We start from the raw sequence: 58,385 nt of genomic DNA on the forward strand, positions 1-58,385 counted from the left end.
TATCCGAAAAAATAGACCTATATTCATAATTTTTTGTGGAGAGATTTGGTAATTATTAAGAACTCAAAATACTAAATTACAGCTAATTCGGCGGAAAAATACGTTCAAAACCCCCAACATACTGAAACTTAGGAGGTACCGTTATATGGGGGCTACCAGAAAAAGTGGACCTATATTTATAATTTTTTGTGGAGACATTGAGTACCCAATGTACCAAATTTCAGCGAATTCGGTTGAAAAACGCGCTCAAGAACCCCAAAATACCGAAAATATGGGGGTATCCTTATATGGGAGCTATGCCTAAACGTGGACCGATAAAGCCCATCTTCGAACTTGACCTGTCTGCAGACAAAAGACGACTCTATGCAACATTTTGGCGATCTATCTCAATTCATTTAGACGCTAGAGTGATTACAACAGACAGACAGATTATATATACTTTATAGGGTCGGAAATGATTATTTCGATGAGTTACAAACGGAAAAACAAAATTAATATACCCTCCATACTATGGTGGAGGGTATAATAATGTTCCCGATCATTTTATTTAATTGGAATCTCCAATATGTGACTCCTGGAGTCTATATTATGAAATTTTATATTGATTTTGCAGAAAATGTCTTTGGGCATATATTTTAACTGGCAAAAGGAATCAAGATAGACCCATGAATCCTTTTGATAATATGCATAGAATCACTTTCTGAGTTGAGGAATTTTCGTCCGTCCGTCTGTTGATGTTCAATTGTAAACAAAGTACAGGTCGCATTTATAATCCGATTTTGATGAAATTTGGTACAGCTCATTTATTTGGCCCAATGATGAACCTTATTGAAATTGGTGAAAATCGATTAATTGTAAATGGTGTATCGAAGCCCCAAAAATCTCTTGATTTGTGAACCAGAACCAATTTGACATTTAGGGTTCTGAAATGGAAACACACCCTTCTGTATAAAACATAGTTATTATATGTGAATTTGTTTGCATAGTCCCTATATATGAATTCTGTACATTTTAGCATCTATGTGACTGAATATTCGATTTTCTGACTCTCAGTGGCGAAATGATAATTTTAGGTCCATATTCTGAAATGTTGGGTATTTTGAAGGTCGTTTCTTTTTAACATAACTGTTAATATGCCCTAGAGATGTAGATGACCCGACTCCAATGTAATGACCCGAATTTTTATTGGTTCATCTTGGTGTAGGCTATACATTTCTTTTGACCAGCAGAACTTTTTTTCATTTCGACCTTACGTATTTACCCTAAAATACCTCCCATAAAAGACTTATGAACCTACCGTTATAGCCTAAACTACATTAATAAATCCCCTACTTTCAATACTTACGCTCTTTGCGGCACAGTGGTATCCTCAATGACAACATTTTCAGCAACGGCCATATCGCTGCCCTCCATTTCTGATGTAACTTCCATAACTAACTCTTCGAACTTCTTACCAGCTTTATTTGAATTTTTCGGAGATTTTGAACGTTCTCGACCATTTGTGGCGGTATTAGAAGAATTTCCATTTACAACCTTATAACCACCGCTACCACCATTACAATTTAATGCCGATCTCTGAGATTTATTTTGTGCACCCGTAATATCAGGATTCAAATGGGGAAATTCATCAAATTTAAAATTCAAAAGCCATGATAGATTACGATCCTCAAAGTCGGGATCATTGTCTATGGGCATTTGTTGATTGTGTAGTGATGGTAAGGATTTTCCGCATACGGGAGATGATTTGGAAGTGACGTCATGGGAATTGGAAATGTATTGTCTGGGAGTGGATTGCATATGCTGATGATGAGGATTAGGATTCGAATGGGTGGTGTTGTGACGCTGTTGCTGTTCGACCATGGTTACCAAATTTTCCTCATGCGGTTTCAGGGATACCGTGGGATTTAATTGGGCGATTTCTGTTTGCAGTGTGGAATTGTACCTATGATCGAGTTCCAAGAGATCAGTGGCCTGCCAATTATCTCCATTCTCTGCCTCAAATTGTTGGCTGTTGGTATTTACACAAATGGCTGAGGGTGTGGTAAAACTAGGCTCGCCATTGCTGAGTATATTATCCCCCGATGTTGTGGGCACCAATAAATTCGCATCATAGGCAAAGAGATCATTTATGAATGCCGGATTATTCGTCATGATGTTAAAGGTGTTGGAACTGGTGCTGGTGACATGGGTGACCTCCGCAGAGGAAGTGTTGGAGGTGGTCGGAGAGGTCTGGTTATTCCCATTAATTGTTGTTGCATATTTTCCTGGTGAAGATGTGGAAATCTCGCAGCTATTATAAGGTGTCGATGGTGATGTGGTATCCGGGGTCATTTCATAGCTTTGAGGATTTCTTCCCTCCTCCTGCTCCTCCTCTTCATTGTGCTTTTGTTTCTTCCATGAATTATTACTATCACTGTTTTGATTTTCTATATTCTGATTTTCAGTTGGGCTGATGTCATTCTCATCGTCGGGATATTTACGTTTTAAAAAATCACAAAATTCACTTTGACTTTGGTTATTGGTTGAGGGACCGTTTGTAACGGGCATATTTAAAATCATCTTCTTCGAGGAATGAATAAACACACACACAAACAAGAAGAAGAGGACTAGAAGTGTTAAATAATTTTTTTCTAAGTTTAAATATGTCACCACTTGTCACTTTTCATTTCATGTTTTCAAATTAATTTTGTTCCCTATCAGCTTATCTCAAATAATAGTAGGTGTAACCGTTAACAGAACGTTTCCAAACCGTTTAGGAAAAAATGTTGTTGTTTACCTTTGCCGTGTTTGTATCGAACTGAAATATCCTTTTTTCCACAAATTTCCTTTTTCCACTTTATTCATTCATTCATGTCGCCCTTAAGCGGCGACGCATCCTATCGTAGCGTATCAATTAAATTTCACATCAATTTTGCGCAATTACTCTCAGTAGGGGTTTTCGGTTGTCTCTCTCACTCTCTCTGATATTCCCAATTCTCTCCTGTCCCTAGTGTGCACAGTGGTATGGAAACCGAAAAATGTGAAACCAATTTCGTTTGGATTCATTTTATTTTAATTTTGATTACTTCTTAATTCATCCCTTATCTAGTCCTTTTTTACGAACTATGGGGAATAGTAGATCAAGTAATCACCCTTCGGATCAAAATTGACCAAATAATTTCCCTAAAAAAGGGTTATGGTGGAAACACAATTTCACCTGGTAGTGACCATTAAAGATATCAAAAATCGGTCGAAGACCGACCAGGAGCTATGTCAAAACATGAACTTATATCCTCTGAGGAGTTTTTTACCCGAACATGGAGCTCAACTTTTATATGGAGGGCATATCAATTTCAAAAACAATGCAAATAACCCTTCCTCCATTAGGTGCATATTCAAAATAACTAAAATCGGTATCAACCCGACCTTCGGGACAGGGGATAATCTTAAAAAATTGACTCAAATGGAAAACTACATGCCGCGAAGTTGTTAACCTCTGAGAAAACGAAATTCCTAATAACAGACACATGGGTTGAAAAATTCGGAGATTAGGAGATTCAACATATCGAACATAAAGCGGAACATTTATAGTGAGCTCATACCATAACATGATCCCATAGGGAATTAATTCAACGTAAAAATAATAAAAATTGGTCAAAGCTCAAGCCTCGGACCGTGGATTATGTCAAAACATGGTCTTACATTGCCAGCCAGGAGGTTTTTATTCTCTGAGAAAACTAAATTACGGATATTTTGGATGGAAAATTCGTCTACGACCTTCAACATAGCGAACATACATCAGAACATGAGAACTGAGATATGAATTTATGTCGAAACATTGAATTATATCATATATTATCTGCCGAATATCGAACTGGACCTTTATATGAAGGACTTGTCCGAACAAGCACCTATAATGAATTAATTCGATGTTAAAAACAGCCCAAAAGAAATCCCAGTACAATTTGGAAGCCCTGGGAAATCATCTGAATAGGATTCTGGAATAAAATAAAAGTAATACAAACAACTGAAAAGGCGTTAAGTTCGGCCGGGTCGAACCTCTAACATAGATATAATGACAGGTACAGGAACATACCACTCCTTCTGTTACCTCCCACACAGGGGCAAGGCCTAAATGCGGGCTATAGTACATATATAGTTCATTATCGAACCTTACATTCTAGTTTTTTATCTCGAACCAAATCCAAATCTTAGAACCAAATCCGATAACTATTTTAATATAAACAAGTGAAAAAGTGTAAAGTTCGGCCAGGCCGAACTTTGGATACCCTCCACCATAGCTATACTGACATTATTAATTTTTGGTAGGGAGATTTGTTACCATATACGACTACAAAATAGTACAGCGAATTTGGTTGAAAACGCCCTCAAGAACCTGAAAATACCGAAAATTGGGGGTACCCCAATATGGGGGCTACCAGAAAAAGTGGACCGATTTTTATAATTTTTAGTAGAGATATTTGGTACCACATAAGAACCCCATCTACGAAATTTCAGCGAATTTACTGTTGCGCTCAAGAACCCCAAAATACCGAAAATTGGGGGGTACCCTTATATGGGAGCTATATCTAAACGTGGACTGATAAAGCCCATCTTCGAACTTGACCTGCCTGCATACAAAAGACGACTCTATGTAAAATTTTGGAGATCTATCTCAATTTGTTTAGAGGCTAGAGTGATTACAAAAGACAGACGGACATGGTTATATCGTCATAGAATTTTACGCCGATCAAAAAAAAAAAAATAAATAAATAAAATAAATAAATGCTTTGTACCCACCTTACTGTGGTGGAGGGTATAAAAAGGGGGTTATATGGGGATTACTCCAAAAAGGGGGGGTGGGCGAATATTTATATTTTTGGTGGGAAAATTTGTTACCATATACGACTACAAAATACCATACAACAGCGAATTCGGTAGAATAACGCGCGAAAGACCCCAAAATACCGAAAATTGGGTGTGCCCTTATATGGGGGCTATCCGAAAAAATGGACCTATATTCTTAATTTTTTGTGGAGATATTTGGTACCTAGTAAGAACTCAAAACCTAGTAAGAACAAAAACTATGGCTAAACGTGGACAGATATATCCCATCTTCGACCTGCCTGTAGACTAACACTGTGCAAGCATGGGAACTGGTGCCCTTGTTTACTTTCATCAATAAGCTCGTTCTCCACGTTCTCTTTTTGAAAGTCATTTCATATGGCGGTTTCTCAATTACTCTCCGAGGATTTTCTCTCTGCACACCTATACTGTAGACAAAAGACAACTCTCGGTAAAATTTTAGCACCCTATCTCAATTCCTTCAGAATATAGCGTGATTCCAACAGACGGACGGAAATGGCTAGATCGTTTTGGAATTTTACCCTGATCTTTATAGGGTCGGAAATGAATACTTCGATGAGTTAGAAACGGAATGACAAAATTAATATACCCTCCATTCTATGGTATAGGGTATAAAAAGGAAGGTGGTATGAACAACAGACAATATGCAGTTTGAACCGAACGCTTATCCTAAGTTCCATTGATCCTAAGTTCCACTTTCGAAGCAAACAACTTTTTCAACTAGTTATATTATTTACAAGAAGGAGATACATCAAAGATCTGCGGAAGAAAAAAAATTCCGCATGCTGGGGACTAAACATGATAAGGACTCTAAAAAAATCTATACCCTTTAGAAGTTGATGGTGGAAGGGAATTTTGCTAATCTATACCGCATGTTCGCACAATATAACCGGACGATCTTAAGGTATCCCTGAACCCCTCATTCTCTTTTACAGAAGAAATATCTTTGAACTGAGTTCGAAAGAAATATTACGATCACTCCCTTCGAGAGTTATCGTGCGCAACAGCCGGCTAGACAGATATTTGTAAATCGACTCCAAATTATGTGGAACGGATTTGGTTCAAAGAAACTCGAGGTCTTCAAACTAAGTTTTCGATGAGGCAAATTTTTGTCGCAGCAAAATGTATACACTCTCATTAGCCATAAGGCTGAGGGTATAAAAATCGACTTATATGACGACCCATGATCCAGATAATGAAAAGAAAATCTGCATCCGAGCGAGATGACCGAATTGAAATCCAAAAGGAGGCCAGTAAAAGACTAGACTAGAAATGTCAAGTAAATAAAGAACACATTGGGGACCCAACGTCGATTATTACATCAATGAGTGGATAAGGAATCCAAATCGTTAAATTCTCTCACGTCGAACTTTTTATTTTTTTTGAAAAATCTTAAGGAACCAAAATAATAAAAAATCTGTTGTTTCAATCCCATTTGAGCTAAAATCTAATAGTTCCACTTGTTTCACTTGGATAATACCCCACTATACACCCCCTTAAAATCTGAAATTCAAAAGTTGTCGTCACTTCTATCAGAGAGAGAGAGAGAGAGAGAGAGAGTCTCCCGCGGACATAACCTTCACAATACATAAAATTGGCGAAACCTATATATGGGAATTGTTTTAAGATATAGATTTATAAAATAATTTTCTTCTAGAATTATTTTTAACCGTAGATTACCAGATTGCTAAATTAATGCGTCTTCGACCTTCAAAATAGATTAAATGGTGCGGTAGTCTTATATAGAGGTTATGTCACAACGTTGATCTATATAACCAGTAAGGAAAGCAGCAAAGTCGGACTGGGCCGACTATATGATACCCTTCACCACTTTGGGTATCAAATGATATCAAATGATGTATCCTGACAGGCGACACCTTTTCGAAGGAACATTGACATAAATTTCGACGAACTTAAATATGTGAACCGACTAACATCAATCCATACACTTGTCATTCTGCCACCTATGTTAAATTTCATTACAATCGGGTAGATTTAGAGACGTTTGCGTACAATGGGTGAAATTAATGTAAATCGATTTGGGGCAAACTTGTTACACGATATTCGGTATGCCGCACTGTTAAAATGCAATATCAATTGCAGAATTAACATGAAGTAGGTCGAAAATATATATGAAAGCGCTGTCTGAATCTGCACCAATTTCAATTAAACGCTATAAAGTCATTCTAGTCTCAATTTGATATGTTGTGCAAAAATTCGTGCCAAGTGGACAAACATTACCTAAAATCGGAGGAAAAAATATATGGGAGCTATATCTAAATCTGAACCGATTTTCAGGAAACTTATCACACATCATTCTAGACTCAATGCAGTATGCAATGTCACATTTCGTGCAAATCGAAATAAAAATCGGAGCTTTGGTGCATTATTTCCATAAAATGGGACGAAAATATAAATGGGAGCTATATCTAAATCTGAACCGATTTTTTTGAAACTTAGCACACATCATTCTAGATTCAATTCAATACGCTATACCAAATTTCGTGAATATCGAAATATATATAGGGATTTGGAACACCTTTAACATTAAATCGGACGAAAATATATATGAGAGCTATATCTAAATCTGAAGCGATTTTTACGAAACTTAGCACACATCATTGTAGACTTAATTCAGTAGGCTGTGCCAAATTTCGTGCAAATCGAATGATATATAGGGACTTTAGTACACCATTTACAAAAAATCGGACGAAAATATATATGGGAGCTATATCTGAATTTGAACCGATTTTTCCCAATTTCAATAAGGTTCGTCCTTGTGCCAAATATATGAGCTGTGTCAAATTTCATCCAAATCGGATAATAAATGTGATCTGTACTTTTTTACGGACAGACGGACGGACATGAATAAATCGACTTAGAAAGTGATTCTATGAATATTCTCAAAAGAAACCATGTGTCTATCTCGTTTCCTTTTGCCTGTTCCGAACATATGCACAAATTGAGAATCTAAAATTCCGAATTATGTATAGCTGTATCGTTTTAATGTGGGTCTTTGATGTCGGTTACATGGAATATATGTCAACAAATGGACTATATATTGACAATTTTCTGCGAGTATGTACTTTATCTTCTAAGAATCCGAAATGCACTTTGATCGGAAAAAGCTACTAGGACACTCCAAATGCCAATAATATTGTGATAAAATTATATAGAGGTTATCAAAAAAATTCACCCATATTGGACATTGTTTTCAATCAAACAGGCTGTAATTTTCTATTTGTATTCTCATAACGGTTCCACCACATCTCGCACTAAAAATTATTAATATTGACCCATGTCGAAATTTTGAGAATTTTATACACGTTTATCGATCGAATTTGTCTGCAATTTGGTATTTTGTATTCTCATTGGCTGCTGTCCAACCGTACTACCAAAACATATCAATATTGATCTCCGTTTCATAATAGGCCCATATAACGGTAGACCGACTATTTGACATTTTGAGAATTTCTATAATCTTTTTCTCACGTATTTTCGGTATGTTCAAGGTCCTATGATAACCTAACTTTTCTGCTAAGATCCCCCATTAATTTTCGATGTTTTGATTGCCATCCTCATGGTGGAGTGTATGAAAAGTTCGGCCGGTTCAAACTTAACATTGTTATTACTTGTTTATCCAAAACATTTTTACACGATTTTCCCGATTTTTACTAAAACACTGTCCGCACAAGACAAAAAAAAAAAAAAACCGACGAGAGAACACATGCTCAGTCAACCTGAGCATTTAACCAATTTCCTCTTTATTGCCTTTGGGCAATAATTTTCCTCCCTCATTAAACGTTTTCCCTGTAAATGCCAACTATCTCCACGGTTCTCTCGCTTATTTGTCTCGATTTAGCCCTGCCATTTAGGGCTAACAAATTAAGTAGAGAATTTCCAATGCCAATATTTAGAAGAGTAAACGTTTAAACGGAAAGGACAAATGAACGAAAGAGTGACTGACTGCCGACCGGCCGACCATATGCTTTGCCTCCTTTCCTTACACAGGGTGTTGCTGCCCTACAACTGATATCTTAAATGTTGAAATATTATTGCTGTTGTTGTTGTTTCCAATCAGCCGTGTAATTTATTTCTCATCGTTTCAATGTTGTTGTTGCAATTCGCCGACCTGCCAGCAGTGCGTTCGTTTATCACAAACAGGTGTTGCTTTACATGCAAAGGCAGCCACAGCACCACTACCACCACAAGGTATACATTTCAATGCCTCCACCTCCAGTAAGGAAAGGGAAATGAAAAAAAGGACAATCGTCATCCATTGATAAGGAAACATTTATAGGCTAATATTTGTCAAAAATGTGGTGGGGTGGGTGCATTTTTCTTGGTATTTGAAATCGAAAGGAAATGTGATTTAGTTTTTATTTTTGTTGGCAGGAAAGAGGGGAAAATTGTATTGAGTTTGTATCAGAATGCTCCAAATTCCAAATTTTGCTAGGTAGCGACATAGATGACGTTATATAGGTCTTCGTTAAAGGTGCTCAATAAACAAAGAATGTTCTCCTGGTCGCCTTGAATCTAGAATCTTGAAATTTGGGGTGAGGGTCGCTCTTAGCCAAAAAATATCAAATAAGGCGGGGTTTTTGGAAATTCGTACTGGAACGGAACGAAAAGTACTAAATGTGGTACCTTTTGTATTTAAGGAACCGATAGAGCTACAACTCTTAAATTTTAAACCAGTAAGGAAAGTAGTAAAGTCGGACGGGGCCGACTATATGATACCCTTCACCACTATGGGTATATTAAACAGAACAATTAACATGAAATTGGATGAACTAAAATATGTGATATTTATCGAAATGTGAATCAACTTAGATCAATCTATAAGCAGGTCATTTGTTTGTTACAATGGGACAAATGTTGGGCCGTTGGGCTATGTCTGCACTTCTAGAAAACTCAACTACGTTATTCTATGCTCAATTTTATACGTTGCGCAAAATTTCATGTCAATTTGACAAACACCATTTGCACCGTTTACTTAAAATCGGACGAAAATATATGTGGAATCTATATCCAAATATGATCCGATTTCAACGAAACTTGTCACAGGTTGGGTTATACTAATTTCAGTACGTTTTGTTTCTATCAACCATATACTAGTTCCTTGGTTCGTCAATTACTTAAAATCAATCGATCTATGCAATATTAGAACTTTGGTACATTATTTACATTAAATCTGACAAAAATATATATATATATATATATATCTTAATCTGAACCGATTTTCACGAAACTGAGCACATATCATTCCAGGCTCAATCCTGTATGCTATACCAAATTTCGTGCAATCGAAAGATTTATAGGGACTTTGGTGAATCTTTAACATAAAATGGAACAAAACTATATATGGAAGCTATATCTAAATCTGGACCGATTTTTACGAAACTTGGCATAAAGCACTCTAGCCTCAATTAAGTACGTTATGCCAAATTTCGAAATATATATAGGGACTTTGGTGCACCATTTACATAATATCGGACAAAACTTCAGTACGTTATGCCAAATTTCATGCAAATAGAAAGATATTTAGGAACTTTGGTGCATTATTTACATAAAATCGGACGCAAATATATATGGGAGCTATATCTAAATCTGAACCGATTTTCTCGAAACTTAGCACACCTCATTCTTGACCTAATTAAGTACTTTGTGTCAAATTTCGTGCAAATCGATGGATATATAGGGACTTCGGTGCACCATTTGCCTAAAATCAGACGAAAATATATATGGGAGCTATATCCAAATTTGAACCGATTTTCATCAAATTTTACACATATTATTCTAGACCTAATTCATTACGCTGTGCCAAATTTCGTGCAAATCAAAAAATATATAGGGACTTTTGTACACCATTTACCTTAAATCGGACGAAAATATATATGGGAGCTATATCTAAATCTGTTCCGATTTTTATGAAATTTTACACATATTATTCTAGACCTAATTCATTACGCTGTGCCAAATTTCGTGCAAATCGAATGATATATAGGGACTTTGGTGCACCATTTACAAAAAACCGGATGAAAATATATATGGGACCTATATCTAAATCTGAACCGATTTTTATGAAATTTTACACACATCATTCTAGACCTAATTCATTACTCTGTGCCAAATTTCGTGCAAATCGTATGATATATAGGGACCGTTTACATTAAATCGGACGAAACTATATATGGAAGCTATATCTAAATCTGAACCGATTTTTCCCAATTTCAATAGGGTTCGTCCTTGGGCCAAACAAGTGAACTGTGCCAAATTTCATCCAAATCGTATCATAAATGCGACCTGTACTTTGTTCACAAAAATACATGGACGGACAGACGGACATGCGTAAATCGACTCAGAAAGTGATTCTATGCATATTCTCAAAAGGAACTATGGGTCTATCTCGATTCCTTTTACCTGTTACAAACATATGCACAAAGACATAATACCCTGTACCACAGTGTGGTGAAGGGTATAATGAGGGTCACTGATAGAGTGTAGAATAGATGTGTTTTTATTTAGAGGTATGGGAGACTTTATATAGGTCTTCGTTTATAGTGCTCAATAAATATAGGAAGTTCTTCTGATCGTCTAGAAGCTAGAATCTTGAAGTTTGGGGTGAGGGTCACTCTTAGTTCAAAGGTGTTAAATACGTCGGGGTTTTTGGAAATACGTACCAAAACGGTACGAAACGTACTAAATGTGTTACGATTTGCATTAGAGGAACCGGAAGAGCTAGAACTATTAAATATTAAATAAGGGCCACTTATGCAGTGAATGATAGATGTACCAAAGGCTTATTGGAAATTCGAATTATAAGTATCCGAAAAGTACTAAAATGTACTATATTTGGTACAATTTCGTATCATGTGGATGGGTAGAGTTACAAACTTGGAATTTGGAATGTGAATCAAGGTTGAAGAAGTAGGGTCGATATTCGAAGATGGTTTTGGAAGTTAGTAACCATTTATACCAAAATTACTAAATCGTACTAAATTTGGTACAATTTGAATTTGAAAGCAAGAATGGAGATGAAATCCTGAAATTCTAAATTCTCATTACCGTCGAAGTGTAGGATTGCAATATGTAGGTAATTATGGAAATGGTTTTCGTATGTGTACGAAAAGTACTAAATAGTACTATATTTGATACCAGTTGGATTTAAGTGAACGGATAGGTCTGGAAAACTGATATTTGAAAATAAGATTACTACTGCTTTGTACAATTGAGTTATATAGGTAGTTTTGGAAATTCGTACTTGTTTGTACTAAATGGTACTAAATTTGTTACAATTTGAATTTTTAGTTGAATCAACAGAGCTGGAATCCTGAAATTTGGAGTTAGGTAGGTTGGGGTGTAGGATGGGTATATGTAGGATATTTTGGAAATTTGTACTAATGTGTACTTTATTTGGTACAATATGGATTTGATTGATTTGGAGTTAAGATCACTCTCGGAGTGTAGGATTGGAAGTTTTGGAAAATTCTATTAATGTATAGGTACTAAATGGTACTAAATTTGGTACAATTTTGATTTACGTAAACCGATAGAGCTGAAACAACAAAATTTGTTGGAATGTAGGATTGCTGGTACGGATGTTATTTTGGAAATTTGTACTTATGGTACTAAATGGTACTAAATGAAAAGTACTAAATTTGATTTGGAATTCTGAAAATGGGAAATACGATTTCTATTGGAGTGCATGATGTAGGCAGTTTTGGGAAATTGTACTTATGTGTGGAATTTGGAGTTAGGATTATACGGGTGTACGATTGTGATATGTAGTTTTGGTAATTTGTACTTATGGGTACTAAATGGTACTGAGTTCTATACAATTTGGATATATAGCTGGTATAGTAAACATTTGAAATTAAGATAACTGTTGGAGTGTAGAATTTGGATTTTGAATCCTTGTTGGGGTGTAGGATTGGGATATGTAGGATGTTTACTAAATTCGTACTAAATGGTACAAAAATTGGCTGAAATTCTGAATTTGGGAAATAGGATTCTTATTGGATAGTTAATCAAACGCATCTACATCTATATCTAAATCTGAACCGATTACTATAATTATACCCTACATAACTATGTTGTCAGGGTATTATAGCTCTGTGCAGCAACAAAAGTTTGTAACGCCGCGAAATATTGGTCCTAGACCCACCATTAAGTATACCGATCGTCATATTTCGACAAGCTGAGTCGATCTAGACATGTGTGTCCGTCCGTCCGTCCGCCTGTCCGTCTGTCCATTATAATTTGTAAACACGATACAGGCCACAGTTATGGACCAATCTTCAAGAAATTTTGCATGTAGGATGGGTTCTGGTCAATGAAGACCCCTATTGTTTTTAATAAAGATCGGTTAATATTTAGGGGATGAAATGGACCAAATACTTAATTTGTGTCGGTTTTTCTGGGGGCTCCAGAGGCCGCAGTTATGGTCCGAATATCGTGAAATTTTACACGGAGAAGGGGATCGGGCCAAAGAATAAGCTTGCCTCTTTTCATAAATATCGGTCAATATTTAGTGGGTCAAATGGACCCTGACTTTTGTGTGAAAAATTGCAAAATTTTTATTATAGGGCGTATATACTTGCTCCTGAAGGACATATACCCGAGAAGTTGATAATATATCCAAGATGAGTTGTTGACCTTCAAATTGATACCAATTATGTGGCGGTATGAACTCTGATCTGGGAGTTATACGTAATTAGGTAAAGGTGACTATGTGCATAGTATTACTATTACTCCATTAGAGGACGGAAATGTCGCGCTGATCGCTTTAAGATTGTACATGAAGTTCCGATTATTTTAAAGGACGGCGCCTACAGTTTTCGGTGAAGTTGAGATTTCATTCTGGGGGTGCAATGAACCGAAAACTTTAATTTTGTCAGATTTTCTAGACGCTCTAGAGAACATCACATATTTTACAAGGTGAAGGGGATCTGCTCAAATACTTAGAGCGGATGTTTAGATGATGATCGGTCAATATTCCGAGGGTCAAATCAACCAAAACCTAAAGTGATAATTTTTTTTTATTAAAAGGCGTAAAAATTCACTTCAAGAACAAAATTTTGGAAAATATGCCAGGTTTAGAAAATGGAGCTGTTGACCTATAATCGATCAAGAGGGTGCACATATCACGAAATATTGCCCAGTCTCAGAATATAGAACAGCAGAAAGTTTGCTTTTCGTGGTAGTTGTGTAGGGTTTCATATGGTCCGCCCCGTCCGACTATACTGCCCCGCTCACTGGTTTTATAAAATTTGGTTTTAGGTGATCGAATCGAGCTGAAATCCTGAAAATGGAATTAAGATTACTGTTGCAGTGTAAGATGGGGGTATGTTTGAAAATTCGTACTTATGTATGCTAAATGGTACTAAATTTGAATTTGGCTTAGCTGGAATTCTGAAATTTGGAAAAGGATTTTTATTGGATTGTTAAGGTATTTGGTAAAATTTTAATTTAGGTGAACCTATAGTGCTCGAGGATCATTACTTGGGACGAATTAATTTTCTCTAAGAAAAACCGCCGTTCATACGGCAAGTTATATGTACTTTGGAAAAAAATGATCTGATAGAGTAGCTCATATTTGAAAATATTGGATTTGGCACCATGACTGGATCATTGTCACTTATCGTTGCTTGGGTACGAATTTATCGGTAAAAACAACAAGCATATTGGCTAGACCCCATAAAACAGTATGGTCCACTTTGAGGTATTTTGAACGATTTTAACCATTTGCCTTTAATTGTCTTATTGTAGGATAAAATAATTGTTTGCATACGTCCATGTTTAGACAAAAAATCCCATGCACATATGCAGAACATACCTACCGACTTTAGCTATATCGAAGGTGTCCCCTTTTTCGAACAGATCCCGTCCCATTTTTTTTGTAATTTGAAGGTTCTAACCCCAGTATCAGATTGACTGTCATTTCATATTTTCGTTTTCAGAAGATTTTCAAAATCTCGAAGAAAATATGTTCATACAATTCTCATATAAAAAATCCCGCCAAACTCCAAAGTACATGCTCTTAAAGATACTGATTCCTCTATATGAAGGTAGGACAACAGCTAAATTAATTGATTGATTGTCCTCTAAAAAAAGAAAATGTGTTCACCTCAACAAAATATTGTTTTCTTTTTGTTCTGTAACTGGATTTATTTATACGGAATGGTGTGAATCTGCAGACTATGAATAATATGATTAAAATTAAAAAAAATCCCCCTCCTCTGTTTTCAGTGCAAATTAAACAATAATTAACATTTAATGATTGCTGTCAAATTATTGATCATATTCCGTATAAATATTATTCACAATAAAAATTCGGAATAAAAATATTCCCCTTTTCAAAAAGCTGTGATTAATCAGAAGGAAGATTTATCGAGAAAGATATATAAATAAATATCAAATTAAGGGTGCTGTAGCTTACGTAACTCATTCCACATAATTCGAGGTGAGTAATTAGTAATGAAACCAGTAAAGAAAGCAGTAAAGTCGGACGGGGCCGACTATATGATACCCTTCACCACTTTGGGTATATTCAACAGATGGAATCCTAACAGACGTCGCATTTTTGAAGCACCTCTGCAACCTATACTAAATTTTGGTCTGATATAGAGTTGTTTCTTACAATGGGACAAAATACATTTAAAGCAAAATATCGAAATCTAAACCGATTTCATCGAAACTTGTCACATGTTAGGTTACACCTATTTCACAGTATGTTTTGTGCATTCGACCACATTTTGAGTTCTTCATTCACTTATAAATCCAAATTTCACGCGAAGGATATATAGGGACTTTGGTGCATCATTTACATAAAATCGGACGATAATATATATGGGAGCCAGGGACGTACGCAGGGGGGCAGCCCGGTCCCCCCGAAATGAAAATTCACAGTAAATTTATGTTTGCAACACCGATTTTTTTCATTTTATACTACCGCCCCCCAAATGAAATCCTGTGTACGTTGCTGATGGGAGCTATATCTAAATCTGAACCAATTTTCCCGAAATTTAACACATAGATTTCTAGACTTACTTCAGTACGCTATGCCGATTTTCGTGAAAAACGAACGATATATAGGGAGTTTGGTACACCATTTACAAAAAATCGGACGAGAATATATATGGGAGTTATATCTAAATCTGAACCGATATAACACACAGATTTCTAGACTTACTTCAGTACGATATGCCGATTTTCGTGCAAATCAAAGAATATATAGGGAGTTTGGTACACCATTTACAAAAAATCGGACGAAAATATATATATCTAAATCTGAACCGATTTTTACGAAATTTAACACATATCTTTCTAGACTTAATTCAGTACACTGTGCGAAATTTCGTGCAAATCGAGGGATATATAGGGAATTTGGTGCACCATTTACATAAAATCGGACGATAATATATATGGGAGCTATATCTAAATCTGAACCGATTTTCACAAAACTTATTATTATAGACTTAATTCTGTACGCTATGCCAAATTTCGTGCATCGTTCTATACTTAATTCAGTGCGCTGTGCTAAATTTCATACAAATCGAAGGATATATAGGGAATTTTGTGCACTATTTACCTAAAATCGGACGAAAATATATATGGTAGTTATATCCAAATCTGAACCGATTTTCACGAAATTTAATACACATTTTTCTAGACCTAATCGAAGGATATATAGGGACATGCAAATCGAAGGATATATAGGGACTTTGGTGCACTATTTACCTAAAATCGGACAAAATATATATGGGAGCTATATCTAAATCTGAACCGATTTTTCCCAATTTCAATAGGGTTCGTCATTGGACCAAATTTCATCCAATTCGAATCTAAAATGCCACCTGTACTTTGTTTATAATTTAACATGGACATACAGACGGACGGACGGATGTATGATTCTATGCACATTCTCAAAAGAAACCATGTGTCTATCTCGTTTCCATTTGCCTGTTACAAACATATGCACAAACACATAATACCCTGTACCATTTCCAGAAACAGCCAGATTCTACTACTCCACTCCAAGAGAGAGTGTAATCCTAAAATGGTATAAGTTCTTCTAATGAAGGGATCTAATGAAGATCCCGATCCATCATAGACATTTTGATGTTTATAGGCACGGTATCCCACCTAAGTGGTTGTAATTTGTCGGGGAACAACTCTAGTTTAGTAAAAACGATCAGATTTTTCTGAAAAATTTTCCAGAGGTAGGTATTTTTACCCTAATTATGGGGATATATTTTTTTCTTGGGGAACGTACCCGGTTATTTGACCCGGAAGTTCGGGTACGGGTACCCTGTTATATCCGGTTCTACGGATCCGTTTAATATAAAATGGGTTTCATTTAGGTTATAAAAATTCTTTCCATTGAGTGGTAACATAATGGGGTTATCTCAAACCATTTTGAAGATATAGTCAAAAACTGGGTTTTGGTCCTCGATTTTTTTGAAAACCCCCCAAAACTCGGTCCAATGATAGACCACGATTTGCCCTTTCCAAAATTGTGCGATATGTGGCTGTATCTGTTGTGGATCAAAAGATATGGGCCTTAGTACCCTATAAAAACAAGGAAAATCTTTCTACATGACATAATCTCTTTTTAAACAGCATGGTGTTTTTTGGGTGACAGGCCTTCGGCCGGGGATTTACAACTTTCTCCTATGGACAGATGCCAACGCCGGCTACGCGACAGAAACTCCTTCTAAATAGAAATTTTTGTTGTGTAACCGGCCTTCGGCCGGGGTTTTAAGACTTTCTCCTATGGACAGATGCCAATCTCCTTTAAAACAGCTTGGTGTTCATTGGGTGAGCGGCCTTCGGCCGGGGATTTAAGTCTTTCTTCTATGGACAGATGCCAACGCCGGCTACGCGACAGAAACTCCTTCTAAATAGAAATTTTTGTTGTGTAACCGGCCTTCAGCCGGGTATTTAAGACTTTCTCCTATGGACAGATGCCAACACCGGCTACGCGACAGAAACTCCTTCTAAATAGAAATTTTTGTTGTGTAACCGGCCTTCGGCCGGGGTTTTAAGACTTTCTCCTATGGACAGATGCCAATCTCCTTTAAAACAGCTTGGTGTTCATTGGGTGAGCGGCCTTCGGCCGGGGATTTAAGTCTTTCTTCTATGGACAGATGCCAACGCCGGCTACGCGACAGAAACTCCTTCTAAATAGAAATTTTTGTTGTGTAACCGGCCTTCAGCCGGGTATTTAAGACTTTTTCCTATGGACAGATACCAACACCGGGTACGCGACAGAATTTCTTGTTAAATAGAATATTTTTTTGGGTGACCGGCCTTCGGCCGGGGTTTTAAGACTTTCTCCTATGGACAGATGCCAATCTCCTTTAAAACAACTTGGTGTTCATTGGGTGAGCGGCCTTCGGCCGGGGATTTAAGTCTTTCTTCTATGGACAGATGCCAACGCCGGCTACGCGACAGAAACTCCTTCTAAATAGAAATTTTTGTTGTGTAACCGGCCTTCAGCCGGGTATTTAAGACTTTCTCCTATGGACAGATGCCAACACCGGCTACGCGACAGAAACTCCTTCTAAATAGAATATTTTTTGGTGTAGCCGGCCTTCGGCCGGGGATTTAAGACTTTTTCCTATGGACAGATACCAACACCGGCTACGCGACAGAATTTCCTTGTTTTTGTAGAGTTCTAAGGCCCATATCTTTTGATCCACAACAGATACAGCCACATATCGCACCATTTTGGAAAGGGCAAATTGGAGAGGGACTATAACGGACCCAAGTTCGACTTTTTGGGAGTTTTTTCAAAAAATCGGGGACCAAAAACCCAGTTTTTTGACTATATCTCCAAAATGGTTTGAGATATTAAATATTACCACTCAATGGAAAGGTATTTTTATAATATTTAAAATGATACCCATATTATATTAACCGGATCCGTAGAATCGGATATAACCGGGTACCCGTACCCGAACATCCGGCTCAAATAACCGGGTAACCGGGTACGTCCACAAGAAAAAAGATATCCCCATAATTAGGGTAAAAATACCTACCTTTGGAAAAAATTTCAGAAAAATCTGATCGTTTTTACTAAACTAGAGTTAAGCCAGATATTCTTTAATAATTCACGACCACGCCTACAGTTGGTCCTTGAAAACATATTCTTTGAAAATCAAGCCTAAAATTTGTATTCCTTGAAAAAAAAAATTCTTTAAAAATTGTTATTCCTTGAAAAAAAATCTTTAAAAATCCATGTCTAATATTTTAATTCCTTAAAAAGATATTCTTTAAATATCCAGTTGGTCCTTGAAAAAAATATTCTTTAAAAGTCCACACCTTTAGTTGGGTCTTTTTTAAATCCACGGCTATAGATGGTCCTAAAAATATTTTTGTTCAATCTACGCCTATAGGTGGTCCTAAAAATATTTGTGAATGAAAAAATAATTTTTAAAAATCCATGCCTATAATTGGTCTTTAAAAAATATCCATAATTGGCCCATGAAAAAATATTTCACGCCTTTATTACGTTCCCGCTTTGACAAGGTCTCCATATAAATGTCCCGACTCACTTTGGGCACTACCGAAGTGGCTATAATTAGTCAGTTTGTTTTTCTGTAATTTATTTTTTTTTATTATTTTTTTTTTTAATTTCCATCACATTTTCAGGGATTTGGTGACCAATGATCCCATTCTTGTATTTCATTGTACAGAATCAAGCCAGGACTTTGGGTCGATATAACTTGAGAGGCCGCATACAATTCATAATTTGCATCCAAGGCACCATTTTCGACGCCACACTTCAACAGATGTTTGGCAGCACCTAAAGCTTTGCTCGAAGGTAATTTAGCTAAAAAGACAAACAAACATTTATAAGGAAAAAATGTTATCACTTAAAACATTCGCACCTACCACTAAAATCTCCAATAAATGCAATGCCGGTACCATTTCGATTATAACCATAGGTATGCGAACCGGCAACATGCCAACCAGTCCCCTCGTACACGAGACCATCACCGCCGATAAGGAAACTAAAATTGAAATTCATGAGAGGTAATTAAAAGTCGCATTTAAATGACACACATACACACAACAAAATCAGCAGAAGCAACAACAACAACAAAGAATTTTGCAATCAAGCGGGGGGATTTTTTCGTTTCGCAATCAATTATTTCTTGATAATCTGAAATGTGTAAATTCTTCCAGCAGAATTGACAACAAAGTAAAGTCAACAATTGGTAGAATAGCGATGAGAAAGGCACTAGCCATTTAAAATTTATCCCACTCCGACAAGGTTAGGCACTTCAAAAACCGGATAATGAAGCTAGTCGTATTTAATAGCTTTATTAAACACCAATTGACCTATATTGGCAATTTTCTGGGAAGAATACTAAACTATATTCTTTAAAGATCGACGCCTATAGTAGGTCTCAAAAAAAATATTTTAAAGATCCACGCCTATAGTAGGTCTCGAAAACATTTATTTTAAAAATCCACGCCTATAGTAGGTCTCAAAAAATTTTATTTTAAAAATTCACGCCTATAGTAGGTCTTAAAAAATATTTTTTAAAAATCCACGCCTATAGTAGGTCTTAAAAAATATTTTTTTAAAAATCCACGCCTATAGTAGGTCTTAAATTTTTTTTTTAAATCCTCGCCTATAGTAGGTCTTAAAAAAATATTTTTTTTTTAAATCCACGCCTATAGTAGGTTTAAAAAAATATTTTTTTAAAAATCCACACCTTAAAAAAATTTAAAAATCCACGCCTTAAAAAATATTTTTTTTTTAAATCCACGCCTATAGTAGGTCTTAAAAAATAATTTTTTAAAAAATCTACGACTTGTGGGTGCTTGAAAAAAATATTTTTTTAAAAATCCACGCCTTATTTGAGTTTTTGAAAAAAAAATATTTTTTAAAAATCCACGCTTTGAAAAAAATATTTTTTTAAAAATCCACGCCTATAGTAGGTCTTAAAAAAATATTTTTTTTTTAAATCCACGCCTATAGTAGGTCTTAAAAAATAATTTTTTAAAAATCCACGCCTATAGTAGGTCTTAAAAAAATATTTTTTTAAAAATCCACGCCTAAAGTAGGTGTAAAAAAAAATATTTTTTTTTCCACGCCTATAGTAGGTCTTAAAAAATATTTTTTAAAAATCCACGCCTATAGTAGGTCTTAAAAAAATATTTTTTTAAAATATACTAGGTCTTAAAAAATATTTTTTTAAAAATCCACGCCTATAGTAGGTCTTAAAAATATATTTTTTAAAAGTCCACGCCTATAGTAGGTCTTAAAAAAATATTTTTTTAAAATATAGTATGTCTTAAAAAATATTTCTTTAAAAATCCGCGCCTATAGTAGGGCTTAAATATATATATATATATATATATATATTTAAAATCCACACCTATAGTAGGTCATGGAAAAAATATTCTTTAAACAGTAAGGAAAGTTCAAAAGTCGGACGGGGTCGACTATATGAACCCTTCACCACTTTGGGTACATACAAGAGATGTTCCGTTGCATACATATTTTTTTTGTTATCACTCAATATTCAATTTAATACCCTCTGCCAAATTTCGTGTAAATTGAACAAACATAGGCCCTTCGGTGCACTATTTACATAAAATCGAACGAAAATATATAAGACATATATCAAAATCTGAACCGATTTCAGAAAACCTTATCATACATAATTTGTTTCCTCAATTGCATTGGCTATACACAATTTTGCTCAATCGGACAAATTTGCTGTATCATTCACCAGAAAACGGACGAAAATATATATGGGAGATATATCCAAATCTGAACCGATTTTCAGGAAACTTAACATACATCATTCTAGACCTAATTCATTTCGCTATGCCAAATTTCGTGCAAATCGAGAGATATATAGGGACTTTGGTACACCATTTACGTTAAATCGGACGAAAATATATATGGGAGCTATATATAAATCTGAACCGATTTTCAGGAAACTCAACATACATCACTCTAGACCTAATTCATTACGCTGTTCCAAATTTCGGGAAAATCAAAAGATATATAGGGACTTTGGACACAATTTACCTTAAATCGGACGAAGATATATATGGGAGCTATATCTAAATCTGAACCGATTTTCAGGAAACTTAACAAACATCATTCTACACCTAATTCACTACGCTGTGCCAAATTTCGTGCAAATCGAAAGATATATAGGGACTTTGATACACCATTAACATTAAATCGGACGAAAATATATATGGGAGCTATATCTAAATCTGAACCGATTTTCAGGAAACTTAACACACATCATTCTAGACCTAATTCATTACGCTGTGCCAAATTTCGTGCAAATCGAAAGATATATAGGGACTTTGGTGGACCATTTACATTAAATCGGACGAAGATATATATGGGAGCTATACCTAAATCTGTACCGATTTTCAGGAAACTTAATACACATCATTCTACACCTAATTCACTACGCTGTGCCAAATTTCGTGCAAATCGAAAGATATATAGGGACTTTGGTACACCATTTACGTTAAATCGGACGAAAATATATATGGGAGCTATATATAAATTTGAACCGATTTTCTCGAAACTTGGCAGACATCACTCTATGCTCAATTCAGTACGTTATGCAAAATTTGGTGCAAATCGAAAGATATATAGGGACTTCGGTGCACCATTTACATTAAATCGAACGAAAATATATATGGGAGTTATATCTAAATCTGAACCGATTTTCAGGAAACTTAACACACATTATTCTAGACCTAATCCATTTCGCTATGCCAAATTTCGGGCAAATCAAAAGATATATAGGGACTTTGGACACCATTTACATTAAATCGGACGAGAATATATATGGGAGCTATATCTAAATCTGAACCGATTTTCAGGAAACTTAACATACATCACTCTAGACCTAATTCATTACGCTGTCCCAAATTTCGGGAAAATCAAAAGATATATAGGGACTTTGGACACAATTTACCTTAAATCGGACGAAGATATATATGGGAGCTATATCTAAATCTGAACCGATTTTTAGGAAACTTAACAAACATCATTCTACACCTAATTCATTACGCTGTGCCAAATTTCGTGCAAATCGAGAGATATATAGGGACTTTTTTACATTAAATCGGATGAAAATATATATGGGAGCTATATCTAAATCTGAACCGATTTTTCCCAATTTCAATAGGGTTCGTCCTTGCGCCAAATAAGTGACCTATGCCAAATTTCATCCAAATCGGATCATAAATGCGACCTGTACTTTGTTCACAAAAATACATGGACGGATAGACGGACAGACGGACATGCGTAAATCGACTCAGAAAGTAATTCTATTTCTATCTCGTTTCCTTTTGCCTGTTACAAACATATGCACAAAGACATAATACCCTGTACCACAGTGCGGTGAAGGGTATAAGTATTCATTAAAAATCCACGCCTATTGTAGGTCATGGAAAAAATATTCTTTAAAAATCCATGCCTATAATTGGTCACCGAAAAAATATTTTTTTAAAATCCCAAAAAAAAGAATATTCTTTAAGAAAAGCACGCCTATAATTAGTCCTCCAAAATATTTTTTAAAAATCCACGCCTATAGTTGGTTCTTGAACAAATATTCTTTGTTTTTTAAAAATCCATGACTATAGTTTGGTCCCATAAAACTCCACCTGAACTCACTTATAGGCGATATCATCCAATCCCTGCTCCGTTATGCCAAAGTGCTGCATATTTTGTAAAAGTTGGGCACACTGGAGAAAATCGCTGCATTCCGGCGTGACGGTGTGATGGACGATCACATATTTTACCGGCAAGGGTCGGAAATCGATGTCTTTACTTAATTTGCCACCCCATTGACGTTTCAGTTTGATACGCGGACAATCGGCACCCGAGACGACATAAGTGAAGCAAGCGATAGCCAGAAACCGGTAAACGATTTTAAATAGCATTGTTGTTGTTGTTGTCGTTGTTTGCAGTTTTAATTTAAAGCGAAATCTTCTTCGCGGAATGTTAAATAATGAGATGCTATGGAACGACTGAGAACATATTCGAAATTGTAATAATATTTAAATATTTGCAAACATTCGAAACTATTGAAGCGTGGTTGAGAGCGAGAATGAGAAAGAGGTTTTTTTGCAATGGGGATTTTTTGTCGTTTAAATTATGTTTTTTGTTCGGGAGATCGTGATAATGAAGATGTATGGTATGTGTTATACATACATACCTACAAACATATTGCTGATGGTACATATTTGCATAGAATTGAAGATAAGTAAAGACAGTTTCAATTCGTCGACATTTAAAAAAATAGTAAAAAGAATAAATATTAAAATATAATTTTAGATGAAGTTCGAAAGACGTGGATTTGAAAATAATATTTTTTCCATGACCAACTATAGGCTTGGGGTTTTAAGGAATCATTTTTTCAAGAAAGGCGTAGATTTCTTAAGGTCTAAAAACATTTGTCGTTGATTTTTAAGAAATATTTTTTTAAAGGACTAACTAAAAGCGTGGATTTAAAAAAAAAATCAAGGAGTAACTATAGGTATGATTCGCGGCAGCAAAAAACATGGTAGTTAGCAGCACCAGATTCAAGTATCTCGATTCCAAACAAACTCCAAACCCAGTAGAGTTAAACAGGGAGTTCCCCAGGGTGGTGTGATTTCTCCGGAACTGTTTAACCTCTACCTTTTCGGTATTCCACGCCCTCCGGACGGCATTGAAATCGTTACGTATGCAGATGATTGTACGATTATGGCGTCGGGTCCCATTGTTGAAGACATATGTATGAGGTTGAACGCCTATCTCATCGATCAAAGCGAGGAATATGAAAATATCCGCCTCGAAGTCGTCAGCCGCACTATTCACCACATGGACTGCGGAGATGAGAATGCCGTTGAATGTGCAGGTCGAGGGGCATACAATTCCCACCACCAACTACCCCAAAATACTCGGGGTCACATTCGACAGCATGTTCAAATCGTCCGCGCAAACCACAGCTATCTGCGATAAGCTGAAAAGTAGGAACAAGGTCCTCAAGTCGCTTGCCGGCAGCACTTGGGGCGCAGATAAGGAAACCTTGTTGTCCTCTTACAAAGCGATAGGTCGGTCTGTGGCTAGCTATGCGGTTCCAGTGTGGTCTGCGAATTCCAATGATACGCAATGGAGAAATATGCAGACCTGTCAGAATGCCGCCCTGAGGACAGCGACAGTTTGCCTCCTCATGACACCAGTGGATCATCTTCATGAGGAGACAAAGATCCTTCCCGTACGTCAGCATAGCAATATGCTTTCGTTGCAGTACCTGCTCGGGTGTTTCAGGGACGATCATCCCAACCATCATATGGTGGATAGGACTCCCCCACCCAGGCGTGTCAGGAAGAATCTGCATGATCTAGAGAGAGAGGTCCAACGATACAAAAGGGAGCATCTAGATCAAGTTGCCTATCGAGCAGGTCTGAATGGCATTCATAGAGATGCAGTAGCCACAGCGCTGAACGGTTACAAAGTGAATGCCGTCCCCGGAGCTCACCCCCGACCCATAGCAGCTAAAGAACGTCAGCTGCACAGACAAACCAGAGTAGTTTTGTCTCAGTTACGTTCTGGATGGTGCACTCGGCTCAATTCGTATTGGGCACGGATTGATGACCAGGTGCAGGATGTCTGCCCAGCATGTGGTACAGGCCTTCATACCACACTGCACTTGTTCAATTTCCCAGCCAAACCTACTCACCTCACTCCGGAAGATCTGTGGTTACAGCCAGTGGCGGTAGCTGCATTTCTAAATCTGGAGATAGAACTGGAGGAAACTTAACAGGAAACATACAATTCATACAAACTGCTACAACAACGACAACAGTATCTCGATTCCACATTCAAGCATCTCACAAGGCCACTTGGATTTCTCCCGATCGAACAACGAGGAACCAAATCTATCGTGTTTTGATAGACGGAAGGTATTCATCCAGTGTTTTAGACGTCCGATCGATCCGGGGAGCGAATATCGATTCGGACCATTACCTTGTGGCAGCCAAGATACGCAACCGTCTTAATGTAACAGCAAAGGTGCGATCTAATGTAACACGCCCCCTTGCCCCCTTGGTCCCGATAATAATATGGAAGCACAATGGCAGAGAATTGCCCACTCTCTACCAACTGCAGCAAAAGCAACACTTCGGTACCAAAAATCACCATAAAGAAACCCGTGGTACGATCAGGAGTGTCGTAATGCTACTGATATGAAAAAAAAACGCAGCGTATAGGGCAACCCTGCAGACAGAAGCAACACGTAATGCGATAAGGAGCGAATATCGATTCGGACCATTACCTTGTGGCAGGCAATGTACGCACCCGTCTTAATGTAGCAGCAAAGCTACGATCTAATGTAACACGGAAATTTGACGTCGAAAAGCTGCAAACACAACAGATAGCAGAAACCTACTCCGCTCAACTTACCCAACGGCTTGACGAAAGCACCCCTGGCCCCGAAAAATATAGAAGCACAATGGTAGAGAATTGTCCACTATCTACAAACTGCAGCAAAAGCAATACAAAGACCACCATCAAGAAAACCGTGGTACGATCAGGAGTGTCGTAATGCTACTGACATGAAAAAAACGCAGCGTATAGGGCAACCCTGCGGGCAGTAGCAATACGTAATGCGATGGAAAACTATCGGAAGAAAAGGAGAGAGGAGAAACGTATTTTCAGAAAAAAAGAAGAAAGAACAAAAAAGCGTGATCAAATCAAACGGGTAAAACACCAAAGCCTTCGGTTTGGTGCAAGCACATCTTCCTGTAGAGATAAAGAAGGAAACCTGGTGACAGATACAGACAGCGTGCTGAGGATCTGGAAGGAGCATTTTGAAAAACTTCTGGTATCAAATAGTAGCGGTGAAGAGGATACCCTAGAACCAATAATAGATGACGGTATAGAGTGTACACCACCTAGTCAAGATGAAGTCTGAATAGCAATCAATCGGCTGAAGAAATATAAAGCAGCAGGTACCGATGGGTTACAAACCGAACTATTCAAGACTGGTTGTCAGATGCTGGTAAAGAGCATGTACCAGGTGATTAGTACAATTTGGCTAGAAGAATGCATGTCCAATGATTGGAATCTCAGCACCCTATATCCCGTGCACAAAAAAGCAGACAAGACGATATGTGCCAACTATAGAGGAATAAGTTTCCTTCCCATCGCACATAAAGTACTATCCAGCGTACTGTGTGAACGACTGAAGCCAATGGTCAATGACATTATTGAACCATACCAATGCGGCTTCAGACCTGGCAAATTCACCATTGACCAGATTTTCACTCTGCACCAAATCCTGGAAAAACCCCCACGAAAAACACATCGACACATTCCACCTATTTGTCGACTATAAAGCCGCATTTGACAGCCCTATTCGTTCAGAGGTGTTTAAAGCCATGTCTGCGTTTGGCATTACTGCAAAATTAATACGGCTATGCAGGATAACTTTAAGTGGCACAAGATCAGCAGTTAAAGTAGGAAAGGACCTCTCGGAGCCCTTTAATACCGAACGAGGATTCAGACAAGGTGACAGTTTGTCGTGTGACATTTTTAACATCCTGCTGGAAAAGGTCATACGAGAGGCAAAAGTGAACAGAAGTTGCACTCTGTACACCAAAAAACACGTGTTACTCGCCTACGACATAATGTGTCGAACTCTGAGAGCGGTAACAGCCACCTTTGAACAAATTGAGAAGGAGTGTGCCAAAGTGGGTCTGGCAGTAAACGGCGAGAAGACCAAGCTGATTGTGTCAACGCTCAAGACGCCCAGTAGGCTCGGACCAACTGTGGAACTTGAGAGCTACAGCTTCGAGGTAGTCAAAGATTTTATATACTTTGGTACCGCCATAAACAAAATGAATTAGTTTTGAAATTCGGAGAAGGAAAGTGATGGCCCGCCAGACCAAACCCACACTCTACAAGATGCTGATACTACCCGTGCTGTTATATGGATCTGAAGCATGGGTACTTGCCAAGCAGATGAGGCAGCTCTTGGCGTTTTTGAGAGAAAAATTCTCCGAAAGATCGATGGGCCGATCTGCGTTGACGGTGAATATCGGCGTCGAATGAACCATGAGTTGTACCTGCTATTCTCGGGCATCGGCATTGTTAGACGTATTGAGTTGCAGCGACTAAGTTGGCTAGGTCATGTTGTGAGAATGGAGCCCAGAGGGCATATTAAAGCGAACCAGCTGATTGTTCACGCAGAAGGGGAAGACCAAGAATACGATGGAAAGATCAAGTCGAAGACAACATTGCCGAAAATGGTCTTTCAAATTGGAAAAACTTCGCAAAAGACCGACGCGCCTGGAAATCTTTTCTAAGCTGGGCTTATGGAACGAAATTTCTGTCACAAGCCAGCTAAGTAGTAATAGGCGTGGATTTTTAAAGATAATTTTTTCCATGACCTAAAATAGCCTTGGATTTTTAAAGATTATTTTTCCCATGACCTACAATAGGCGTGGATTTTTAAAGAATATTTTTTGTAGGACCAACAATAGGCGTGGATTTTTAAAAAAATATTTTTTTCATGACCTACAATAGGCGTGGATTTTTAAAAAAATATTTTTTTCATGACCTACAATAGGCGTGGATTTTTAAAAAATATTTTTTTCATGACCTACAATAGGCGGGGATTTTTAAAAAAATATTTTTTTCATGACCTACAATAGGCGTGGATTTTTAAAAAATATTTTTTTCATGACCTACAATAGGCGTGGATTTTTAAAAAATATTTTTTTCATGACCTACAATAGGCGTGGATTTTTAAAAAATATTTTTTTCATGACCTACAATAGGCGTGGATTTTTAAAAAATATTTTTTTCATGACCTACAATAGGCGTGGATTTTTAAAAAATATTTTTTTCATGACCTACAATAGGCGTGGATTTTTAAAAAATATTTTTTTCATGACCTACAATAGGCGTGGATTTTTAAAAAATATTTTTTTCATGACCTACAATAGGCGTGGATTTTTAAAAAATATTTTTTTCATGACCTACAATAGGCGTGGATTTTTAAAAAATATTTTTTTCATGACCTACAATAGGCGTGGATTTTTAAAAAATATTTTTTTCATGACCTACAATAGGCGTGGATTTTTAAAAAATATTTTTTTCATGACCTACAATAGGCGTGGATTTTTAAAAAATATTTTTTTCATGACCTACAATAGGCGTGGATTTTTAAAAAATATTTTTTTCATGACCTACAATAGGCGTGGATTTTTAAAAAATATTTTTTTCATGACCTACAATAGGCGTGGATTTTTAAAAAATATTTTTTTCATGACCTACAATAGGCGTGGATTTTTAAAAAATATTTTTTTCATGACCTACAATAGGCGTGGATTTTTAAAAAATATTTTTTTCATGACCTACAATATTATTCACTTACTTGTAACCAATATCCTTAAATTTCTTTTTGTTCACATGAAACTGTTGTATATCCTGGACGAATTTCGAACATTGTTCAAATTTTGAACATTCCGGCGTTACGGTATGATGAAAGACGACACGTTTAATCGGTATGGGACGATAGATGACATTGTCTGTGGTTTTACTACCCCATTGATGACGCCATTTTATTTCAGGGCAATCTGGTGTGAAATTCATTGACGAATTACAATTGCAATCGGCCCGACAATTGGAAATTGCAAAAAATAAAACGATAACGAAAGTTAAAAGCCGCACGATTGAGAACATCTCTAAATAATATCGAAAACTTAACTGCATACAAATTGTGCAGTGAATGCAATATTTATAGCAGTGATAATTTTTAATATTTTTTTGCAATATCATTTTTAGCGGAGATGCCATTAATCATAATGTGAATGAATCGAAAGTCATTGTCTTCGAAGTATTTGAGATTTTCAAAGAAATATATGTGATGTTATTTACTATCAATATAAGTATTAAACAAGTAACAAGGGGAATTTTATAAAAACTATAAGGTATTCGCTCTAATAAAAATTAAAAAAAAAATAATAATTACAAAAATATTCAAATTTATTTATTGAAAACTAATTTTACTATATACATTTTCTCTTCTATTTATGTGCTGACCAATGATCCCATTCCTGTATTTCATTGTACAATGTCAGACCTGGACTTTTTGTGGATGAGACTTGTGTGGCGCCCAATAGTTCATAATGCGGATCCAATGCCCCTTTGGCAACACCACATGCCAAAAGTTCTTTTGCTGCCTTCAAGGCTTTGCGATTTGGCAATTTTTCTGCAAATATCAATTTTATTTAGGAGATTCTGTTTAAAAATTCTTTCAAATGTCAGTATTCTTACCCATGAAATTACCAATAAATCCAATACCAATGCCATTTTGATTATAACCATATGTATGGGCACCTCTAACATACCAGCCAGTACCCTCGTAGATTACACCATCATTTCCGATAAGGAAACTGTAAAGAAATGAAAAAAAATTATAGAATATTTTCTTGTATCCAAAGTCCTTCGAGATAGGACTTGTAATGAATATTTGTACAAGGACTTTTAGAACTACATGTGTGGGTTTCAATAATATATAATTTAAGCGAAACTGTTAGAGCTACAGACGCCTATGGTTGGTACTTCTGTAAAAATCCTCGCCCATATTTGAACCTTGAAAAAAATGCTGTAAAAATCTTTGCCTATAGTTGATCTTCAAAGAAAATAGTGTTTTTTAAGTCCACTACTATTGTTGGTCCTTGAAAAAAATCCTTAAAATCCACGATTTGGTCATTGAAAAAATCCCTAAAATCCACGATTTGTTCCTTGAAAAAATTATCCTTAAAATCCACGCCTATATTTGGTCCTTGAACAAAATCCTTAAAATCCACGCCTATATTTGGTCCTTGAACAAAATCCTTAAAATCACGCCTATATTTGGTCCTTGAACAAAATCCTTAAAATCCACGCCTATATTTGGTCCTTGAACAAAATCCTTAAAATCCACGCCTATATTTGGTCCTTGAACAAAATCCTTAAAAACCACGCCTATATTTGGTCCTTGAACAAAATCCTTAAAATCCACGCCTATATTTGGTCCTTGAACAAAATCCTTAAAATCCACGCCTATATTTGGTCCTTGAACAAAATCCTTAAAATCCACGCCTATATTTGGTCCTTGAACAAAATCCTTAAAATCCACGCCTATATTTGGTCCTTAAAAAATATTCTTTAAAAATCCACGCCTATATTTGGTCCTTAAAAAATATTCTTTAAAAATCCACGCCTATATTTGGTCCTTAAAAAATATTCTTTAAAAATCCACGCCTATATTTGGTCCTTAAAAAATATTCTTTAAAAATCCACGCCTATATTTGGTCCTTAAAAAATATTCTTTAAAAATCCACGCCTATTGTTAGTTGGTCCTTGAAAAAAATATTCTTTAAAAATCCACGCCTATTGTTAGTTGGTCCTTGAAAAAAATATTCTTTAAAAATCCACGCCTATAATTGGTTCTTTAAAATATATTATTCTTGCACACACACACTCACTTGTAAGCAATGTCATCAAAATCCGACACACTCATATGATGATGTTGCATATTTTGTAAAATTTCGGCACAATCCAAAAATTTAAAACATTCCTTTGTTACCGTGTGATGGATAATTACATATTTCACTGGAACGGGACGGTAATTGATGATTGTGCTCGGTTTACCACCCCATTGACGTTTGAGTTTGATACGCGGACAATTGCTGGAATTCGAATCGCCACTAGCCTCAATCAAAATTTGAGAGAAACTCAAAATAAGACCGATCGACACTATAGAGAATTTCCACATTTTTTTGTTGTTATTTAACAAAGAACAAATAAAACGCCCCAGGATGTTTGTCAGTCAAAGACCGAAGAATAACTAAAGAAAAATTCTGGATTAGTGTGAGTTTTATATGGGGCAAAGGTGGGAACATTTCTGTGTTTCGTGTAAATAACATCTTACTCATTCATGATTTTTTTTACCTTTTGTTGTTTTTGTTCTTATTAGTTATTGTTTGATGCAAAACTGAAGACTGGTTTGCCACTGACCACATCTTGGTAACGACTAAGCCCAGATCAATTTTTTTTTCATTTAATGTTTGGTTAATTAGGTTTAGGCACATAACGTTTTGCGGTTTAGCTTATTCATACAGATTTCGTTATCTCCTCTCACTTTTCCTAATGCACTAATTAACATGTCACTGACTTCGGTGCCCCAGGTGAATCCCCATCATGTGAGTTACAACAACGAGTTTCCACATGGTAATTGTAACCATTTGCATTTCTAAAGAATATTTTTTTAAGGGCCAACTATAGGCGTGGATTTTTAAAAAAATATTTGTTCCAGGACGAACTATGTGTGGAGACTAAAAAAAGTATTTTTCAAGGACCAAGTACAGGCGAAGAATTTTGAAGTATTTTTTCAAGGACCAAGACCAAGGAATTTTAAGAATATTTGTCACTGAACTAACTAACTAGGCGTGGAATAAAGAATATATTTCAAGGACTACCTATAGGCGATGGGAGTGAATTTTTATAAGGACCAACAAATATATTTCGAACGACCAACAATAGGCTTACTTACATTTTTAAAAGAATATTTTTAAAGGTCAACAGTAGGGTGTATTTTTAAAGAATTTTTTTCAGGGACCAGCCGAATGCTTGAATTTTTTAAAAAAATATTTTTTTCAACGAACAACTATAAGCATGCATTTTCATGCACCAACTATTGGCGTGGATCTTTAAAAGTTATTTTTAGAAAATCATTTTTTTAACAACGTACTTTTGCATCACATTTTTTTTTGACACTGTAGCTGTTAATTCTGTGGCTTCGAAATATTTTAATGGTGAATTACTAACTTCGTAAGTGGTGGCTAAAACGACATATAGATGGCGCAACTTAGCTTAGACAAATACCATCATAGAGGATTTACAAAATTCATAGCCAAGAAATAAACCTCTTCAACAATTAGAGTTCCGATTTTACTCGTCAGGTCGTGAATTTTTAGATTAAGAAGTGAAAAGGTGAAGGGTTGGGTTATCGTTTTTCTTCCTAATCTCAATCGAAGGGGCTGTAAAATCTGTTAAATCGCGATAGAGGTCGCAATAAAAAACCAGTAAGGAAAGTAGTAAAGTCGGACTGGGTCGACTATATGATACCCTTCACCACTTTGGGTATATTTTACATATGTATCCTAACAGACGACGCGTTTTGTTATAAATCTATATCTGAACCGATTTCAGGGAAACTTGCCAAAGACTAATTTATATAACATCAGTTCGTTGTGTCAATCGGCCTAGCTATGGATCTTTTCACGAAGCTTAGCAACATCATTCTAGACTTTATTCAGTACCCTATACCAAAATTCGTGCATATCGAAAGATATATGTAGGGTCTTTGGTGCACCAATTACCTTAAATCGGATGAAAATACATATGGGAGCTATATCTAAATCTGAACCTATTTTCACGAAACTTAGCAGACATCATTCTCGATCTTATTCATAACTCTGTGCCAAATTTCGTGCACATCAAAAGATTTCCAGGGACTTTAGTGGACTATTTACCTAAAATCGGACGAAGATATATATGGGAGCTATATCTAAGTCTGAACCGATTTTCACGAAACTTTGCACAGATCATTCGTGACCTTATTCATTACGCTGTGCCAAATTTCGTGCAAATCGAAAGATATATACTTGGGTGCACCATTTACCTTAAATCGGACGAAAATATATATGAGAGCTATATCTAAATCTGAACCGATTTGTCCCAATTTCAATAGGGTTCGTCCTTGGGCCGACCAAATGACCTGTGCCAAATTTCATCCAATTCGGATCATAAATGCGACCTGTACTTTGTTCACAATTTAACATGGACAGACAGACAGACGGACGAACGGATATGCATAAATCGACTTAGAAAGTGATTCTATGCATATTCTCAAAAGGAACCATGGGTCTATCTCGATTATTTTTGCCTGTTACAAACATATGCACAAAGACATAATACCGTGTACCACAGTGTGGTGAAGGGTATAATTAACATAGAGATTTTAAATTTTGTAGAGATACTACTTTTATCTCCAGGATTTTTATACCCTTCACCACACTGTGGTACAGGGTATTATGTCTTTTTGCATATGTTTGTAACATGCAAAAATAATCGATTTAGACCCATGGTTCCTTTTGAGAATATGCATAGAATCACTTTCTGAGTCGATTTATGCATGTCCGTCTGTCCGTCCGTCCGTCTGTCCGCCCATGTATTTTTGTGAACAAAGTACAGGTCGCATTTATGATCCGATTTGGATGAAATTTAGCACATGTCACTAATTTGGCCCAAGGAACCCTATTGAAATTGGAGAAAATCGGTTCAGATTTAGAAATAGCTCCCATATATAATTTCGTCCGATTTAATGTAAACGGTCCCTATATATCTTTCGATTTGCACGAAATTTGGTATAGCCTACTAAATTAGGTCTAGAATGATGTGTGCTGAGTTTCATGAAAATCGGTTCAGATTCAGATATAGCTCCCATATATAGTTTCGCCCGATTTTAGGTAAATGGTGCACCAAAGCCCCTGAAAATCATTTGATGTGCACGAATTTTGGCAAAGCTTATTAAATGAAGTCTAGAATGATGTGTGCTTAGTTTCGTGAAAATCGGTTCAGATTTAGATATAGCTCCCATATATAGTTTCACCCGATTTTAGGTAAATGGTGTACCAAAGTCCCTTTATATTTTTCGATTTGCACGAAATTTGGCACAGAGTACTGAATTAGGTCCAGAATGATGTGTGCCAAGTTTCGAGAAAATCGGTTCAGATTTAGATATAGCTCCCATATATAGTTTCGACCGATTTAAGGTAAATGGTGCACCAAAGTTCCTATATATCATTCGATTTGCAAGAAATTTGGCATAGCGTACTGAATTAAGCCTAGTACGATGAAAATCGGTTCAGATTTAGATTTAGATATATATGAAAATCGGTTCTGATTTAGATATAGCTCTCATATATATTTTCTTCCTATTTCATGTAAAGTCCCTGTATATCCTTCCATTTGCCCGAAATTTGGATTTGTAAGTAAATGAAGAACTCAAAATGTGGACCAATGCAAAAAAACATACTGAAATAAGTGTAACCTAACATGTGACAAGTTTCGATTAAATCGGTTTAGATTTCGATATTTTGCTTTAAATTTAATTACATAATTTTGTCCCTTTGTAAGAAGCAACTCTATATTTGACCAAAATTTAGTATAGGTTGCAGAATGACATGTGTAATTTCATGTTTATGGTCCTTCAAAAATGCGACGTCTGTTAGGATTCCATCTGTTGGATATACCCAAAGTGGTGAAGGGTATCATATAGTCGCCCCCGACTTTACTACTTTCCTTACTGGTTTATACTAAAATAGTTATGCAGTTTGTTCCGCGTTTTGGGTTTGGTCTAAGACTCTGTTGTAATCATATCACTGCGGATAATATCGAGATAAAAAACTAAAACGTAAGGTTCGATAATGAACTATATATGAACTATAACCCATATTTAGGCCTAGCCCCAGCGTGGGAGGTACCAGAAGGAGTGCACTGATATTCCCCATCTTCGAACTTGAACTAAGTTTGGAAGAAATAATAACATGGCCAAAGTTTGGATGAAATCAAATTTTTCTGAAACAAATTTGGTCCAAAGAAACATGGGGTCTAGAACCATTTTAACCGTGTCAAAGTGTATACATCCTCATTAGCCATAAGGCTGAAGGTACAATTAACCATTAAAAATTTCTGAAATTTGTATTATGGTTTACATAATCCGTTTTTAGAAATGTCGGTATAGGTTCACTTTTTGGCATGTGCCCTATATTTTCATTTCTAGTACCTGTCAGTATATCTTGTTTATATTAAAATAGTTATCTGATTTGTTCCGCGTTTTGAGTTTGGTTCTAAGACTCTATTGTAATCATTTCACCTGCGGAGGATAGCGAGATAAAAAATTAGAACGTAAGGTTCGATAATGAACTATAGCCGCATTTAGGCCTAGCCCCTGTATGGAGGTTTCAGAAGGGGTGGACCGATATTCCCCATCTTTGAATTTGAATTATCAATTAAAAATTTCTGAAATTTTTATTATGGTTTACATAATCCGTTTTTAGACATGTCGGTATAGGTCCACTTTTTGGTATGTTCCCTTTATTTTCATTTCTAGTACCTGTCAGTATATCTATGGTGGAGGGTATCCAAAGTTCGGCCCGGCCGAACTTAACGCTTTTTCACTTGTTCTTCTTAATCTCAATCGAAGGGGTTGTTAAATCGCGATAGAGGTCGCAATTTAAAAATTAACATAGAGATTTGAAATTTTGCACAGATACTACTTTTACTGCTATGATGATTGGTATTGCAAAATGGTATTGGACTAAGTTTCAGGGTAGTCATCTCATTTCCGGGTAAATGGGGATTTTTGGTACCACTTTTTATTTAAATTTGCTCTAATATGATTGATTTTAGGCATTTTGAATTTGCACCTCATGGTGGGGATTAAAAAAAAAATATTTTTTCATTGCACTATTAGCCACTATAGGCGTGGATTTTTAAACGAATAATTTTCCAGGGTCGCCAGAGGCGTGGATTTTTAAAGAATACTTTTTAAGGGTCGTCAGAGGCGTGGATTTTTAAAGAATACTTTTTTTAAGGGTCGTCAGAGGCGTGGATTTTTAAAGAATACTTTTTTTAAGGGTCGTCAGAGGCGTGGATTTTTAAAGAATACTTTTTTAAGGGTCGTCAGAGGCGTGGATTTTTAAAGAATACTTTTTTTAAGGGTCGTCAGAGGCGTGGATTTTTAAAGAATACTTTTTTTAAGGGTCGTCAGAGGCGTGGATTTTTAAAGAATACTTTTTTTAAGGGTCGTCAGAGGCGTGGATTTTTAAAGAATACTTTTTTTAAGGGTCGTCAGAGGCGTGGATTTTTAAAGAATACTTTTTTTAAGAGTCGTCAGAGGCGTGGATTTTTAAAGAATACTTTTTTTAAGGGTCGTCAGAGGCGTGGATTTTTAAAGAATACTTTTTTTAAGGGTCGCAAGAAGAACTATAAAAAATGGGTTGAGGCGTCGTGTTAGTTGCCCACACTCGGAAAATCCCTCCTACTATGAAAAAGCAAAGAAAAAGAAAAGAAAACCTCCCTAATGTTGACGACCCCCGCAAACGTATAAATGACCACGATCAGCGACTCTGCACTTGGAATGTGAGCACGTTGTACAGAACAGGCGCAGTGTTCGCTTTGGCGGATGTACTCAAGAAGTACAAAGCCGATATTATTGCCTTACAGGAAGTACATCAGATGATTACGCCCTGTATTATAGTTGCCATGAAACGAGACATGAATTTGGCTGCGGATTTAAGGTTAACAGAAGAATAAAAGACCTCGTCTCGAGATTCACTCTAGTAGATGAGCGAATTGCTATAATCCGCATAAAAGCAAAGTTCTTCTACATTAGCCTTATTTGCGCCCATGCTCCGACGAAGACAAAGATGAGCAGACCAAAGACATATTTTATGAGCGCCTGAAACAGCATATGATCGCTGCCCTGGCCATGACATTAAAATTCTGCTAGGAGAATTTAAGGCAAAAATCGGAAGGGAGAATATCTTTGGCCCCACCGTCGGAAAATTCAGCCTTCGGGAAGAAAAATCCTGACAACGGCATGAGGTTAATTGACTTCGCAGCAGCAAAAAACATGGTACTTAGCAGCACCAGATTCAAGCATCTCGATATACACAATGCCTCCTGGATTTCTCCTGATCAAGCAAAGATAAATCAACTTGATCATTTAGTGATAGACGGAAGGCATTCATCCAGTGTATTAGACGTTCGATCGATCCGAGGAGAGAATATCGATTCGGACCACTACCTTGTAGCAACCAAGTTTCGCACTCGTCTTAATACAACACGGAAACTCGAAGTCAAAAAGCTGCAAACACAACAGGTAGCCGAGGCCAACTCCGCTCAACTTACCCACCTGCTTGATGAAAGCACTTCCTGTCCCGATAATAGTATAGAAGCACATTGGTAAAGAATTTCCCACTCCCTACAAACTGCAGCAAAAGCAACACTTGGGTACCAAAAACCACCACCGAGAAACCCATGGCACGATCAGGAGTGTTGTAATGTTACTGATGTGATAAAGGCATCGTATAGGACATAGATGAGGTCATAAAAGCAATTAATCGGCTCAAGAACTATTCGGCCGAACTATTCAAGACTGGTGGTGGCATGCAAGCATGCAACAGCTGATTAGTACAATTTGGCTAGAGGAATGCATGCCCAACGATTGGAATCTCAGCATCCTGTGTCCCGTGCACAAAAAAGGATACAAGACGATATGTGCTAACTATAGAGGAATTAGCCTTCTTCCCATCGCATATAAAGTGCTATCCACTGTGCTGTGTGAACGATTGAAGCCAATGGTCAATGACATTATTGGATCATACCAATGCGGCTTCAGACCTGACAAATCCACCATTGACCAGATTTTCACTCTGCGCCAAATCCTGGAAAAGACTCACGAATAACACCTCGACACATACCACCTATTCGTCGACTATAAAGCCACATTCGAAAACCCTATCCGTTCAGAGGTGTTTAAAGCCATGTCTACGTTCCTGCAAAATTAATACGGCTATGCAGGCTAACTTAAAGTGGCACAAGGTACGCAGTTAAAGTCGAAAGGACCTATTGGAGCCCTTCAATACCGAACGAGGATTCAGACAAGGTGATATTTTGTCTTCTGACCATTTTAACATCCTGCTGGAAAAGGTTATAAGGGACGTAAAGGTGAACAGAAATGACACTTTGTACACCAAACAACACATGTTACTCGCCTACGCTGATGACATCGATATAATGGATCGAACATTGTAACAGCCACCTTTGAACAAATTGAGAAGGAGTCTGCCAAAGTGGGTCTGGCAATAAACGGCGAGAAGACCAAGCTGATGGTACCTACGCGCAAGACGTCCAGTAGACTCGGGCCAACTGTGGAACTTGAGAACTACAGCTTCGAGGTAGTTAAAGATTTTATAGACCTTGGTATTGCCATAAATAAAACGAATGACATCAGTTTTTAAATTCGGAGAATGATTGTGATGGCCAACATATGCTACTATGGTCTGAGCAAACAACTCAAAAGCAGGGCCACCTCCCGCCAGACCAAACTCACATTTTACAAGACGCTGATACTACCCGCGCTGTTATATGGATCTGTTGCATGGGTACTTGTGCAAGCAGATGAGGCAGGTCTTGGGGTGTTTGAAAGAAAAATGCTCCGAAAGATCTACGGGCGATCTGCGCCGACGGTGAATATCGGCGTCGAATGAACCACGAACTTTACAATTTATACGCGGACATCGACATAGTCAGTCGTATTGAGCTGCAGCGACGACGATGGCTAGGCCATGTTGAGCGAATGAATGAGAATGCCCCAGCTCAAAAGGCATATAAAAGCGAGCCTACTGATGGTTCCCGTAGAAGGGGAAGGTCACGAATCTGTTTTCTGATCTTGGAACATCGTGGAACGTGGTCATCCAGGCGTGAATTTTTAAAGAATATTTTTTTAAGTGTCAATTATAGGCGTGGATTTTTAAAGAATATTTTTCAAGGACCAACTATAGGCGTGGATTTTTAAAGAATATTTTTTCAAGGACCAACTATAGGCGTGGATTTTTAAAGAATATTTTTTCAAGGACCAACTATAGGCGTGGATTTTTAAAGAATATTTTTTCAAGGACCAACTATAGGCGTGGATTTTTAAAGAATATTTTTTCAAGGACCAACTATAGGCGTGGATTTTTAAAGAATATTTTTTCAAGGACCAACTATAGGCGTGGATTTTTAAAGAATATTTTTTCAAGGACCAACTATAGGCGTGGATTTTTAAAGAATATTTTTTCAAGGACCAACTATAGGCGTGGATTTTTAAAGAATATTTTTTCAAGGATCAACTATAGGCGTGGATTTTTAAAGAATATTTTTTCAAGGACCAACTATAGGCGTGGATTTTTAAAGAATATTTTTTCAAGGACCAACTATAGGCGTGGATTTTTAAAGAATATTTTTTCAAGGACCAACTATAGGCGTGGATTTTTAAAGAATATTTTTTCAAGGACCAACTATAGGCGTGGATTTTTAAAGAATATTTTTTCAAGGACCAACTATAGGCGTGGATTTTTAAAGAATATTTTTTCAAGGACCAACTATAGGCGTGGATTTTTAAAGGCGTGGGTTTTTAAAGAATATTTTTTCAAGGACCAACTATAGGCGTGGATTTTTAAAGGCGTGGGTTTTTAAAGAATATTTTTTCAAGGACCAACTATAGGCGTGGATTTTTAAAGGCGTGGGTTTTTAAAGAATATTTTTTCAAGGACCAACTATAGGCGTGGATTTTTAAAGATTTTTTTTTTTGGTACTATAGTACAAAACTTAGGGGTGGATTTTAAAATATATTTTTTTTTTTCAAGGACAACCTATAGGCGTGGATTTACAAAGAATAATATTCAAGGAGTTATCATCGATTTTGGATATTTGAAAGGTGGACCTCATTGTGGAAGCTTTTAAAATTAATCCTGTTTTTCAGTTTTTTAACGACTTTATAAAAAGTTGTGAATAATTCGCTGTACATTTTTTTATTTTCATTTTTAGTGGAATTACGGACCCTACCCTCTTTCAGCATCCAACAGTTATTTGATATCATCAATCATTTGAGAGAAATGCAGACGATGGCAATGAGATATTCCATAAAAAATATGTAGTTAACTTTTACACACACATACATATATAATGGACCACATCACATCCATATATTAAATATTTTTTTCTTGTCTTTCATTCTAAAAAATTATTTTTTGCGGTTGTCTTGAAGAATTGCCGGAGAAATAGTTTCAATGAACTAGAATCTTTTTTCTGAATGGCCATGTATTGGAACGAAGTTCAGTTACTAGTTATGTGTGTATGGAAATAAGTTAACTTTAAGAATGCTGGTGCTGATTAATATTTTTAAAACACAATGAGAGCGAATAATAAAATAATCAAGGGGAACCAATTCAGTGGAGCAAAATGTATTAAGAATTGTGGAGGAGGAGGAGGAGGGGATCGCTACAAAAGAGTAGGTGAATATGTTACAGATAAACCTCTTTAAACCCGCGATAACTGACTAGAAGCATACAATAATATTTCAATATCCTAAGATGTATTCATCAGAAGATATGTTCAATCAACATCATAAGAGTCTTATCTGTTCAAAGACACATTCGGTTATTTGATACGGCAGCAAAAATACCGATCTCCAAGGAAAATACCATACAAGTTAATATCAAATTACTTTATTTTATATTGATTGCAAATTTCAATTCAGTTTTTTTTATATATATTCTACAAAGAAATTCTTTTCGCCACTTCTTGGCTGGTTGACTGTCTCTGTGAAATGAAGTGATGCCGATAACACCAAGCCAATGAACTTAAGAGACAGTAGAAGTTATGAATTGAACCCGCACATATTCTTGTAAGAATGTGAGATGAGATTTTTTTTTGTTATGGGAGTTGATTTTCGATGTAATAGAGCACATGGTACGGGACAGATGGTGTAAGGTGCAGCAGCATCATGTTGAAATCTAGATTTCTTTAAGATTTAATTTCTAATTTATCTTAACGAATCTATAAATGGCGTATATCGTTGATGGTTAACGATTTTTTTAAGATTTTTTAGGTATAATTTTTAAGGACTAAATATGTTCGTTAATTTTTATAGAATATTTTTTTAATAAACAACTATAGGCGTGAATTTTTATAGAATATTTTTTTCCGAGAACCAACTATAAGCCTACTATAGCCGTGGATTTTTAAAAAATAATTTTCAAGGCCCAATTAAAAAAAAAATATTTTTTCGAAGACTAACTATAGGCCTGGATTTTTAAAAAAATAGGCGTGGATTTTTAAAGAATATTTTTTCAAGGTCCAATTGTAGGCGTGGATTTTTATAGAATATTTTTCCGAGGACCAACTATAAGCCCACTATAGCCTTGGATTTTTATAGAATATTTTTTCCGAGGACCAACTATAGGCCCACTATAGCCTTGGATTTTTATAGAATATTTTTTCCGAGGACCAACTATAGGCCCACTATAGCCTTGGATTTTTATAGAATATTTTTTCCGAGGACCAACTATAGGCCCACTATAGCCTTGGATTTTTAAAAAATATTATTCAAGGACAAATTAAAAAAAAATATTATTCAAGGACCAATTAAAAAAATGTGTGTTTCGAGGACTAAATATAGGCTATAAAAGCATCAATTTTTAAAAAAATTAAATAGATGAAAAAATACATGTGTGGATTTCACGGACCAAAAATAATTAAAATTTTTAAAGAAAAGTTGTTCAAGGACCAAATAATGCCAAAGATTTTCAAAGAATATTTTTCTAGGACCAATCAAAGGTATGAATTTTTTAAGTACCAGATATAGGCTTGGATTATTAAAGAGTATATTTTCAAGGACAAAACATACGCGTGGATTTAAAAAAAATATTTAGGACCAACTATAAGCTTGAACTAATATAGGATTTTTAAGAACCCACTATAGGTGTGGACTTTACGGAGTAGGCGTTGATTTTCAAAGACACTTCGGCAATTCTTCTTTCAAAAAAAAAAAAAAAAAAAAAAATTATACATATTGGTTCAAGTTGCCGGGTAGCCCCCATAAACCGTACCTCCCAAATTTCAGTATTTTGGAGAATTTGGGCAACCGAACTGTCATTTGGTATTTTTTGTATTTTTAGTAAAATATCTCCCTATCAATTGTAATTTTTGAACCAAGTTACGAGGTAGTTCCCATTTAGTGAAACCCTCATTATTTCGTATTTTGGGCAGGTTTCTCAACTGAGTGCGTTTCAATTTCAGTTCTCAACTCTCCCTACCAAATATTAATATATAGGGTACAGCCCTTCAATAGATATATTAAGATTTTAGCGGCATTTCTCATTAGCATTACGAAGTTGCGGTGATTTGACATTCCGGGACCTCGAATTACTAGCCATTGACCATTGAACCATTGGGGAGGCCGTTAGACTTCCATCTATTGTTGAGGCATCATTGGAAAGGTCTCCATATGTTATTTTCTTATTTATTTGGGCGACAAGGACAAGGAGTAATCTAGAGCACGACTACAGAAATCCAATATTTCGTTTTTTTCTAGAGTCGAGATGTACAAAATTTTAAGGGAAAACCCCTGGGACTATCCAATCCAAATTATATGTCCTTGTGTCCAAAGTGAATAAGGCCACAAAGAAATTTTTATTGACCACAATTACCAAAATCGGACATCATGGGATAGGTCTCGTCGTGGTCTTTCCAATATTGCAATTTTTTTCCAGATTCGAGATATAGAGAATTTTCCGAATATTCGGAAAATTCTCTATTCGGAAAATTCTCTATATCTCGAATCTGGAAAAAAATTGCAATATTGGAAAGACCACGACGAGACCTATCCCATGATGTCCGATTTTGGTAATTGTGGTCAATAAAAATTTCTTTGTGGCCTTATTCACTTTGGACACAAATTTCCTCGAAGAAGTCAAAATTTCCTCGAAGAAGTTTTCAATCCAACCAAACAGTAACACTTACACCTGGACAGCGGAGATGCGACTACCTTTGGAAGTGCAGGTCGATTGGTCCACAATTCCGACCACCAATTACTTCAAGGTTCTAGGGGTCACATTCGATAGCATTTATAAGTCGCCCGCGCATGCCACAGCTAATTGCGATAAGATCAGGAGCAAAAACAAGGTTCTCAAGTCGCTAGTCGGCAGCACTTGGTGAGCTGACAAGGAAATCTTGGTAACGACCTTGCAATAGTAAAATATGTGGCGCCAGTGTGGTCCGCTAACGTTATTGCATTGCAGTGGAAAAGTATTCAATCCTGCCAGAATGCCGCCCGGAAGACTGCAACAGGGTGTCTCCTCATGACTCCAGTAGACCACATACATGAGCAGACGAAGATCCTTCCTGTGCGTCGACACAACATGATGTTGTCGATGCAAAATCTGCGTGGGTGTTAAAGAAGTAGCCATCCAAATCATTACCTAATGTATAGGTACCCCCTAAACATGTCAGGAAGGTTCTTTATCTCTATCAAGCAGGATTGTGTCGTATTCACACGGATGCAGTTGAGGAAGTAATTCGAGAATATCGTGGGAATACGCTCCTCGGTGATCATCCGCCTGCGATAGTTGCAGTAGCTACCCCGACAAACCAAAGTGGTCTTGGCTAAGATCACGATGGGGTAGCCCCCTCAATTCTTATTTGGCACGAATATCTGCCCGGCGTGTGGTAATGGTCCACATGACTCGTTACACATTTTCAACTGTCCAGACAAACGACGATATCACCGTTGACGCAGATCGGACCATAGATGTTTCGGAGAATTTTTCTCTCAAACACTCCAAGAGCTGCCAAATCTGCTTGTGCAAGTACCCATGCTTCTAATCTATACACCAGCACGTGTAGTATCAGTGTGAGCTTGATCAGGTGAGAGGTGTCCTTGTTTCTAAATTGCTTACTTAAACCATACACCTTCCTCTCCGAATTTAAAAACTGATTCGTTCAAAGGTGGCTTTTGCGGATCCAATCTTCGTCCCATTATGCCGATGTCGTAGGTGTACAGAGTGTCATTTCTGTTCACGTTTGCCTCTCGTATGACCGCGTTCGGTATTAAAGGGCTCCGAGAGGTCTGTTCCGACTTTAATTGCTGACTTTGTGCCAACTAAAATTATACAGCATAGCGGTATTAATTTTGTAGGAATGCCGAACGCAGACATGAGTTTAAACACATCTGAACGTATAGGACTGTCGAATGCGGCTTTATAGTCGACTAATAGGTGACATGTGTCTATGTGTTTTTGGTGGGTCTTTTCCAGAATTTGCCGTAGTGTGAAAATCTGGTCTATGGTGGATTGCCAGCCTGAAGCCGCATTGGTAGGGTCCAATAATGTCATCACACTAGATAACACTTTATATGGAATGGGAAGGAGAATAATTCCTCTATAGTTGGCACATATTGTCTTGTCTTCTTTTTTGTGCACGAGGATGCTGAGGTTCCAATCATTGGGCATGCATTGCTCTAGCCAAATTATACTAATCAGTTGGTACATGCTCCTAAACACCGGCCTTGAATAGTTCAGCTGGTAATCCATTGGCACCTGCTGAATTATTATTCTTCAGCAGATTAATTGCTATTCTGACCTCATCTTGGCTAGGTGATATACAATATATACGGTCATTCTGGGGTATCTACTTTATCGCCTCTATTTGATACCAGAAGTTTTGCAAAATTCTGCTTCCAGATCCGCAACACGCTATCTGTATTTCTCACCAGATTTCCATCTGCATCTCTACAGGAGGATGTGCCAGCATCAAAGCCTTCGGTTTGGTGTTTTACTCGCTGGTAGAATTTCCGGACTTCATTCTGACTCCTGTACATCTCGATTTGCTCACGCTCACGTTTTTTCTTGTTCTTTCTTCTTTTTCCTGAATATAAGTTTCTCATCTCTCCTTTTCTCTCGATAATTCTCCCTCGCATTACGGCTTGCTAATGTCTGGCAAGGTTGCTCGATACCAGTGTTTGACAGAACAAAATTAAGAATAAGTGTGACAGCGTAATTCCTTGCGTTTTTGAAGGGTAGGATACATTTATGCGAACAATTTTCTACATAGGTCTATGTTTGGACATATCCCCCATAAAAAATTTCTATCCTATTTGCGTTATTTTATGATATAGAAACTTTTCGGCAATCGTAATTTAAAAATACGATTGCCGAAATTTTTCGATGTCGGTCCATCTTTTGACATCACCCCATTATAAAGTGGGACGCGACCCAATTTCGGTACTTTGAAGTTGCTATAATTTGGCATTCCGGATTTAACGATGAATAAAACACTCCTTTACAGAATGTTCCGATTTAGATTCATGCTTTTTACATCGCTGTTATACAAAGACCCACATAACTTGGTTTTTCATTTTTACCGATTTTTTGAAGTACCTGACAATTTTTTAAGAAAATTTTAATACACTCCCCATGGTGCAAGATATGAAAAAAATCTGACCGTCCGATCTTTAAGACTTGTTTACAGATGTACTGACAATTTGTAAACATTGAAAAAATCAAACTTATAGCGTGAAACATAGGGACAATTTAATGCGTCAATGTGAAATCTAAATAATAGCCAAAAAATTAACTAACTCCAAAAAACATTTTTTTTTTGGTTTGAAAAGTGCTACGACATTCCTGATCGTACCACGACATTCCTGATCGTACCACGGGGTTTTTTTGCAGCATATTAGGGAGTGGGCAATTTTTTGCCATTGTACTTCTATATGTTTATCGGGACAAGGAGTGTTTTCATCTGGCAGGTGGTTAAATTGAGCGGAGTAGTCTTCTGTTACCTGTTATGTTTACAGCTTTTTTGCAGTAAGACGAATACAAACCTTGGCTGCTACAAGGTAGTGGTCCAAATCGATATTCACTTCTCGGATCGATTGAACGTCTATAACACTGAATAAATGCCTTTTAGTCTATCTCAACACGATCAATTTGATTTCTCGTTATTCGGGAGAAATCCAGATGACCGCGAGATGCTTCAATTTGTTTTTTTTTTTTTTTGCTGCCGCGAAGTCCATCAATTTCATGCCGTTGTCGGATATTTCTTCATGGAGGCTAAAGTTTCCGACGTTGGGATCAAAATCTTTGTCTTCTGTCGGAGCATGGGCGAAAAAAGACTGATGTAGAAGAACTTCGCTTTACGGATTATACGGATAATAGCAATTCGCTCATCTACTGGAGTGAATCTGGAGATGAGGTCTTTTATTCTCCTGTTAACCATAAATCCACAGCCAAATTCACGTAAGTCAATAATTTTCTGTAAGGCAATACTTTGTAGTTCTGCGCCTCTTCTGTACAACGTGCGCACATTTCAAGTACAGATTTGCAGATCGTAGTCCTTTATACGTTTGCGGGGTCGTCAGCATTAGGGGGGTTTGGTTTTCTTTTTCGTTGCTTTTTCATAGCAGGAGTGACTTTTCCGAAGATGGGCAACTAATCTGACCCTTCAACCATTTAATAGTTCATATTTCAACGGGTGATGAAAGTAGGTACCCCAGGTGACACCGCGGGGAGGTTTGTGTCCACAATTGCGATGAGTGATCAAGATAAGCCTGGACTTTGTCGTGTTAAAGCCAATTAGAGCCATTGTTTTTGTATCCATCATCCCCTACGTCACTCAACAATCCAGACTAACAAATTACATCAACTTCGATTGGAAATGCCCTAATTTAAAATCTATGTTACAACATAAACCAATATTTAAATTTTTTGGGCGAATTCCAGGACCTTTATTTGAGGTATATTTAAAAACGTAGAACAATCGTTAATGGGTGGTCTCCCTGATTGAGATGCTGTTCTATGTACATACATATATAACCGACCCTTCAACCCAATTTTTATAGTTCTTATGGGTGAACTCGCTGCACATATCAGATCAAGATAAGCCTGGGCTTTGTCATGTTAAAGCCAATCACACGTTGCTTTGGGATGGAGGATATCCCCTACGTCACCCAACAATCCAGACTTACAAATTACATCAATTTCGGTTGGAAATGCCCTAATGTAACATCTATGTCACAACATGAACCAGGATCTTTATTTGAGATATATTTAAAAACGTAGAACATTCGTTAATGGGTGGTCTACCTGATTGAGATGCTACTTGTATATAACCCATAAATCCTAATAATTCCACTTTTCCAATTGAGTTTCTGTAATATTCATTCGAATTTTTTTTCCACGTCACAGTTTAACATACTCCACTTTTCTTCGCACAAATACATGTATAATTTCCATTATGTCAATTTCGAAAAAAGTTTCCCTTCCAAGACCCCAATGTATTTAATTAATTAACGAAGAACATCGCCAATAACACAGCAAGAAGTAAAGTCAGTTGTTCTTAATTTAAAAAAAATTGCTAATGATAATACCAAACCATTGCTTGTGAAAACTGAAGGAGTACAAACATAGATGTATGTATAATATTTGGCGCTTCAATCAGAATATTTAATTCCATGCAATTTTCTTCAATGAAGTTAAGTAGACTAGGTTATGTTTAGACAAAATAAAAGGGGAACTTTTCTATGTCGCTGCATGTAAATAAATCTGACATCATAATCCTCATTCATGCATATGTATAACAAATTTAATCACACAATTGGTGGGATTATTTGCTTCTAGTCAGATTGGAATCCCTTAGGGATCGATGAATTGAGAATTAGCTTCTGTTTTTTATGTAAACAATATTAAAAACTATATACATACATATTTATATCCAATATTTATTTTTCACCTCCTGATCGATTTTATATTATGTAGCAAAGATGCATAATTTTTTTGTATATAGTACTTTCTATGTACTTCGAAGTTCCAATAGGCATTTTCAAATTCTAATAAAATAAATAGAACATTAAATTCTTATTAGAACGTACGTCTGTGTGCGTATGAAAGATGAAAACATAAACAGAGAAAAAATGAGAGGAAATAATACAAATTCTCAGAGAGTAGAACCACTCAAAACATACTTAACAGTTCTGTAAATGTTATTCCTCAGACAGTGGAAGAGTAAGTGATTACTGACTTACAGAATGTTTGACTGACTTAACAATTCACCAACGTTTAGACGAAATGACTAGAGATGGGCAGTGGGTAAATACCCGGTATATTGGGTAAATACCCGGTAAATTGGGTAAATACCCAATACCATCTGGATAGTTTTACGATACTTTAACGACGTGGGTAGATACCCGAGGTTTTACCCAAAAATTGGATATAAACTCATTAACTGCCGAACCACTTGACATAAGCGGCCAAAATTTTGCATACGTGTTTTTAATGTCAAAGCAAATATAGAAATCCAAAACGGGGTGCCTGGGTCCAAGTTTTGATATAGTCCCATATAACCGTATCTCCCGATTTAAGGTATTTTTTTTGTCTATTAGATACATTTTACAACCAAATTGGCTGTAATTTGGCGCAGAGTGTTCTCTTTGAGTACCAAGTGTCCACGCAAAAATGTATGCATGTAGGTCCACGTTTACTGGTAGCCCCCATACAAAGGTACCCCTATTTTAAGTATTTACCCAAAGATTGGGTATAAACTCATTAACTGCCGAACCACGTGACATAGGTGGCCAAAATTTTGCATAAATGTTTCTAATATCAAAGCAAATATAGCAATCCAAAATGGGGTCCCTGGGTCCAAGTGTTGATATAGCCATCATATAACAGTATCTCCCGATTTAAGGTATTTTTTGTCTATTAGACACATTTTACAACCAAATTGGCTGTAATTTGGCACAGAGTGTTCTTTTTGGGTACCAAACATCCATGCAAAAATTTATGTATGTATTTCCACGTTGGACCTACTTAGACCCTATATTAGCTTTGACATTAAAAACGTGTGTGCAAAATTTTGGCCGCCTATGTCACGTGGTTCGGCAGTTAATGAGTTTATACCCAATTTTTGGGTAAAAACTCGGGTATTTATCCAACTATTTATCCACGTCGTTAAAATATAGTAAAACTATCCATTCTAAATCGATTTGATAACAGAAACCCGGAAATATGGTGTAAGATGTTGTATTACCGATTCAATATAGTCAATACCCAAATAAATACCCGCAAATGGGTATTTACCCACCCCTTGGGTATTTACCCGGTAAATACCATCTCTAGAAATGACTGAAGCTAGGAGTTTGGAGTGAGGGCCCCTCGTAGTCCAATGGCGTCATATATGGCAGGGTTTTTGTAAATTTGTACTGGAACAGCACGATAAAGTACTAAATGGCGAAGCGGTAGAGCTAGAATTCTTAAATTTGAAATGAAGGTAACTTATGTAGTGTAGCATAGATGGACCAAAGGTTTGTTTTTTAAATTCGAACCAAAAATATCCGAAAAGTACTAAATTCCGTACAATTTCGTAGCATTTAAACGGATAGTGTTAAAAACTTAACAAATCGAGGTTAAGAAGTGGAGTCGATATAAGGAGTTGTTTGTGGATGGGTGTACTTATGTATACGAAAAGTATTAAATTTGGTACAATTTGAATTTGGAGGAACGGATGGAGCTGGAATGCAGAAATTTGAAATTAACACTACCGTCGAAGTGTAGAATTGGAATACGTAGATAGTTTTGGATTTGTTGTACTTATGTGTACGAAAAGTACTAAATTGAACTATTTGGATTTGGGTGAACCGATAGGTCTCGAACACTGAAAGTTGGAAATAAGATTACTACTGCATTATAGAATTGAGGCATGTTGGTAGTTTGGGAAATTAGAACTTATGTGTTGCAAATGGTACTAAATTAGGTACAATTTGAATTTTGAGTGAACGGAATCCTGAAATTTGGAGTTGGGGTTTAGGATTGGGGTGTGTAGGAGGTTTTTGTACTAAATTTGGATTTGGGTGAAACGATAAGACTAGAATCTGAAATTGGGAAATAAGACTTTTATTGGTAGTTTTGGAAATCTGTAATCCTGAAATTTGGAGCTGGGATCACTGTTGTGGTGTACGATTGGGGTATGTAGCAGGTTTGCTACTAAATTTTGTACAATTTGGATTTATGGTAAACCGATAGGTCTGGTATCCTGAAATTGGGAAAAATAGATTACAACTGCAATGTAGAATTGAGATACGTTGGTTATTTGGGAAATTCTTACTTAAGTGTACTAAATGTGGTACAATTTGAATTTTGGGGAATCAATGGAGCTGTATTCCTGAAATTAGGAGTTAAGATCACTGTTGAGATGTAGAATTGGGATATGTAGGATGTTTTGGAATTTCCTACTAAAAGGTACTAAATTTGCTACAATTTGGATTTAGGGTAAACCGATAGATCTAGAATCCTGAAATTTGTGAAATTAAATTTCTATTGGATTGTATAGTATAGGTAGAAATGGAAAAATTGTACGAATGTGTACTAAACAGTACAAAATTTAGTACAATTTGCATTTTGGTTGAACGGATAGAGATGAAATCCTGAATTTTGGAGTTAAGATCACTGTGGAGATTTATGATTGGAGTATGTAGGATGTTTTGGAAATCCGTACTAAATTTAGTACAATTTGGATTTGGATGAACGGTTTGCGCAGGAATCCTGAAATTGTGGAACAAGTTTTCTATTGGATACGGTACTAAATGTTTAAAAATTTGAATTTAGATGATCCGATAGAGCTGAAATCCTGAAATTTGGAATTAATATAGAGTTTAGGATTGGAGTATGTAGGAAGTTCTAGAAATTCGTACTTATGTGTAGGTACTAAATAGTACCAATTTTAGTACAATTTGGATTTGAGTGAACCAATCGGGCTGGAATTCTGAAAATATGATTTCTATTGAATTGTTGAGGTGGGACTTATGAAAATTTATATGATTTTGCGCTAAATGGTACTAAATTTGGTAAAATTGCGTTTGGGTGAATCTATAGAGCTCGAATCATGAAATCATGAAATTTGGTACAAACTTTAATTTAGCGCTAACGAAGTAGCGTGCATATGCTAGACAATTATAAAATGTTAAATAATACTGTGACAAAAATTGTGATCATGATCTGGGGATAAGGGAAATTCCTTGTGAGTATAAAAGCCCTTGGTGTTATTGAAAATGAGATATATCGATCCTCGTTTTGATATGGCCTCCATATAATTGTATCGTAAAAATTTCTGTCTTTTGAATGTTTTAGCACCATTGCCCACAAATGTTGAATAATAATTTAGCTTAAAATGTTTAATATAGGCTCATGTTAACTCCTTGACAGTTTGTAGGCATGTTGGGTGCTTTGAAGGGTGGGTGCTATTAGCCGCATTTCTCAACAAATTGGCTGTAATTTGGCATACCTGATAAAACAAACATTTTTGCGGATCATTTTTAATTTTGACATAACCGCCATAATATTGTTTAACCCGATTTTTACAACATACTCCTTAATACCCCTTTTCTGACCAAAGAATCTGTTATTTGGATTCATTGAGGGTGAAGGTTTTTAAGGCTTTGTGCAGCCCCAAGAGTTTGTAATGCCGTGAAATAGTGCCCTAGACCCACCTTTAAGTATACCGATTGTCATATCTCGACTAGCTGAGTCGATCTAGACATGTGTGTCCGTCATCCGTCTGTCCATTATAATTTGTAAGCACGATACAGACCACAGTTATGGACCAATATTCACGAAATTTTGGTAAAGATCGCTTACTATTTAGGGGATGAAATGAACCAAAAACTTTCCTTTTGTCCGATTTTCTGGTCGCTAGCAAAATTTTACATGGGGAAGGGAATTGGACCAAGGTATATGCATGTCTGTTTTGATAAAGATCGGTCAATATTTAGCTGGTCAAATGGACCCTGACTTTTGTGTGAAAAATGACAAAATTTGTATTCTATAGCGTATAGATTTACCCCTTAAGATCATAGACCCGAGAAGTTGATAGTATATCCAAAAGAAGTGGTTGACCTTTCAATTTGGGAGTAATACTTAAATATTTTCAGGTGTTACGTATTCATATATTATACTAGAGGGCGAAAATATATATTCGATGATGATCAGATCATAATATTGGGATGAAGTGGGCCGAAAACTTAAATTTTTGTGTTTTTTTTTTCGAGTCAATTACAACTTCACAACACAACCCACGTGGAAGGGAATCTGGACAAGTAATTGGAAGGGCTGTACTGAATATTAGTAATATTTGTTGACCTCTAGACGGTGAAGAGGGCGTAAATATTGCCCAAGCTAAGAATATAGAACCACCGTAAGTTACATTTTCGTGTAAGGTATCATATGGTCGGCCCCGTCCGACTATACTGCTCCGCTCACTGTTTTTGTTTTTGTAAAATGTTGACCATTTTGTGGGGAAGGTGATAGATGGATTGGACCGGTATCCTCCATCTTCCATATTTAACGTGCGAACTAACCGTGCAGACAGACAGACGGACGGACATTTGTAAATAGACTCCAAAATGTTTGAAGCGGTTTAGGTTCAAAGAAACTTGTGGTCTAAGATCAATATTTCTATCAGATACATTTTTTCCATCTCAAAGTATGTATATCCTCTATAGCTATAAGGCTGAGGGCATAAAAGCCCTTGTTCAATATACGAGCCGCTCTATCCACCCTCATGGAGATATCATCGAAACACGTTTTTGAACGCTTCAATTGAACTTTCGACAAAAATCGTTAACGTGTCTTTATCTTCGGATGTGCTGAACATTGGTTAGGGCTATAGTTCGGCGAATGGCCCGCCAATTCGAGCTCTGGTTTTGGTCGTTATATGAGATCGCGCATTTTGATGGGTTACAATGACTCCGCCTTATGGCGTTCCACTGAGAATTGATCGTCCTACGGAACAGTCAACACAGGATCCCTTTTCCGTAAAAAGACGAGGAGGATCCATGATTCGTAAGCTGTGACGATCTTAGAAGCGTCTTTTGAAGCACATACATTCATTGCACCAATCGACATGAACCTCTTTTTGAAAATATTGTTGTTGATAGACCCACACATTTATAAATATATAAATATCCCGCCCGTTTGTCATTAAATCGGAAGCTGTAGCCACACTTTTCAAAATCAATGCAATGATTGAACGAGTATTTTTCCTCGAGTGTAATTACTCCCCTTAAAAAATCGATCGATCGTTGTTTACTCTGTAATGTTATCTCGAACATTTTGATTTTCTGTTAACAACATTTTCTGTTGCCCTGCTGCCGTTGAGACTATTGTGAATGATGATTATTGTGCGAGAGCGAGAGAGCCGGAAGAGAGTACCACATAAACAAACCAAACAAACAAACCAGATCAGTGGAATTTTTCGACGTCATATTTGTTGATTGTTTACATTTGACGTTGAACGTTCGAACGTAGAGGCCGGGTTAACGCAACGCAGTACGAACGAAATACGTTTTTTTGTAATTTTGGTGTTTCTTATTTCCGTTTATTTCTTAGCGGTTTTCTGTGGCGAACGTGTCGCAGAGAGTTTTTTTTTGTGAAATAAAGAAAACAAAACGTATGTTTTTGGTGCGAACGGATCGATATGTGGTTTTGAGAGAATTTCATGTGTGTTGTTTGTTTTTTTTTCTCTCTAAAATTTTGAAAATTTCGAAATTCGAATTAAGCGTAAACAACAAATATGTATTATAACAACAATACAACAACTAAAGCTTGGGCTAAGACCAAATTGAAGAATTAAAAAAAATAAATAAAAAACTTTCTATTGTTTAAAAGGAGTGATCGATAGGCTGACTGAATGAATGGCTATGCCTTTATAAATAACAAATAAAATCCAAAAATAACAACAACGAAGGAAATTTAATAAAATTGCAAATTGTCTATACAGAGGCTCACAAAAAAGCAACAATAGTGTATTGGGCGCCAAAATAATGAAATGAAATTTTTAACTTGTGTAAGCCTTAATGATTTTTTTTGCGGGAAAACTTAATGCTCCCCATAAACATTTAATACGTACAGTGGCTCCATGTGAAGAATTATATGAATTAAAAAAAACAAACATTTTCCCAAATAATTCACCCCGTTTTCTTATTTTATCGTGTAAAACTTATAGTTGATATGAAATAATATGCATACAGTGGCCCCAAGGCAAAATCATAGTGTCTTAAGTAAAAATTTATTTACAAATAAATTAATACTTTTATTTAGTGCAAGCTTTTATGATTTTTTGTGGGTGAAGAGTTAGAGAAAATGTTAAAAAATAAGTACGCACAGTGGCTCATATACAACTAAAGTGGCTCCATGTGAAAAATAAGTGCAATTTTTCCATATAATTTTCTCACATCGAGTATTTTACCATGTGAAGCTTACATATAATTTTAAATTATTTACAGTGGCTCCAAAAACTTGAAAATCTTTAGTGCTAATGTGAAAATAAATGATCACAGTGGCTCCTTGTTAAAAAGAAGTGGAATTTTCCCACATAAATTTTCTCACTCCGAGTATTTTATCTTGTAAAGCTTACACATGACTTTAAATAATTTACAGTGGCTCCAAGACATAGCCTCAGATGCAAATAAATTAAAAAATATACTTTAAATAGCGCATTTTTGTGAGACATTTTGATTCTAATGTAAAAATAAATTAGCACAGTGGCTCCATGTGAAAAACAAGTGCAATTTTTTAATATAATTTTCCCACTTCGAGTATTTTACCATGTCAAACTGACAGATGATTTTAAACAATTTACAGTGGCTCCAAATACTTGAAATTTTTGGTGCTAATGTAAAAACAACTACAATTGCTACATGTTAAAAAGAGTGGAATTTTTCCACATAAATTTCCTTACTTCGAGTATTTTAACTTGAAAAACTTACACATAATTTTAAATAATTTACAGTGGCTCCAAGCTATAGCAGCAGTGCCTCAGATGCAAATAAATTAAAAAAATACTTTAAATAACGCATTTTTTGTGGGACATTTTAGTGCTAAAGTAGAAATAAATTAGCACAGTGGCTCATAAACACCCACAGTGGCTCCATGTGAAAAATAAGTGGAATTTCTCAAAAAATACAAGAATTACTCCTAATAGTAGACAATTTAGTGCTAAGGTTAAATCTAAGGCTCATATAAAAGCACAGTGAATCCAATACCAAATAAGTAAAACATTTTCAAACAAAAAAAGTAAATTAATAAAAAATAAATCGTTTGACAGTGGGTCCAAGGCAGATCCAAAACCAAAAAAAAAACTTCAAATCGTGCAAGTCTTAAAATCCATTTTTCAAGCTAAGGAAACATAGTGCTAATATAAAAAAATAATTCCGCACAGTGGCTCCTAAACAACTACAGTGGCTCCATGTGAAAAATAAGTGCACATTTTTTTTTAAATAATTGCTTCAGTTTCAATATTTGCCTGTGCGAAACTAACAGTTCCAATAAATCAACCTCAACACAGTGGCTCCAAGGCGAAAAAATGAAGTAAAAACAACACAAAAGAAAAATTCCGAAGTTAACCACTTTTTTGTGGTTTCAATAAAAAAAACAACAAAGTGTGTGGAAAAATAGTTTAATGTCTGGCATAAAACCGCTTACAGGCGAATTTACCTTTGCCGTCGCACAAGTGAAAGCGTGTGAAAAATTAACACGTTTTTTAAACAATTTTCATTAATGACATTTTTTTTATTAAAAGAAATACCTTGCTAAGCATGGTAATTAAATGAAAAACTGTGTTGACAAACAAATCAAAACAACAACAACAAGAAAAATTGTTAAATAAAATAATAAAACAAAGCCAAGTGTCTGGTGTGTCGTTAAATGCGGAAGTATGGCCATTAAACAACAGTTAAGAAATTTGCCAAAAACAAAAAACCGAAAATCAGCATTTCCACATTTTTATTGTTTTCTCAGATTTATTTGAAACCGCACGTAAGAATTATTTCGACAACGGGAATATTGTAAAAAACCAAAAGAAAAAAAATTGCAGAAATCCGAATTCAATTAAAATTTCACAACAACAGAAGTGGTGTAATATTTCCCAGCAATGAAAATCAAACAAGTGAAATTTGAAGCAAAAAATTGAAATTAAAAATACAAACCAAAGCTAAATAAATCAAAAAAGTTCAATTTTGAAATACAAAAAAAAAAAAAAAATATTTCAATATTAAAACCGAAAACCCAATATATTCTCACAGAGAACAAAAACGTTGTGTGCGTGTTAAAAGGTGAATCCTTAAGGTTTTTATTTCATCCGGTTTAATAAATTTGACCAATCAATTAACCTGTTACATCCTGTGCAAAGAAAACCACCACCATCGGTACCACAACAGCAACAACAAGAACGTCTGACAACGCCAATACATTTTGCGGACATCATCTGAACCTGTCGACCTTTTTGTAAGGTATTTGTGGTTGCAGTCGATATAAAATTTACCAAAAATAAGGGATTACATACACATACGCTCACAAACTTCGTTTAGCATCAAAGAAAGGATCTAAAGGTAAGTTTGCAATTTTTATGAATACATTTTTGAAGTCAATTGAGGGGAAAGAAAACAAGCGAAAAGGTGTTTTAAAATTTACCAACTTTCATGACATAGGGTATTCGAAGGGAACTTGTTCTAAAGATGGCAAAAGTTCTGAGTTTTAAAATACAAAAAAAAAAAATATATATATTTTTAAAGAAGAAGACTTATAGAAGACCAATCGGTCTTAATATGGAAGACCAAGTGGCCTTTTTATAGAAAACCAAAAAGTCTTCTTATAGAAGACCAAGAGGTATTCTTATGGGAGACCAAGAGGTCTTCTTATAGAAGACCAAGAGGTCTTCTTATAGTAGACCAAGAGGTCTTCTTATAGAAGACCAAGAGGTCTTCTTATAGAAGACCAATAGGTCCTCTTATAGAAGACCAAGAGGACTTCTTATAGAAGACCAAGAGGCCTTCTTATAGAAGACCAAGTGGTCTTCTTATAGAAGACCAAGAGGTTTTCTTATAGAAGACTAAGAGGTCTTCTTATAGAAGACCCAGAGGTCTTCTTATAGAAAACCAAGAGGTCTTCTTATAGAAGACCAAGAGGTCTTCTTATAGAAGACCAAGAGGTCTTCTTATAGAAGACCAAGAGGTCTTCTTATAGAAGACCAAGTGGCCTTCCTATAGAAGACCAAGTGGCCTTCCTATAAAAGACCAAGAGGTCTACTTATAGAAGACCAGTTGGTCTTCTTATAGAGGACGCGTTGGTCTTCTTATAGAAGACCCGTTGGTCTTCTTATAGAAGACCAAGAGGTCATCTTATAGAAGACCAAGAGGTCTTCTTATAGAAGACCAAGAGGTCTTCCTATAGAAGACCAAGAGGTCTTCCTATAGAAGACCAAACGATCTTCTTATAGAAGACCAAAAGTTCTTCTTATAGAAGACCAAGAGGTCTTCCTATAGAAGACCAAACGATCTTCTTATAGAAGACCAAGAGGTCTTCTTATAGAAGACCAAGAGGTCTTCCTATAGAAGACCAAACGACCTTCTTATAGAAGACCAAGAAGTCTTCTTATAGAAGACCAAGAGGTCTTCTTATAGAAGACCAAGAGGTCTTCTTATAGAAGACCAAGAGTTCTTCTTATAGAAGACCAAGCAGAATTCGTCTATAAAAGAACCTAAATTTAAGGCGAGACCTTTTTATGTGGTCTATGTCAATTCAGGGACATATAGTTTAATGTTTTTTTTACGTTGGACGTCCAAAATACCGATAATGAGGTCGGTACTTTTACCAAAACAAGCACCTATATTGAAAAAGTTTTTCTATTCCCACCAACCGGAATTCTAATCATTGATCCTTAGCTCCGAAAATATCTAAAATACCTATGTCCTAAATGTCTAAAATACCTATGTATGTCCAAATTTAATTTTTTTACCCTCCAAGAATCCGGATTTTTTAAAAATATTTTTGTCTATTCC

At 36.3% G+C, this 58,385-nt stretch overlaps 3 protein-coding genes across 3 annotated transcripts; all 3 read right to left on the reverse strand.

Annotated features, from left to right (window-relative positions):
• Positions 1 to 1,345: 1,345 nt before the first annotated feature.
• On the reverse strand, positions 1,346 to 2,547 carry LOC133331725 (uncharacterized protein DDB_G0283357-like; the record flags this gene model as incomplete). Its single annotated transcript, XM_061540102.1, has 1 exon — positions 1,346 to 2,547. A coding segment is annotated over exon 1 (1,202 nt), but the record flags the coding sequence as incomplete, so codon positions are not given.
• Positions 2,548 to 19,485: 16,938 nt separating this feature from the next.
• LOC133331723 (peptidoglycan-recognition protein SA-like) lies at positions 19,486 to 29,491 on the reverse strand. The gene is made up of 4 exons (XM_061540099.1): positions 29,274 to 29,491; positions 23,522 to 23,836; positions 19,747 to 19,865; positions 19,486 to 19,684 (listed from the first exon to the last, which is right to left on the reverse strand). Exons 1-4 carry the CDS (start codon positions 29,489 to 29,491, stop codon positions 19,500 to 19,502), a joined length of 837 nt encoding a protein of 278 aa, XP_061396083.1. The 3' UTR covers positions 19,486 to 19,499.
• A 434-nt stretch (positions 29,492 to 29,925) lies between these two features.
• On the reverse strand, positions 29,926 to 31,661 carry LOC133331724 (peptidoglycan-recognition protein SA-like). The gene is made up of 3 exons (XM_061540100.1): positions 31,372 to 31,661; positions 30,176 to 30,294; positions 29,926 to 30,110 (listed from the first exon to the last, which is right to left on the reverse strand). The coding sequence occupies exons 1-3, from the start codon at positions 31,659 to 31,661 to the stop codon at positions 29,926 to 29,928; spliced, it is 594 nt and encodes a 197-aa protein (XP_061396084.1).
• Between the last annotated feature and the right edge of the window lie 26,724 nt (positions 31,662 to 58,385).

This window comes from Musca vetustissima, unplaced genomic scaffold (assembly GCF_032173495.1).
Source record: "Musca vetustissima isolate MV318-11 ecotype Yass unplaced genomic scaffold, APGP_CSIRO_Mvet_v1 utg49225, whole genome shotgun sequence".
NCBI lineage: Eukaryota > Metazoa > Arthropoda > Insecta > Diptera > Muscidae > Musca > Musca vetustissima.

What these genes read in the sequence shown, in the direction of transcription:
- LOC133331723 (XM_061540099.1), bottom strand. Translation starts at nt 29,491, where the DNA reads ATGAATTTCACACCAGATTGCCCTGAAATAAAATGGCGTCATCAATGG. An exon ending in TTTAAGGATATTGGTTACAA is followed by an intron (nt 23,837 to 29,273) that starts GTAAGTGAATAA and finishes TCCGCGAAGAAG; the next exon opens with ATTTCGCTTTAAATTAAAAC. An exon ending in TTGGATGATATCGCCTATAA is followed by an intron (nt 19,866 to 23,521) that starts GTGAGTTCAGGT and finishes TTTCAATTTTAG; the next exon opens with TTTCCTTATCGGCGGTGATG.
- LOC133331724 (XM_061540100.1), bottom strand. Translation starts at nt 31,661, where the DNA reads ATGTGGAAATTCTCTATAGTGTCGATCGGTCTTATTTTGAGTTTCTCT. An exon ending in TTTGATGACATTGCTTACAA is followed by an intron (nt 30,295 to 31,371) that starts GTGAGTGTGTGT and finishes ATTTCTTTACAG; the next exon opens with TTTCCTTATCGGAAATGATG. An exon ending in ATTTATTGGTAATTTCATGG is followed by an intron (nt 30,111 to 30,175) that starts GTAAGAATACTG and finishes TGATATTTGCAG; the next exon opens with AAAAATTGCCAAATCGCAAA.